Genomic DNA, 60,948 nt, shown 5'->3' with positions numbered 1-60,948 from the left:
CTGGTTTGGTACAGAGACTATTAGCCAGGATGGATAGAATGGTGTCCCTAGCCTCCGTTTGTTAGAGGCTGGAAATGGATGACAGGAGAGGGATCACTTGATGATTCCCTGTTCTGTTCACTCCCTCTGGAGTGCTGGGCAATGGCCACTGTCAGAAGACAGGATACTGGGCTTAGATGGACCTTTGATCTGACCCAGTATGGCCCTTCTTATGAAAGAAATGATAATACTTGTAGTAAAATGCTACTCAATATAATGGCTGCAAAATATAGTCTGAAACAGAGAACTAAATATACCAATTAACCTTGCTTGCATCTAGTGTTCTTTGCAAAAATGTATGGTTCTGTATGTATTTGTATCAGTTTCATTCTCACAGTAAGCAGTTTTTCTACTTCCATCCGAGATGTAAAAGGCACATTGAATAGCACCAGAAATTGCAAATAAAATGTTTAATTTCAGAAACAGTTCACCGTTTATAAATACACTAAAACATAGTAAATGCAAAATTAGATTAGCATAGGTACAGTATTTTAACAAAACTACAATTTTTCTAAAAGGTCACAGGCAAATGAAATGACTTGCTTCCCAGAAGTATTTAATCAAACTGAAATGGGAAGATGAATATTTAGTAGTTGAAAGGAAAACATTCTTTAAAATTAAAATGCTGGCTTTTTATACTCTATATTTGAAGTTTAGAGGGTTCTACAATATCTCATTTGTCAGATGGACACCAACAATTATGAATCAATCCTATTACATAAAATTCTAAGCAGTGTACCATATCCATAAGGCTATTTATTCTTCAGAGGTGGTTATTTTTATACTAGGAACTTTTAAGATAGACTATTTGTTACACCCAGTTGTAATCATGTTGGGAACCAGGATTTAAATTTTAACCCATGGAACCCTTAGAATTTTGGTGAACGAAAGTTTTAAAAAGGCATTAGAACACCATCAAATCTTTCACTGTAAATATCTTGCCTTTTCACACACTGCATTAAATAAGCATTAATTCACAAACTTTAATAAAAACTTCCAGGAAGAGCTTATATAAATACTCAGAATATTTCTGTAATTCAGTTACAATGTAAAACCTGAATAGAACAACAGATGGGAAGTTTGATTACAGACTTCTGTATTATGTTCCATAATACCTCTAAATTTAGTTATATTTTCAAATACTAATCCAATCATCTCCTGACACAGTAAACAAACATCTTCCATAATAATTCTTCATAACCCCTTAAGTACTTTAGGGCTTGCAATTAAAAAAACTGCTAGGTAAAAAGATGGCTTGAATTCCACCTTTTATATACAGCTTTCTTTGACAGCTAGAAAAAAGCTATTTTGCTGAAATTAAAGCAATGTTTAACTAAAATACAGTACCTGGTTTATGGTTTTTACATAATTGAATAAAAACTACAGAATAGAACTGTTTACATCTTTTTGCCATTCTATTAAAACAAATGACCGCGCTTTTAATGTTCATTTACAATTATGGATTAAAACCTACATAATTTTGTATAATTTGACAAGACAGGCTATTTCTAGTGTGAACTTTTAAAAAACATATATACAATATCTGGCCTGAAGAACTATGAATAAGGCACATGTAGACATAATGAAAGCTGACGAAACTAAAATTTGGAATTACAGCCGCTGATTAGATGTCATACATGGCCCCTACTGGAGCAATTTAACAATCCAAATATTTAATATCCAAGTGAGCAACAATAGTTTTAGTCTGGCAATTTGTTCATTAGTTTCAATACTGGAAGTATATTAAGGGAAGATTCACTTTCAAAAAGATAAGTTTTTCAAAGTGTTCAATCATTAACCTTGACTGACTAAAGCTGCTGTTTTCATTGGATGTATTGAACAATCTCTCAGAAGAAACAATACTTGGTGGACAACCCAAGAATCTAACAGCCAATTTTGACAATACTGGCCAAGATGACTTCTTAAAGTTCCAGTAAGTTAGTGGGTCACACTTATGCTCAAGCACTTCTTCCTCCAAGTATGAGAGCACCATTTCCTCTGGTAACTTTGCCTTCTCTTTTAGATCTTTTGATTTTTTCATGTCAGCCATAAGTGAACAAAGATTATCCTCCCTATAGGAGTTTGTAGATGGTGAACCTATATCACACCCATTAGAAACAGGTTTATTATCTGAGGTAGAACTCAATATTTCCAGTTCCCTGATTAAGTCCAGTTTATACTGTTCAGCCTCCTCTTCTGTAAATAAGGATGTTTTGTAGCGAGGGTCTAAAAGTGTAGCAAAAATGTACCTTGGATCATGAAGCGTGCTGGACAATCTACTTACCATAGCTTCTTTCAAGGATTTTAACATAGTGTCAATGCCCACTGTTTCCTCAAACAACATGTCTATTTTTCTGTTAAGTATGTGAATCACTGGAATCACCTGGCTTAAAGTGGACATGTGAGTACTCATCTCTCGACTCGCAACTTCAAACGGTTTCAGAGCGTGACACACAGACTGCATAACTTCCCACTGATCGCAACTTATCAGCTCCCTAAAGCTGCACTCTATTGACATTTCATCAATTGCTCTTTTCTGTTCAATTAAGCGTTCAAGCATATGGAACGATGTATTCCATTTGGATGGAACATCCTGAATAAGTTGATGCTGAGGCAACTCATATTCTTTTTGTAACTCTGCTAATTTCTCCTTTGCTTTTGCAGACCGATGAACACGTTCACAAATCTTTCTTGCAATACTAAGCAAATTTTGAACCATTCTCTGACTTTTAATAGCCTCATTTACTATGAGATTAACAGTGTGACCAAAACATTGCACACTTGAATAATCACTTTCATTTAATGTTTTCCCTATACTCTGATTATCTGTAACAGTAATCCCAATCTGAAGGCCAATGGAAGTTATCCAGGCTTCCCACCAATATTCTAGTTGTTTTTGAATACTGATGCCATTGTAGTCGCAATCAATCTGTGACACATTTAAAAGTGCTGAACAATGGTAATCTTCACACTGTGGTCTAAATGAGGACTCAAATGATACCCAGTGAGCAGTGAGCGTTAGATATTCCCGTGTTTGATTGCTCATCCATATTCCTGATGTAAAATGTATTAGTCCGCTTTCAGCTTCTTTCAGATGTGAAATAATTATTTGTTTCACATTATCATACATTTCTGGAATTGCTGTCCTAGAAAAATATGACGGTGAAGGTAAAGAATACTGAGGTTGCAAGTATTCAAGCAGCCTGTTAAAGCCAATGTTGTCTACAAAAGAATATGGCTGAAGGTCGAGTGCAATCATTTCAGCTACAAGACTTGTAATTTTTTTGGCAACTGGGTGAGAATCACAAAACTTGTCATTGGTTTCATCAAAGGTTGAAGATCCTAATAATTCTGTGCTCAGTGGCATGTGATTATCCACAGAAGAGGATAACACTGTCTCTGAAACATCAGTTTTCAGCACATTGTTATGAAACCGCTGCAAATGTCTTAGAAGGCAACTTGTACCCAAATTTGTTGGCTTTTTCCCTCTGCTTATTGTATGTCCACAGTGCATACATATTACTTTAGTTGAATCTGCAGAACAAACTGAAAAGTGATTCCACAGTTTTGAGGTCTTCTTGCTACTGACAGGATATATAATCGGATTACCATTTGTAACCATAGGGGGTAAGTCAATCAATTTTGAAGATGAACATTCTGCAGAAGCCAAAGTAGCATAAGGAGAATTTGCCAAACTTGCATCTATAAAGCTTTTTTGGTTCCCAATCACCTCAGGGTGGCGTCTATATAAATGTCTCATCAAGCAGCTTGTCCCTACATCTCCTTTTTTGCCACGACTTATCATACAACTGCAGTACCTACATACAGCTTTTAGACTGTCTACGGGAGACAGTGAAAAATGATGCCAAACTTCTGATTTAAGCCTTTTCATAATCCTTTTATTCTGCTGAAACACAGAGCTATGTTCAAATATCAATGGACTTAATCCCTCACATTGCTTCTCAGGAGAAGACACTAAAGAGGCTTCACCTATATCATCAGATGACAATACTGATGAGTCTTCCACCAGAGAATCTCCAGAAGGGAGAGTAGAATGGATTTCCTCTGCCATTCTATCTGGAGAAGAAGAAGCAGACATTGATTCTTTAATCAGTTTTCCTGGAGAGGACGACCCAGAATTCAGATCACCATCGAAGGGCACTAAAGAAGGCAATAAAGTTGGAGGAGCAGAATACAAGGGTGGTATGCTTGTACCACCACCATTCTCCTGCAAAACAATGGAACGATGGGCTCGCCACATGTGCCTTATTAAGCAACTAGTTCCGAGATCTTTTCCATTCTTTCCTCTACTGAATTCATTCATACAGTGGATGCAGACTGCTTTAGAATTATCTGACGGAGACAAATAAAAATGTTTCCAGACAGCAGATCTTCTTCTAGAACCTGATGTACTCTTTGGAATTGGAACAGTTTTTTCCACTACATTCTCCATAGTTTCATCATACTGATTGTGTGGTAAGGGTGGAGATGACCTGACCATAACTTCTTCTTTGCTGCATTTTTCAGAAACTGGCAGGTCTGATACTTCTTTAGAAGAGACGACAGAAACAGATTCCTCAATTACTTGATCTGGAGATGGTATCTTAGAAGCAATTTTCTTGACCAGTTTTATAGGTGATAACACAGCACTTAAATCTCCAACATCTGCAGATTGAGGAGACAGTAACAATGAAGGCGAAGAAAAAGAAGATAGACCCGGAATACTTCCGTTTTCTTGAATAAGGACAGTAGGATGAGCGCGCCTCACATGCCTCATAAGGCAACTTGTACTTAGGTCCTTTTCATTTTTACCCCTACTAAATTCTTTCATACAGTACATACATATTGCTTTAGTGCTGTCTCGAGGAGATATAAAAAAATGATTCCAAGCAGGGGATTTTTTCCGGGAGCTTATGTTTCTACTAGAAAGGAGGCTTTGTGTCACAGCTTCCATTGCTACATCATAAAGAGTGCTACTGTATTGAGAAAACAGAGATCCATAATCATCTTCATTTTCTGTGGATAAATATTTGACAGGATTATTACTGATTAAATGTTTTTCTTTGTCTTCTTGTTCATCACTACTGTCTGTATGTTTGAAATCTTCAGGTTCATTTTTTATATCCATTCCTTCCAAAGTACAATTATTTATACTTTCTTCTTCTTGCTCTACTTTTAAATTGTTGATTTCATCTAACACAAAGTTACTAACCATTTTTGAGGAATAGGTCTTATTTTTTTCCATGGATGACAAATTATTCTTGCTGAATCTTCATGTATTAAGAAATAAATAAAAGTAAAAATGAATTATAATTTAGTTTAAATTATATATCATGTGCAATGCACAAACAAAAATGCATCAGCATAATCCTTGATTTTTGTATTCAATATTTTTTTTGTGCAAATGTAAATATGATTAGGCAAAAATGTACTGGAAAAGTTATAGCTCAAATTTGTGAAATCTCAATTTCTTTCCGGGACCAGTAGATCTCAGGTCACAAATTAATTTCTCAGAGACAACTATGGTTAAATACTTCATGTCGTAGACATAAGCCTATGAACTGAATGTTCTGTTTTCCTCATCAAGGAAGCCATTATATTCATCTTGATTAGATAATTATGATCCTTTCACACCATCTAGAAATAAAAAGAAACCCAAGTTAAACGGTTCAGATTTCAATATATGAAAATTGAAGATACTTATAAAACTAGTGGGCTTATTTAATATGCAATCCTGCATATAACATCCTAGCATTTAAACATTAATAAATACATTATTCACATTAATACACATAGGTTCAAACTAGTTATTTTAGCTTTGAATTTTGCACTTAAAACTAAAATCCTTATTTCACATTTCAGTGATTGAATTCAATCTGCAAATTTGTTATAATTCTTCAGAGGACAAATGAATGTTCCATATAATATGTGTTTCTAAAGTTTTGACGAGGTAATATGTATCCTTTAAAATGCATCCAGTTTGCTGAAACAGTTCTTCACGTTCCCCTAGCTCAGGGTTGGGGAACCTCAGGCCCAAGGGACCGGATGCAGCCAAAGGACCGGATGCATGTTTCCTCCAGCATTGGGGCACCTGTATTGGTGCTCCAGCCCCCTGCTGCTCCTTTGAGGGCTGGAGCACACAAAATCTTCAAGGCTGGGGCCCCCAAGGCCCTGGTATGAGATGTGAATGTGAGGAGTGTCTTTCTCCTTCTCAGTAAGGGGCCACATTAGTGAGGGGTTTTTTTTCTTCTCACTTATGTGCGCCCCCCCACCCACCAACTGACTTTTCTGGGGGTCAGTGGTCCTCGACCCCCAAAAAAGTTCTCTATCCCTTCTCTAGCTCATGGATGGGGAACATAAGGTCCGGGGAATGGATGTGGCCCCCAGATGCCTGGATCCAGCCCCCAAGGATCAGGTACCACATAGCATTGGGGAACACACACTGGCGCTCCGTGGGGCTGGAGCACACAAAATCTACTAGGCTGGGCCCTTCTAGGCTCTGGTGTGGGAGAAGAATGTGGGGAGTGTTTCTCCTTCTCAGTCATGGGCCACACCAGTGAGGATTTTTTCTTCTCACTTGTGTGTGGCCCCCCAACTGATTTTTCTGTGGGTCAGTTGCCCCGACCCAAAAAAAGGTTCCCCATCCCTGCTCTAGCTGAATAACCACAGTCTTCATGAACTCAAAAATTCACTCCATCACCTTACACATTTTGGATGTAAGTAGCTTTAGAATTATTTTTTAATTAAATGCAGTAACTGTTTATTCCAGATAATTGAACTATACCACAAAAAATAATGAATTTGCTTGGCTCTGTCAGCAACTTCCTTTTCTGACACAACAGGACGCAGCTGCCTTCTAGAAGAACTGCAGGCTTCCAGCTTGACGCCTTGGATTCCAGTTCTATCACCCTGATCCCTTCTTTCTTTTTCTTAGCTCTTATTAGTAACAAGAGGCTCACAGAAGGGGAAGTTGAAATTGTAGTGGACCACAGCTTGAAATTCAGCTACAAAAGCCGCTGTTCTTACTGACCTAACTGCCTGTGGTTCATCAGAGCACTTCTGGCCTGACATCAGACAGAGTCTGTGTCAGTCTGAGACTCAGGTGCTGGAATTACCAAGCTAACATAGTTAAGATGAGGGAAGAACAGAGGTTAGCAGCAAGGCTGGAGGGCACAGCTTCTGGCTGACTCCTACTAAATCTCACTGATTAAATTGATCAGCATTTTAATGCTAGAGAACCACCAATGACCAACACCTGACTCTTACCACCACAAAATGCACTTGTCTGTGTAAGTTACGTTTATAGGGGCTAATGTTCACCAAGGGCGGGGAGGCACACAACAGAATGATGGCTTCCCTGTAAGCTCTACCTCCACAAGACAAGGTAACAAAATCTACATGGCACATACAGCAAAACAGGTATGTGTTTGTGGTACCAAGTAGCTGTAATAGAGCTGTCAGTTCTCCGAGTTAACAGGATTTTTGGCCACTGTTGTAGGCAATCTTGGGAGGACATGAACAGCCACAGCCTTTATATGACTTTCAGACTTACAAGTAAAAACCCTTTTGTTTCGTTAGGGTCAGCATTTTCCTAATCTTTTCAGGAAGAACAGCCTACCCCAGCAGCTTCAAGAGGTAGCACTCCCTCCCAGGAAAAGCAGGAGCAATCTATATCCTTTTCACATGTAGAAAGCGGGTAGCAAAAAAACCCAACACTCTCAATAGCTCTGCTCCCTCCTGTGCAAAGTGACAGTTGCCTCTTCTTCTCAAGGAGGAAAAGAAGAGGACCCATACTGATCACCAGGCTTAGAAAGTAGAGCTCTCTTGATGCTGCAGATTGGGCAGATGTGGGCTATGTGTGGGGCAAAAGAGACTCAAGTAAATTAAATGACACTTTTTGCAGAGAAGATAAGAAAATCCTCCACAACAATATCAGGCAGCACTTAATACAGGGTTGTGTAATGTGATTTCATCTGGGACTTTGAGCACGAGCTTCTGGAGTGGGAATCAAATAACTCATTTGCTACCTACTTTCACAAGTTTGTAACAACACATAGAGGGGTGGGCAGGAAACCCTCAAAGGGGGAAAAAAAACAAGGCGTAGGAGAAGGGAGGAAAGAAAAAAAATCTTTGGAAAGTGGTGAGTGTATGAGAAATTAGTTAATACTTATCCCTTAAATCAGTGTTTCCCAATTAGCGCTCCACGGAACCCTGGGGTTTTGCGAAGCGAACGTAGGGGTTCCGTGAGGAGCCAGCACTGCCCTGCCCCCTCTGAAAGAGAGAGAGAGAGCTGGCTAGCCAGCTTCTTAAAGAAGCAGCACACTTGTTTCCCTTGCCTCCCCAGCAACACAGGCGTAGAGAGGTGGGGGAGGAAAACAGTTGCTCCTGGCCGGCACACTAGGGGGGTGGCAGACAGGAGTGAACTCGCGTGACACACAGCAGGGAGGGAAGCACTTTCCCTCCCCAAAGGAGCTGGCGCGCAATGCCTGAACAGCTGGGGCTGTGGCACCCAGCAACTTAGTTCCGCCACCTTTCTGCACGGTGCAGGGGCGGGAGGTCAGGAGACTGGAGTCTGCGCAGCTCCGACTGTGAAGGCAGCGCGCTGTGCCCTGGGACTCACTGCGCCCTCCCCCTGCCCCCAGAACAGAATCGCAGAAGTTGCTGGAGTGCAAGAGCCCCTGCTGTTCAGGCAGCGCATGCACCAGCTGTATTGGGAGGGGAAATGCAGTCGCACACTTCCCATAACCCAGAGGCGCTGCAGGATTGCCAGGTACTGCTTCCAGCTGCCCCTGTCCAGACCCCCCCACAAGTACCCTGTCCCTTGCCCCCACCAGCACTGTCACCAGCACCCAGCCACCCACCGCAGCACCAAGCACCACCTTGTCCCTGGCCCCAGCACCCTGCCATCCACCCTAGCAGCACCCTGGCCCTGGCCCCAGCACCCTGCCACCCACCCCAGTGCCCAGCAGGACCATGTCCCTTACCCCAGCATCCTGCCCAGCACCCTGCCACCTGTGCCAGCATTCTACCACCCAGAAGCAACTTCTCCCCGGCCCCAGCACTCACTAGCACCCTGTCCCCTGCCCACACCAGCATAGTTGGGACCACATTAGTGAGGCTTGGAGTGGGTTTTTTGCATCTCATTTGCATGGCCCCAACTGACTTTTCTGTGGGTCAATGACCCTTGACTCAAAAGAGGTTCCTTGCCCCTCTCATAAATAAAGACAATGCTAAAACCTTTTGAGTTTGACATATTTTATTTAAAAATGAAGCCGGGCCAACATGCCCCCAATTGGGGCCAAATCCCCATCTCACTGCAGCATCATAATACTCCTGCAGCACCGGACCCCAAATCTGAGCCTATCATACACTGGAACCCCCTGTCCTGAGCCTCTTACACCCCCAAACTCCTGCATCCCCACATCCTCAGTCTTCTGCCACAACATTCCTGCATCATCCACACATGGCAACTCTGGGTCCTGAGTCCATCATACTCACAGCCTCCTTGCCCTGAGCCCCTCACATATCCAGCCCAAACTCCTGCACCCTCACATCCACCAGCCTGTGACTTGCTCGGCACTCCTCAGCCTGGAGCCCCCTCCCTGAGCCAGCATCCCCTTCTCCTGCATCCAAATTCCCTCACAGGGCTTGCACTTCTTACCCCTTCCCACACCCAAATCCCTCATTCCCACCCCAGGGCCCGTACCTCTTGTCTCAATCCAGTGAGAGTGCATAATGGCTGGGAATAGCAAGTGATGTGGAGGAGAGGAACAGAGGTGGTGGGGCCTCAAAGGGGTGGGGTCTTGGGGAAGGAATGTGATTCTCATGCATTGGTGGGTTCCTCCCTCCCCCCCCCCCCTTTTTTTTTTTTGCTTGACAAATCTAGGGATTCCTTGAAATTCTGAAAAGCTGAAAAGGGTTCCATGGCCAAATAAAATTGGGAAACACTGCCTTAAATATACTCATATGTAAGCATAAACATAGGAATTCTAGGCCTACAGGCTAGTTCCCAATTTAGGAAACCTACTTTACAGGAATTATTCAACCCTCAGCTAATCATCAGACCCCTTCAAGATGATAAGTTGAGCATCAAAAAATTGGAGCATCCATCATAAGAATTAAAATGGTTTATCATCCATAAACATGATTATTCCCCCCATTCAACTCTACATAGGATTTCAATCTGTAAAAATCAGATTTTTCCAAAAACATGTACAGTGGCATGCAATGAAATCTAAATCTGCTTATAACTAGTGTACAGGATTCATGCTTGCCTGGACACTGGACACAAACTCTATTTCAGTTTTAGTGCTACTTCTAGAAATACAGGATATGAAGCAAAAACCTTTCTCTTGAATATTAGACATGCATAAAACAGATATTCTGTAGAACATATTTAGTGCAAACTATATAAATACTGTGGATTTTCCAAAGACAAATATGTCTAATAGCCCTTAACACTCATTTCATCAAGTTTTGAAAATAGTTCTCTTAAGGTCATCTTTCAAAAAGTATGACGTGTATACTGGGAGGAGGGGAGGACCACAAATATATAGAATAATGATATAAGGGGGGGGGGGGGGAGTGTCAAGACTGATAAATAACTTTTGTACAATTGGATGCTTTTTTGGTTTTGCAGAAAAATATTATAAGGGGTTTTCCTCCTGCGGTGAGAAAATGCTTCTTTCTAGTAAAGATCCACATGATTTTCTCCTGGAAGTAGCACTGTAACTAGTGTACACACTGGAAACATAAGAACATAAGAACGGCCGTACTGGGTCAGACCAAAGGTCCATCCAGCCCAGCATCCTGTCGACCAACAGTGGCCAACACCAGGTGCCCCAGAGAGGGTGGACCGAAGACAATGATCAAGCGATTTGTCTCCTGCCATCCCTCTCCAGCCTCTGACAGACAGAGGCCAAGGATACCATTTTATCCCCTGGCTAATAGCCTTTTATGGACTTAACCTACATGAAATTATCTAGCTTCTCTTTAAACTCTATTATAGTCGTAGCCTTCACAGCCTCCTCGAGCAAGGAGTTCCACAGGTTGACTACACGCTGTGTGAAGAAGAACTTTCTTTTATTAGTTTTAAACCTGCTCCCCGTTAATTTCATTTGGTGTCCTCTAGTTCTTCTATTTAGGGAACTAATAAATAACTTTTCTTTATCGGCCCTCTCTACACCACTCATGATTTTATATACCTCTAACTTTAAGAGAGTTTGAAATGCTTCTCATTGATTCAGAATTAAGAAAATTTAACCACAGTTCCAATGAACTTATCATCTGGTATCTTAAGAAAAAAGATTTGATATAGTTCTAAATGTAAATGTCTACTTCAGCACATACAGTTGTCATATTTGTTAAAATGCAAATTTTAAAATACTGTAAAATATGCACGCAAAATTCTCAAATGCGTAACATTTTCAAACTCCAACTGAAAGTCATATGTGTCTTTGAATTAAGGAAAGTAGTATGGCAGCGGTTCTCACACTGGGACCTCAGCTAAAAAGAGATAAGGAGGTGCCGGACTCTCGCAGTCCTACTAAATTAACAGGGGTCTGCACAGGCACAGATCAGCCAAAGTGGATCAAATTGCAGGATTAGTACTTTAGGTTCCAAGACCAACTTTTTTTCCCCCCCTGTGCTGAGCCTCACAGCATGATTTGTGAGGGCAAGAGTTGGGAAGAGGTAATGAGGGTCTGTAACTAAGGCCACATCTACACTGGCAGATGTAAAGGGCTGGTAATTACAGTGCGTCTCAGAGCGCAGCAGTGAAAACGCTACTGGGTGTCCATGTTGTCAGCCACCAGTGCAGTAGTGTAACCATACTTGCAGTGGCTTTTGGAGCGGTGCACTCTGGGCAACTATCCCACAGAGCAACACAGGTTTGCGGGAAGGTGGAGGTGAGGTCCTGGGTCCTGTACCAATGTTTTGTGGTGAATCACTTGATATCCCAGCAACCCCCGTGCTTCCATCTGCCTTTGCTGCCATTTCTCAATGACTTCTGCGCTGCCTCCTCTGTGTGCAGGACTGGATCCCCAGCAGTTGATAAAAATTCTGATCACTAACATGTCATGAATGGCAGCTGAATTATTCCTGACGCTGCAAAGTAATGATGAAGAGTCCATGCACCCATACATACAAGATTTCCTGTGGCATTCACAGAGGTGCAGATCACAGTGGAATGCTGCTTTTGGGTTCCTTTGGAATGGAAAAGTCGATGGTTGAGCTTATGCAGAGGGCCATCAATTGCATATTGCTCAAAAAAAATGTGACTCTGGGCAACGTGCATGAAATTGTGGACTGCTTTAAATGGATGTGCTTCCCAAACTACGGAAGGGTGACAGATTGCATGTACATTCCAATTCTGGCACCAGACTACCTAGCTTCCCAGTACTGTAATCACAAGGGCCATTGCTCCATGGTTCCGCGGGCCTTGTGGATCAACATGGGCATTTTACAGACATTAATGTAGACTGGGCCGGAAAGGTGTATAATGCTTGCATCTTTCGAAAAATCAAATTGCAAGCAAGGATTTTTTTTTTTTTTTTTTTTTTACAGACCAGAATATCACTGTGGGGGATGCGGAAATGCCCACTGTGACCCTTGGAGACCCTGCCTATCCCTTAATGCTGTGGCTCAGGAAGCTGCACACAGGGAGCCTTGACAGCAGCAAGGAGTGGTTTAATAATACACTGAGTAAGTGCAGAATGATGGTGGAGTATGCTTTTGGCCATTTGAAAGCCCGTTGGTGTTGTTTATACAGGAAGTTGGACATGACCAATGATAATATCCTTATGGTTATGGTTGCATGCTACACTCTTCATAATATTTGCAAAGCGGGGGGTGAAAGCTTCAACTCAGAGCTCGACTGTTGAGGCTCAGTGCCTCAAAACCAAGTTTGAGCAGCCCGAGACCAGGGCTACAAGGCTTAAGGATGCCTTGAAGTTGCAATTTGATGCGGAAAGTCACTAAAACTGGTTGCCATGCATAGGAGTGCAGTGACTGCATTGCTAGGGGCTTATCCTCATTGGTCCATGTGCTGCACTTAAGGCTACAGTGACCATAGCTCTGCTGGGGTAGGCTTGCTTGCTTCCATGTAAAAGAATAACCATTGCTTTGAAACACATGAATTTCATTTATTAAACATAGTAAATGTAGGACACACAAACTATGAAACATCTGCACTGGGTGGGAGACGGGGGAAGGAGGAGAGGCAGGAAGTAAGGCATGCTCCAGGAGTTTTATAGATTTGTATATGTCCAAGTTTCAAGTGCAACCCTATTATCTGACGTGCTGTGCAAGAGGGGCTGCATTTCATCAGAGCTAAACTGCATACAAATGGGGGTTGAGCACAGTGGGAGTCTGTATGGGTGAAGGTTTGGTAGGGCAGGTGTGGAGCGCATTGCATGATGCCTGGGAATAGGGTGATGGCCAAATTGCATTGGCATTGACAGAGAGGTTGGGTGTATGGAAAACAATTTTGGGACACCAGCTATGGCAGGAAGGGAGAGTGGACAGTCGCACATACGCTCCATCTTGTCCACTTGCCGCTTCATAACATTTAAAAGCCCTGCCCTCCTCTCACTGACCGTCTGCTCCAATTCTTTATGTTTGGTGTCAGAGTGACTCAGGATGTCATGCAAAAACTCCTCTCGAGTTCTGTGGGGGCGCACACTAGACTTTTTGAGCCTCTTTGCAGGCACTATGACTTCAGACTGGCATGCCAAGGTCAGCTCTATCAAGGCACAATTGTAACATTAACACTAGATACAACACTGCACTAACCCCTTTTAAACACCTGCACTGTTCACATACCTAGTACCCATAAGATACAGGAACCCCACAATGGTGAGTTCACCACCAGGGCTAAGGAATCCCTTGGTGTAGGAGGCTGGGAGTCTCATTTGTACCAGGGAACAGCTAGGTTCTCTTTCATGCTGGGCGGTACTGCACTCTGGGCCAGTGTGACTTGAGGAGAGCATTGTGGGAGGGGCATGGGGGTGCCCGATAGTAATGACCACTCATTTCCACACACTGCATTCATCCCAGAAGACATCTCTGCTTAGGGTGAGCAGAAAAGCAAAGAAGGGGTCTTTTACTTAACTGTAGGTTCCATCCAGGACCATATACGGCTTGTGTTTGTACATCAATGACTTTAGCACTGTCCCACCCCTGCATCCTCCCCCTCCCCCCCCCACTCTCCCACCGCTGATAGCACAATGGTGAGGGAACGTCAGCCTTCAGAGGACAAAGAGCACAGGAGCATTGCCAGCAAATCTGTGCAGACACCTGGCCCAGCAGCTGTAAGACATTTAATGAGATCTGAGGCAGATTACTGTGAAATAAGAGATTGTATCAACACCCCGTTCAGAATCTGAGTAACCCTGTGCTGGTAGATCTAACAGAACCAAGCCTCCTTTCTAGAATTCTTGTGTTCCCAGCAACTCGCCTGAGTGCTTCCAAAGACCCAACCCACTTACTAAGCTCTTCATCTGCAGCCTCCTACTACTGCCACAGGCTCACTTCTTCAGAGGTACAAAACAGCTCCTGATCAAAGGCATCTGTGGATGATGAGTCCTGCTCTTGTTCTGGGTCTCCCTACCACTCAGCACACTTGTCCATGATTTCCTCCTCCTGGCTTAGTCCATTGTTGGATGAAATATCCATGGGGGTCTTCAGAGCCAAGATAGGGTTGCCTCCAAGAATATAATCCAGTTCTTTGTAGCACTGGCAGGCTATGGGTGCGGGACTGGCGCAGCAGTTTGCTTCCTGCCCCATGTGGCAGATGTTTCACAACTCCTTGACTTAGATCCTGCACTGCAGGGTGTCCCAGTCATGGCCCCTTTCAGTTAAGCATCTTTGAGATCTGCCCATAGGTACAGCTGGAACTGGACAGCCTCCTCACCTCAAACACTGATGAAATCTCCTGGGGCAAGGAGCAGGCATAGCATGATGGAAAGATGCACTAAGAACACAGCACTGAGCAAACAGGAGGGGGATTTTCATGTTTCAAAAACGATGCAAAGAGCAGGTCTGAGGGTTGGTCACCTGAGAGCAGGGCAGTAGAGTTAAACATATGAACAGAGATAAGAAAAGGCATTGTGGGAAGGATGCCAGAGGCCAGTCATGACACAATACTACACCATGGTGTCCACACTGGCACTCTAGTGCTGTTTACAGATCACAGTAATCTCTATGCTTCCCATCCAGGAGGTTTACCTAGAGTGAGGCAACTACAGAGCTAGTGTGCGCTAAGTGCCTTGCCAGTGTGGACACCTTGAAAATTACAGCACTGTGGAGTTAGAGCATACTAAGTAACTTGCCACTGTAGACTTGGCCTAAAGTTAGTTGTGTCACATGGATTTTTGGCAAGCTGAGCGCAGCATTAGAAATGTTATAGTTCAGGGGCTGCTTAACGACTGTGTATTAGCCTGTAACAACCAAAAATGTTTGTAGCATCATGCTGCACCCTCTCCCCAGGCCATGTGTCTTTTGATTAGGTGGAGTTCTCCTTGCAGTCAGTTAACTGCATCATATTTACACCCCCTATAATGCCACGGGAACAACTTATAGTGGTTGGGGACCAGACATATCTAATATCTTTACTCATCTCCTGGAGGATTAATGAAGTACATAGTTTTAATTTAAACTTATAAAGTCTGAACAATGCTAACATTCTGAATATTTTAGATAAGTTGAGGACATTTTAATAGGATAAGAATTTAGAGAAATGTAAATTTGCAAGTGAGATAAATTACTACCAGCACAAAAAAACAAAGTAAGAGTAATATCTAGAACAGTCACCAGAAGAAGAACAAAAAGGATACGGCAGAATAAAAATGGACAAAATTATTCTTAGGACATCTGATTAGTAATACTGAAAAAAACACTTACTGTAAACACAAAGAATTTTAAATATCTGTTTTATTGTGTTTATGCTCTTAAAATTTCCTTTTAAAACTTGATTCACCTTTTTTAACAATGACAAACTGGAACAACAGGGAAGTCTTATGATTAAGCCCGGGGTTAGGACTCCAGATATCTGGATTCCATTCCAATGCTGCCACATCTCGTGCAAATCTCAGTTTCTCCGCACCTCTGTTCCTCACACCTAAAACAAAAATACCACCACTCTCTTGTCTATTTAGATTATGCAACCTCTTTGGGGCAAGGAAAGTCTTACTACAAATTTCTACAATGCCTGGTTTTGGTGTGGTTCTCTAGGTACTATTGAAATACTTACTAGAATAAAAAATACATTTGGTAATTTACAAATATTCTAGAATTGGGACCTAAAGGGAACATCTTATTTTAGGAGGAACTAGGATAGTGCAAAATTCTAATCTATACATTGGGGTACACAAAAGTATCACTGCTAGCTGTCTGAACTGTAATAGGGAAAAAAGAGCATCTGAGTCTCAGTAATTTGAAGGCAATGTCAATGAGGTTTCACTGAATAAAACCTGTGGCAGCAAGCAGAAACAGATCTGGAATGTTGTGTGACATCTCTACTAGGATAGGGGGAAGAATGCTGGAATTAGATGGTTCATGGAGATTCTGTGACAGTTGGATACAAGCTGTTGGGAAAGACAAGGCAAGCACCTGAAGTGCAGTGACAGCAGCTGGTTCCCGAATCCCCGTCACCTCCCTAGAAAGGCAGGAAACCAGAATAGTCAGGAATAAGAATGCAATATAGACTAGAGTAAAGCAAGAAAGCGATGGAACAGGAGAAGAAACCCAGAGACCTAGGCTGACAGAGAAGAGTGGGAGGACTGAGGAATTCAGCTACAAAGGTATGTGAGCTGCTAGCTATTCTCTCTCAGACTGTGGAGGGTTCTGACTAACCAGAGATGATTCATTTCTCCCCGCATCACTAAAATCTCTAGGTGCCTGGTCAGAGACTGCAACCAAGTCAATAATTCATTCTGGTCGGGGTACAGGTTTGAAAATACGAATATGAAGTCACAATTAACAAATGCAAGGGGTTCACTTTTCCAGCTGCTGTATCTTCAGCCTTAAAACTATGCTACAATGTTAAAATTAGCAATACTAGTACCCACAACATAAATCATAACATAATTTTATTGTACATAAACAGAAACCATTTGGTTTACATTACAAATAGAATAAAGTGCTGATTTCAAGTTGCTATTGATATTTCTGAACTTACATTTGTTTATAACGGTTGTTTCAGTTAAAAAGACACTGTCAAGCTTAAGTATATCAGAGGGCTTATTAGTCTGTAACTTTAAAAACGAGCAGTTGCTTGGCACCTTAAAAACAAGCAGTTGCTTGGCACCTTAACCAAAATATATAGAATCAGGAGCTTTCATGGGCAAAGCTCACTTCAGAATGTGTGGAAATAAGAAACCAAAAGATATATAAAACAGCAGAAGTAGTACCTGTCAATTGTAGGATCTGTGTTAATGAGGCTAATTAAGTGGGCTGGATGTGTCCCATAAATAGATTTTTTTATATAGAAATACAGATGTTAATAGCAGGAGAAATTTCTGTATCAGAGGCAGCAGCATGGGGACAGGGGACAGGGACCAAATGCTCACAGAGAGCCAGCTCCCTGCAAATACCAGCTCCCTCTTGCCCACCTGCACTGCTACTTCTGATACAGAGGTGGTGGAGATGGGGGTAGGGCTCTGTGTAATCGTGCACATGACCGAATCAGCTCAGGCTCATACATGGTTACACGTTCACATCCCAACTCAAAGACATTTTGTAATTTAAAAATAGTGAAAAGCATTTAAGGAACGTGGGTTTATTTTAAATGTAAGGATTTGATCAATTATTAGACATTTATATTCCTGTAGCGTCTACACACCTCAAGAAAACAGTTGTATTGTGCTAGACTTCAAATATGTGCAATCCTTTTTCCAAGGATTGTAATCTAAAAATGTTTTTTGCTTTGCATGTTTTGAGGGTAGGCATGATTCATGTTGTAAGTTCTAACCCAGAAATACAGTTAATTGTTGCCTGATTTGCAATACCCTAATACAAAACCCACTAAATATATAACAATTGTATTTTGCAGTTACTTTGCTACATTTAAAAAAAAATTACAATTTCAACATTTCAAAATTTAAAAAAAAATTAGTGGCTCAAGAACTAAAATACCTTCATACCTCAAATGGTGGTACAAACACTCAAAATATCAAGTATTAACTCTGATTTAAATTTTATCATTTGTAGACATTATAGAGTCACAAGTTGTTGGAATTGTGTGCAATATCTATGGATAAGATTTTCAGAAATTCTCAAGCCTGGTCTAAATGTGCTTCCCCCACATTCAATGGGAAATTGTCCAGTGACATTTTGATCATTTATTTAGACGTGAATTTCCATGTCAGGCTATATAACTAGGGCAATGTCACTATTAAAAGTCATATTAGAGTATCTTTTTCAACAGAAAAACTGCTATTTAGGTTTTATTTGTTCATAGGATTTTTAGCAGTAGACATCAAAGCTGTTGTTAAAATCTAGTGCTATATAAGTATTCGAGGAAGGGATGAGGGGAACAGATACAAAAAGGCTGGAATAGGACAATATGATGGAGAAGGAAAAGATGAAAGTAAGAGCAAGGTAAAAAGAACTCAGACACATCAAGGAAAGAGAAAATACAGATAAAACAAAAGTGACAAAAGAAACATCGATCTCGATACAAACTGCTTTTTCGTTGATTGAAAATACTAGGTCTACTTTTAGAAAAGCAGCAGGAGAGTCAGAGCACAGATCCTTCATGGCAGGGGTTCTCAAACTTTGTGATACTGCGATCCCCCTATAGGTTGCTTGCGATGGGACCCACAGTTTGAGAAATACAGTTTCATGGGTTTGTCCCGCTCCCCACCTCCGTCCTGTCACTCAGCAGAAATACTGTGCTTTAGAGCAAGTGGTGCTCAACCTTTTTTAATTTGCGACCCCCCCCCCCAGGACTGGGAAAATTTTGGTTGAGCAGGAGAAGGGGCAGGGGGAGAGAACAGGAACATTTTGGTTAAGGGAAAAAAAAGGCGCTGGGAACATTTTGTTGCAGCCCCTTTAATTTAAAGCGCTGATCCATTGCAATCCCCCCCAGGAAGACAGCTGCAACCCCTGACTCATGGGTTGCTCACCGCTGCTTTAGAACGCCCCCGCCCACACCCCAACAGAGCCACTCATTACCTATGTTGCAGATCCCTGCTCGTTCCCTACCTCATAACATCCAGTCTGCTCCTACTGTACCTGCACCATGTGTCAATGATCTGAAGTGCAGCTGAGAAATGCAGAGGAAAGACATGTCTCGATCATTTTATTGAAACAAAGAAATAAAACAAGTCAAATGATTCAGGATAATGCCAAATAATCAGGAGTGGTGAAGGCATAAGGTAAAGGAGAAAAGACAGGCAGGACAGCTGGTGGATCTGAATGTTGCATCTAGTCAATTTTGCTGATTGTCTTCCTGAAAAATCTCTTTGTAAATATTAACAGAGCAGTAGTAAAAATACAGGTTTTAAACTAGGTTTTAAAAAGTTAGACTACATCATTTAAAGGATGGTCTAACTAAAACTGGATTTTTTTCTAAGTTAGTCAATTTTTAAAAAGTTAAGTTGAAAGATCAACTAGGAAACTCCTAGGACACTTACACTGTGTGTCAGTTTCCTTTTGATACTATCAATGATCAGATCCCAGGAAGGTCTGTTTTAATCCCCAACAGCCACTCAGAACCTTGATCTTTACTCATAATTCCCAATGACTTTGAAGGACTGAACTTTGATGGGCTAAATACAACAACATGGTCTTTAGAAAGATTTATTTACAGCTTTTTCATTATTTTATTACAATAGAACCTTGGAGTTATAAACACTAGAGTTATGAAATGACTGGTTGACACCTCATTTGAAACCAGAAGCACACAAATTAGGCTGCATAAGAAAAAAAAAGGGCAAATAAAATTCAATATTGTGTTAAAAGTAATCTACTAAAAAAAAGGGACAGTTAAAAAAAACTGACAAAAGGAAATAGTTTATTTCATTTAAATTAAGATAGTTAAAAGAAGCAGTTTTCTTCATAGTAAAGCTGTATTAAGTCAATGTTCAGCTGTAAACTTCTGAAAGATCATAACGTCTTGTTCAGAGTTACAAACTTCCATTCATGAAATATTCATAACTGAGGTTCCACTGTATATTAAATTTATATAGAGATATGGAACAATATTTACACTTAGCCTGATTATGCATATATAGGTGAATTAATAAACTAGATACACGTATTAAAGCAGAGGGTCCCTGAAATAGCAATATGTGTACTGTACAAAGCACTGAGTACTACATAAAAATATTACACATTAATTTTGCGTTAAATTTGACTATTTTTCTTTGGTTAGTTCTGAATAGCTTTATATAACTTCCAAAAATTACCATAAATTACAAATGATTCTTCAAACAAGCCTCTAGTTCATCTCTGTACTATGCTTTCCTCAGAATTAAAATATCTCCAAATACCTTCTTTTCCCTGTTAACAGAGCTAACCTTTTCTTGGGTTCACCCTAACACCTAAACATATTTCTCAGATTCCCTTCTGGTACAACTAACAATGGACCATGGCAAAAACACTAACTTAGAACATTTCTCTAAGTCTTTAAAAAAAAAAAAATCTTTGGAAATACTTTACCTTGCCTATCACAGGAATAACTAAAACCACATCACTCTATTTTGGGTGCTCAAGTTTAAACTGAATTCAGTGATGTGGTTATATAATCATAAATAAACTGTACACTCATCACAAGCACCCGAGTCTACCACTGTGCCATAAAACCCATATCTCATTTTAGTACAGTAAGTTTATCTCTAACTCCACAACTGAGCCCACTCCAAGACCATGCTATGATAGCTTTGCATAGGCTTTTCCTGTCCATTTGTCAGCAGTCAGCTCTTCAGCATACAACTGTTCTAGGCTCCATGCCAGGAGGCACTGATCCTAGTCTTTAGTGCAGGCACATTTTGTTGCTGCTTAGGCAAGAGTACAACAGGAAGAGGCAGTTGTCACTGAGAGGACAAGTAAGGGTAAAATGGTGGTTCCCACCATTGCAGCATTTGGTACAAGGAAGAATTCTGACACAGATACTGGTCTCTTCCATGGTACACCAAAAGATACTCTTCTTCTCTTCTCCAAAGAGCCAGTCACAAAAGAGACTTGTCCTATTGATGCAGGAATGGGCAAATAATATTTTGCTCAAAAAGGTGAAATTGAAATAGGATAGGAGTTTAATGTATATGAAAAATGATTTTGAGTAATATTTGGCATATTCAAAATGCTTCACAAACTTCAATCTACATAACACTTATTTAATACAGATAAATGTTATCCAAGTGTCATCTGTGGCTCAGTGGTTAAAATTGCATTAATATTTGTTTTTTAAAAATTCAAAGTAGTTTAAATCACTTCATAGAGTATGAAATTTAGTATTTTCTCTCAGCAACATTATGCCATTTATGTTTTATGTCATGTACAGTTCTAATTTCCTAGAAAACGTGAAGTAAATCCTTTTAACAAATCCAGTTTTTTGGAGTCTAAGGAAGGGGAACTGAACAAGACAAATGTAACAAAGGAGAGGAGCAGATATAAAAGAGGAAAAGCACTTTGTTGCTCTTTTGAAGGCGAAGAGAGGGAAACATGTTCCTAAAGCTATGGCTGCTTTTTTCTCCCTATTACCTCAGTGCATGTACAGGTATCAGCCTACATGTCCAACTTTTTCTTCTACTTTCAACTTAACTGTGGGAACATATGCAACTAACACATTACCATTTCCCCCTCCTTGGATTGTCTATTCTAGAGCTTTTCTGAGAGTGGAAAAATGAGGGGGAGAGAGAACAAAAGTTATCAAGATAGAAAACAAAAGAAAAAAAGTGGATAGAAAAAAAACAGATGACTGTAGCTATGTCAATGAATGATGGGAAAGACCACAGGGTGTGTTAATCTTCTAATCAATCACCAGGAAGGTTCCAACAAGATTAGGAGAGCCACTAATTTAGGAAGTTTTCTAAAAACTAGAAGTGACATTTTTAAAATTTCAGGGCACATGTCCGATATTGATTGATCTCGCTAACATGCAACTAGATTTCAATTCATACTAAGCAGACACACAAAATCTAGTGAATTAACTAGATGTTTTAATTGCTTCTATTTAGACTAAAGGCTAATGAATAAAAGATGTTTACAACCAAAATTATGAGATCTTAAATTTTAGACATAATCCCTTTTGAGAAGCAGAGGTGAAAATACCTGTTAGCAGGACTAAAAGGTCAGCAGAAGCAGAATCTCTGCTCCTTCATAACTTAGCAGCTCCATACTCCAGGCAACCGGCCAAATAGCACATAAGTTGAACAGGAGGTAAGCCTCAGTGACGCGCACAACCTTAGAAACTCTTAAAGGTATGTCTACACAGCAATTTAACACTCATAGATGGTCCAGGTCAGCTGACTTGGGCTGCAGGGCTTGGGCTGCAAGACTGGTGTGTAAATATTTGGGCTCAGGGTCCCCCAGCCTAACCCCAATAGCCCATCAGTTGAACTAAGCCAGCCACAGCCCAAAGGCTGTCTCTAACGCAATGTAACTGCAGGGTTAACAGAACCTGAGTTAGCAGACTGAGGGTTTGTTGAACTGGGGGTTGAGGCTCTACACTCATTTGTAACCGAAGGTTAGGAACTGCTGAACTCTGAGTCCTAACCTGGTGGCCCAGCATCTGCACTGCATCATATGACCAAGTCCTACCACCCATATCCCAGACTTCCTAGCACCCCTCCATTAAGCGGCTGCCCTGGACTCTTGGTCGTAGTGCAGCATAGGAAAACTTCAGTGTCCATCAGACTTGACTGACAATAAGACAAAAAGTATTGGCTCCTGGAATTCTTTTGATGGACATCAAGTCCAGTGGGATTCCATATCCACTAAAAAGCAATACTGAATCCTGAGTCCAGGGTGGACTCAGATTTGAACTCCTCAACTCCAGGGGGCCCTTGAATCTGGGGCCTGGTGAACACAATGGATGGACAGACGTAAGGAGGGCAAGGTTTGAGTAAGAGTTTGAACCTTGAGCTTACACTGTAGAGCAGACATATCCTAAAATATTCTCATGCTTGCTCTTGTCCACACGTGCAATCCCAAGCATGAGCACGCAATGACCAGAGAACAATATACTTTGAGCTGAGATCTATTTTGGTGGATACATTTTATATTAGGCATGCTAAAATGTGATCATTTAGGTAAATGCGTAACCACTGAAAATTTCAGCGGTTACACATTCATACACGGGGGAAGCAGCCTGCCAACTACGCAGAAAAGCAGGAGGAGGGAGCTCCATGGGAGCTGGTACGTGTGAGGAGCTGGCTTAAAAGTCAGCTCACAGTACACTACGAATGTTAAATTGCGGTTAATTGACTAGTCGAGTAGTCAACAGAATTTCTATCAACTACTCGATGGGCACTTTCGCATTCCTCCTTTGAAGTTTCAAAGGAGGAATGCGGAACACCGTGTGCAGCTCGGGGCCAGCAGGAAGTCCCACTCACTCTGAGCTGCATGCAGGCATGCCAGCTTCAAAATGAACAAGAGTCCCTACTGGGGGCTCTTGCGCATTTCAAAGCTGAAGCCCACTCTCAGTCCCCCACTGACCCCGGGCTCCATGTTGCGCTACTGATTTGAAAAGCCACAGGGAGCCCAGGGTCAGCTGGGATCCCAGGCCCCGTGCAGCATTTCAGCGGAACCCAGGATCAGCAGGGGACTCCCCAGCTGACGACAGGTTCTGCGCAGCATTTCCCAAAAACCCAGGGTCAGCTGGGGACTCCCCACCTGATCCTGGGTTCGGGAGAAATGCCACATGGAGTCTAGGATCAGCTGGGGAGTTCCCCAGCCAACCCCAGGCGGCGCTGCGGCTTTGAATCAACAAAACAGCGCCTTACAGCTGAGCTGGGGATCAGCTGTGTGGCGCTGCCCTTTGAAGTACCCCCTCTCCCCCCCCCCTTTGCTGCCTCTATCAGATAGAGGCAGAAAAGGGGCGGGTTGGGGGGGGGGGGAACTAGTTGACTAGTCTTAAACATCCTTAGCATGCACCCGCTCCCGCCTGCCCCCCCACATTGCTGCATCTGTCTTAGAAAGCAAAGAGGTTAACCCATAAGCCCAGTGAATCATGTAGTACATGTTTACACTTTCACATCCCTATTTTATATGTAAGAAAATTTAGCATTGCCATATTTACTCTTAGTATACCATATAATGTTTCTTACTAGAAGATTTACCCAACATTACTTGGGACAACTCAATTTTTGGTTTTCGTTTTTTTTTTTTGGGGGGGGGGGGGGTTTGAAAAGAAAAAGAAAAAGTTCATGCTTCATTTAAATCACTGCTCTGAGGTGGAGCGGAGCGGAGGAGTTTAGTATGCAGGCTAACCCGGGAGAGAGGACTACCCCAACCCTCTCTTACCACAGCAGCTTGGGGCCAGGTGAGGAGTGCCTCGCCATTGCCACCACTGGAGTGGTGCATGTCCCCCAGTTGGGGCTGGTCCAAGTTCATCTCCCCCCTGCATTCCTCACTCTAGCTGGGGAGCGCAGCCAATCGGGCAATTTCCTTCACTCCCTGATGAAGGGGAACAGCCAACCATGTTCCTGTATGAATTGGGGGGGGGGGGGGGGGAGAAGCTTCAGCAAAACAACCCCAGCCAGCCTCTTTCACCTGACTGGTGATTCTTCTTCCTTTAAATCAGGCCTGAGCAAAATACAGCCCATGGGCCGAATCCGGCCCGCCAAGCCACTGGATTCAGCCCACAGAGGCAGCAGAGAGCCCCAGGAAGGCTCCCCAGCTTTCCCCACAGCCCCGTGCAGAAACGCGGCTGCAGGGTTCCGTTTCTGTTTTAAAACGGGAGGGGAGGCAGGGAAACATTTTAAGCTCTGCAGGCAGGCAGGCTACTTTGGCAGCTGGCAAGTAAGTCTCTTGGTCACAGGCTGCTGCTGGAACCCCAGCCCCATCTCTCCCCCCCCCCCCCCCCCCCCACTCAACATACCCAAACCCTCTGTCCCCCTCTTACACCCATACCCCCTCCCAGATCTGGCACCCCAATCTCCTGCCCCAGATCACAATGCCCTCCTACTCTATGTCACATCTCAAACCTCTGCACTCCAGTCCCCTACCCTAGGTCACAACTGCCTGCTTCATCCCAACTCCCTCCCAGACTCCAGTCTCCCTCCTGTACTCCAATCCCTTACCCCAAGCTCCCTTCTGCACCCAACCTCCATCTCAGACCCCGCTTCTCCTCCATTAATATTATGTGGCCCTCAACCACTTTCCAAAATCTTGGAGTGGGCCCCCCCCCATCAAAAATTATCGCCCACCCCTGCTTTAAGTTACGATATGAAGTTGTATACCAAATTTGGTTGTCCCGGCTTTTACCATTTAGGAGTTCTTTAGCAGAAAGACAGAATCTCTTAAACATATAGCAGATTAATACCTACACAAATTACTTTTGATAAAAGAATGCAAATGGATACAGTAAATTTAACCCTGATACCAAAAATCACAGCCAAAAATTTTAAAAACTAATTGGTTTAACATTTACATAAAATTCTATTTTCTTTACTTTTCATATTCCCCAAAATAGTTATTTTACCTAGGATTACCCTAAAGCAGTGGTTCCCAAACTTTTTTATACCGCAGACCAGCAAACTCACTCAAATACTGTTGGCGGACCACACTGAAATAATTGCATATTCATTATGGTAATTTTATGTCATGATATATCAGGCAAATCAAAGGACGGGGACATGATAGTTAACAAGAATTTGAAAAACTGCTGTATGCACACATTTTTTAACAATAATAAAATACTCGCTAATACTTGTTAAAGGGTATTCTCCGGTCCAAAACCTTTGCTTCCGTTGTGCCAGAATCGAAGAGACAGAACTAACAGTGCTGACACATTTTGCACATTCATATTTTCCTATGCACTTAATAATACATAACAACGTGGTGGGTACCTGCTGGCTGGGAGCAGCTAGAAGCCTTGGGAAGGTGCCTATTGATCAGGGAGGGAGGGAGAACAGAGTTGAAGGGACAGTAGCACTCCACAGAGCACTTGGCCCCTTCGTGTAGCAGTTGCTGGAGCCAGAACCGGGGCCACGGTGAAGGTGCCCCAGTAGGAACAGCCTCACCATGGTCCCGGCTCCAGCTGCAGCCCACCTGGCTGCAAGCAGCCCCACTCACCCAGCTGCTGCATGGGTAAGTGGGTGGAAAGGGAATTCCCTGGGGAACCCCAGCGGGGGAAGCTAAATAAAAATTGAGGGCACGGCCTGGCAATGTGGGATCCGCTGCCCTAAAGAATTATTACTTGAGTTAAATCTGAGACATGATGCCCATTTATAATAGAGTTAAAGTAGATATTTTCATATTTTCAATTAATGCTTTTAACTTTGAGAGCTGCAATAGAAAATTGCTTTTGATACATCTATTAAAAGCTGCAGTATTGGACATTATATAAGGAAATGTGGTGAAATTACTAAAATTCACTTTGATGTGCACATCTGTTGAAGGCATTTTAAATGAAAAGGTATATATTTTAATAATATTTAAAAGTTAATATTACCATCTTCCAGAGAAAAAAGTATCATCTAGTTTCATGAAGTCTCTTTGGAAAATACTAGCGGTGAACAGGACGGCCACTACAGAAACTGCTCTTTCCATCCCTACTACAATAATTCTGTCTTAAACAGTCAGGGTAGTTTATTTCTCCTTAACTATGTGCTAAACAAAAATAGTATGCAACAAGACCTCTCTGACTTACCCCTAACATATGACCTGACCTAGAAGAACTTTCCTGTTACTGGTTCTTCAAATGTTGGGTACATTTTGAGAAAATATTTGAGACTAGTATAGTGTTTGTAAGTGAACCTATCAGTGTCTCCAGACTCAACATTTTACCTATTTAAAATATTTTGCCCATCTGTTGTCACTGTCCATACGATCCAATGAATACATTAATTTGAAAAGTTAAGTTAAAACTGGACTTAAAGAAAATAGCACATTCTGAAAGCCTACACAAGAATAAATAGCATTTTTGTCCACCTACTTTAATGTACTATGAACAGCTTTTACCTACTGCATTTTTCCTCTATTTTTTTAAAAAAGCAATAAAGCATATCCTGCTTTTCTGATGATCTTTGCTTTCTGATCAGAGTAAATACAGAGAGAAACTTTAAGCCTAGCACTTATCATTTCACAGGATAAAGATCCAAAAACCATTAGAGATTTTGGCAAGTGTTTATTTCAAAAGTATCTAAAGGATTTAGGAGCACAAATGACACACTTGTTTCTGAATTCTATAAGCACTTATGCAATTCCTATCACACTCACACTAAATTATTGATGAACAAGTTAAATAACTTTCATTTATTCAAGTCCTTCTGTAACAGCTGACTTGCTCTAAATTAAGAAAAAAATAAAAAGAGGCACAAACTGGAAAAAGAAGAGAGTTGTCCAACAGTTTTTTGACAGAGACTTACTTATCAGGTCCAGTGTGCTCCACCGTCTTCATTTCAGGTTCAGTACATGGTATCCAAATTGATGCTGAGAAGTCTACCTAAGGGAGGGAAAAAACTTTGTTTTATTTTACTAGGGGGCAGCGCACCCTACTTGCTATGTTCTCCAACCTCCCTCTCGGCTGGAGAGGGCCCAGGGCCAACGCTACCTGGCCCCGGCTCTTCCCCGCCACCCCCCACACCGATAGGGAGGGTTAGAGGCCACCCCAGCTCTTCTCCCCCTGCTCCTGTGGAGAGCCCAGCCTCAAAGCCACCCTGGAGGGGGGCAGACCCGACTCTACCCTGCCCCCCAGCCTCAGCTCTACCTTGATCCCCATCCCCAGCAGCTCCAGCTCTCCCCCACCCCACCTACCTCAGAGAGATGGGGAGGGGAGGGGAGAGGCCAGGCCAGGCCAGCCCTGGCCCAACCCCTGTCCCCTCCCTTGCCAGGCCTGGCTCACTTCCCCCAGTCGCTGGGCTAGGCCTCATCACGGACTCGGCTCGCTCCCTCCAGCACCAGGGGATTGGGCCAGGCCTGGCTTGCTTCTTCCAGCTATCCGGGGGTTGTGCCAGGCTGGAGGCCACTTGGCTCTCTTTGCAGACACACACCACCCAGCACCAGGGAGGGGAAAGCTGCGTGGCTCCCGTAGCGCTGGGAGGAGGCCACGTGCCATGTAGCTCATGGCTCCTGCGTCCACCCCCCTCCCCAGCACAGGGTAGAGCAAAGTAGGGAGGCCGAAGGAGGAAGGCCATATGGCTGTGGCTCCCACTGAGTGCGGAGGAGGTGGAAGGCCATGCTGCTAAGGGTGGAGGGAGGGGCTGTGGGACACAATGTCATTCTCATCCCGCAGGAATTTTTTTTTGAGAGAGAGATGTTAGGTGATGTCACAAACCTTTCAGTACTTTTTTTTTTTTTTTTTTTTTTTTTGCTTTTAGTCCCAGCTCCTGAGGTTATAACCACCTGAGAAATCAGCTTTCAATTCCTATATTTCCAGCTTCAGTTGTCAACAAAAACTGGAAAAAATGAGCTCTATAAACCTTGTACAGATAAATATCATGCCCAACATTATAAATTTTTTAGAAAACTCACGATTTTAATCCAAACTCATGCTTTTTTGGTAACTTGCTGCACTTATTTAATTATTGGGTTGACACGACTGAATCTTTCCCTGACAATAAGGTCAAGGCATACCATTCACTTCTCTATACACGGGACTTGTATCACACTTGAAAGAGTCCACTCAAAAGAGTCTATCAGTTTATGACATTAGAGACAGATCTACTTGACAGCAAGTTATTCCTTCCCTCCATAAATTGAATGTTGCTTCACCAGTACTCCTAGCCTAACAGAATTTTATATTAATCAACATGTGATACAGCACACAATCACCATACACTGAGTATCTCATATACAGGCAGTCCCCGGGTTACATACAAGATAGGGACCGTAGGTTTGTTCTGAAGTTGAATTTGTATGTAAGTCGGAACTGGCGTCCGATTCAGCCGCTGCTGGTCAGTTTCAATAGCGGCTGAATCTGGACGCCTGGGACACAGCAGCTGGGGCGCTGCCGGGTAGGTCCCCGCAGCGCCGCACTTCGGCGCTGCGGGGACCAACCCGGCAGCACCCCAGCTGCTCTGCCCCAGATGTCCCCAAGTCAGCCGCTGCTGAAACTGACCAGCGGCTGACTACAGGAAGCCTGAGGCAGAGCTGCTCTTCCCCGGGCTTCCTGGAATCAGCCGCTGATCAGTTTCAGCAGCGGCTGACTTGGGGACGCCTGGGGCAGAGCAGCTGGGGTGCTGCCGGGTTGGTCCCCGCAGCGCCGAAGTGCGGCGCTGTGGGACCAACCGGTCAGCCCCCCAGCTGCTCTACCCCAGGTGTCGGTGAGAAAAGCCTGGTCTGCTGGGGGGGGGGGGGGGGACGCACTAGCTGCGCTTCCCCCCCAGCAGATCAGGGAGATGCGGAGCGGCTTTTCTTGCCACAGAGGACGCGGGCAGCAGGACCGCGGCGTGTCTCGGCGGTCCCCTGCCTGCGTTCGCCACGGCTAGAAAAGCCGCTCCGTGTCTCCCTGGTCTGCTGGGGGGAAGCTCCCCTCGTGCCGCCAGAGGCGGCGACAGTGGGAGAAGCGCATCTTCCTGGTCTGCTGGGGGGAAGCGCCCCTCCCCATGCCGCCAGAGGCAGCGACAATGGGGGAAGCACCCCACACTTGCTGTGCCTCCCCCCCCTAGTTTGTAACTGAGGGTCCGACTTAAGTCGGGCTGACGTAACCCGGGGACTGCCTGTACCTATAAGAAAATGACATGCATCTGACGAAGTGGGTCTTTGCCCACAAAAGCTTATGCTCTAACACTCCGGTTAGTCTATAAGGTACCACAGGACTCCTTACCGCTTATACACTGCATGACTGTGTCTAGACTGGCAAGTTTTTCCGCAAAAGCACTTGCTTTTGCAGAAAAACTTGCCAGCTGTCTACACTGGCTGCTTGAATTTCCGCAAGAACACCGACGATCTCATGTAAGAAATCAGTGCTTCTTGCGGAAACACTATGCTGCTCTCGTTTGGGCAAAAGTCCTTTTGCGCAAAAGGGCCACTGTAGACAGCTCAGATTTGGTTTGTGCAAAAAAGCCCCGATCGCGAAAATGACGATCGGGGCTTTTTTGCGCAAAAGCGCGTCTAGATTGGCATGGACGCTTTTCCGCAAAAAGTGCTTTTGCGGAAAAGCGTCCGTGCCAATCTAGACGCTCTTTTCCGCAAATGCTTTTAACGGAAAACTTTTCCATTAAAAGCATTTGCAGAAAATCATGCCAGTCTAGACGTAGCCTATGTGTTTCACCAAAAACAAGTATTGTAAATTAACAAGTAAAAATCAGAGAAGAATTGCAGTGGGCCAGAAATCATTTCCCACCTCCACCCTACCCCTAACAGAAAACTCAGAGAAAGAGATTGAGAGTGTGTGGGGGGGGTGAGGTGAGGGGAAGGAGGAGAGAAAATACTCAACACCTCTCTCTCTCTCTCACACACACACACACACACACACTTTTCAGCAGGCAACAGGAGCTATTCTGTATACTGCTCTACAGTAGGGATGTAAAATCCCATTTAATCAGTTAACCAGTTAAACGTTAGATTCAACTAGTTAACTGATTAACTGGGGCCCTGGGTAGGAGATTGCTCAAGCCTGAGTGGAGCCTGGTCTGCTAGCCATCCAGGCACAGGTGGAGGGCTGCTCCCAGGCACTGAGTAACCCAGCGTTTCTCAAACTATGGGTCTCAACCCCCCAGGGAGTTCCGAGCAACTGAGGGGGAAGGGGATCGCGGTATCACAAGTTTGAGAACCCCTGGAGTAAACCCATTCACATCCCTACTTTGTAGCTTCCCATGCATCTGAAAACATAACTCAAACAGATGCCACAATACCTCTGACAGACATCCCCTAATACTGCTCAGTAACATCACTCTGTATTACAGGCTGGACCTCCTTGGTCTGGCACTGTTTGCTGGATCAGAGGAGGTCTCCTGCCACCAGCTCCCAAGGCTGCCCTAGCAGGCATCCTGTATCGCCCCTTCTCTGCCCCCATCCTGGCTGGGCTCCTTGCCCAGCTGCTGCCGGCTCCCTGGGCAGCAGAGGCTCGGACTCCTGCTGCAGGGCTTCAGCCTCGGCTCTGTGTTCCAGTGGGCTGCCAGGCGGCCTCGGGGCTTGTCTCCGGAATCATGCTCACGGGGGCTGCCGTGGTGTTTTGGCCCTAAGCTCAGGGAACTCCTGTGAGGCTCCATACCCAGGCCCATGCTCCAAGAAGCTGCCGGACTACTGTTCCCACACTGCCACAGGGCTCTGACTTCAGACTAGAGGGAAGCCACAGGGGGAATCTGTCCCAGCCCCACACTGCCATGGACTTCTAGAAGCTGCCATGAGGCTCTGGCCCTAGTCTCGCACTGCCCCCAGCAGGACTGCTGACCCAGTTGCCCCAGCCAGCTAGCCCTTCTGCCCTTAGGCTCCTTGGTTCTCTGATCCAGGAGCATCCGTTGTCCTGCGAGACGACGGATATTGACAGACAAGAAAGTACTGGTTTTTGGAGGTACGAACTATATCTCTTGCATTCATATTTCCATGAAGAAATCCTTGGATTCTGCAGTGGATGGTAGATAGTTCAGTACTTGCCTTCCCTCTTCAATTTCATCATTCTCCACAGTCCACATGGGGTATGGGACAATTAGTACAGTGTGCGCACATAGGTATGCAGGGGAATGGAGGGCGAATGCCAAAAGGAAATTCCACACATAGATCCATGTGGGACAATTCAACCCATCAGTATTACAATAATCAATACTACTCTGCACAAATAGCAAATGTCTTCAAATTCACAGTCCATTTTGGTCAATTTCATGGTCATAGGATTTTTAAAATGGTAAATTTCATTATTTCAGATATTTAAATGTGTGTTGTAATTGTAGGGGTCCTAATCCAAAAAGGAATTGGGCAGGGGTCGCAAGATGTGAAATTGCTGGCAACAGCCCTGCCTGCAGAGCTGAGCAGCAGCTGCTAGCCAAGAATCAAACTCTAGCGCAGTGTTTCTTAAACTGTGTTCCATGGGCACACTGGTGTGCCACGAGGCAGTCAGAGGTGTGCCGGAGAACAGAATTCAAAATGGCCAGCCTTAAAAGGGCAGGCGACCTTTTTTTTTTGCTCAATAACTTTCACCCAACCCTTTTTTCCCCCCTCAATAACTGTTCCCCTGACTCTCCCTCCCACCCACTCACTTTTTTTTTTTGGTCAACAAAAAAATTCTTGGTGTTCCTCATAAAATAATTGTTTGGTGTTCCTTGGTCTTAAAAAGTTTAAGAAACACTGCTCAAGAGGCAGAACGACTGACAGCAGAAGCAAGGATTGCATGGTATGGTCGTACTTCTGCATTGCTGCTGGCAGGGTGCTGCCTTCAGAGCTGGGTATCTGGCCAATATTACAACCACTGATCTCCAGTTGCCTCGCCCTGAATGCGGTGCAGAAGTAAGGGTGACAATACCGTGACTCTCCTGAAGTAATCTTGTGATGTCCCTGCAACTCCCTTTTGAGTCAGTACCCCTAATTTGAGAAATTCTAGTCTTCTCTTTGAAATCTGTACAGTATAGTAAAAAGCACACCAAGTCAGATTTCATGGGAAGACACCAGATTTCACAGTCCATGATTCATTTTGCATGGCTGTGAACTTGATTGGGACCCTCTCTCTAGGGCAGTTACTAGTGTGAGAAATATTCACAATGAAGAACAAAACTATTTGAAACTGGAGGTTTTCTGAATTTTGTTGCAGATTCAAAAGAGAACATGAGAATCATTGCTAAGATGAAACCTTACCATATCCATTTTCTTGTGAAAAAGGCAACAATAAGCACAGACTTGACCTGTTGCCTATGAAAAGACATTGTTTATGCAAAGATGGTTGTGTGTTAGTAAGTCAAAATCTGTGTTTTCAATGCCAAGGTAGAGCTTTATTTATAACCCAGCAAGAAAGATGACATTTTAGGCAGTCTTTTTAACCAAGCACGAAAAATGAAATTTTAGGTGGTATACCTTGGCATTGAAAGCACAGATTAATTTTGCACAGTCTAGTAAAAGCTATGATTTCTTTTGACAAAATACAATGAGCTTCTACACAGCTATAAAAATGAATAACTAAGTTTGAACAGAATAATCAATCCTTGTTCAGCCCCATTTCATTACTTAAATTACTGAAAAAAAAATTATACAATTTTATAGAATGAATTGTTTCCTAGTTTAATAAAAAAACTAATAATATTGTAACATTCATTGTGCCAACTTCTACTGGAAACTATTACACTATGAATCTCAGAAAGATCAACATGTTTTAAAAAACACCATGTTTTTAAGTTTTCAAGAGTTCAGGACAAATTATGATTTTTTAAATTAAATATGGGACAAATAAAAAGAAGAATGCCCGGATTATGTTTTCCTATTCCGCTCATGTCACCTTAACATGGCTAACCCATAGCATAATAAATTGTCTAATGCAGAAGTAGTGTATTACCAGGATATGATCATATAGTTTAAGTCAAAAGTTTATCTTTCAATTAGTTTTTACCTGGTGGAACCTTTATGTTCCAATTTATTATAAAACCAACTTTAAAACCCACTTAAAAAGCTTTTTGAGTCATCAGAAATTAGCATGTACTCCACCTTCTAGTTCAGAAGCTGAAATTAACCCATTTTCACAATTGTGCACATTTCTGCTGATACTAATTATGCTGGTACAAATGCAGGAACAAAGTCACAGGGACACAGAAAGCAGGGCACTTTTGCCCAACAGATAAGGGCACATATCTTAGGGAAAATGGATTTCCAAACTTCTACAAAAGTAAACTCTTAAGACAAATGAGTTATTAAACACACATAGTAAAAACTGCTATGTCAGTGCTAATAATGTACTTGACACTACTACTTAAAGAAAAAGTTATTGTTCTCAGTGCCACAGTGCTATTACAGGTGGGACATGCCTGGTCCAGCACTTCTGGGACTGAAGTGGTCCCAAATGACAGTTTGCCAGACCACGGGGGGGGGGGGGGTCAAGGCTCCCATCCTGACTCTTGGCCCTGCTTCCTACCACAAGCCCACTGCCCCCAGCCCTCCCCAGTTATGCACCCCAGTGTGCTGACCCCGGCTGGAGCTGTGCTCTCACTAACAGCCCAGGCTATTCCCTGTGTTTCCAGGCCCACTGGCCAACGCTGTATACCTGGCTGCCAATTCCACTGCTTCCAGCCGGATGGGACTGTGCTCCCTGCCGTGCTGACCCTGCTGCCACTGAGGCTGCACTCCTGGGGAGTGGGGCTGTGCTCCCCACCTCCAGCTGCACACCATACGATGCTGGCCACACTACCGCCTGGGCTGCGCTCCCTACCACCCACCCACTCCCTGAACCTGGCCCTTCCAAACCACTGATGTTGCTGGACCAGCGAGTCCCATATTTTGGAGGTTCAGCCTGTATAATCTATTCAGGTTTTTATCTCCTATCACCAAGATATCTGACTTACTGGGTGAACTTCTATAGCTTGTGATATGCAGATCAGATTGGATTACCATTATCATCAGATTGGATTATTAAATTTAGATTAATCGGCTAATAAAATAGTCAATGCAATCTGCTTATGGCTATTGCTACACTTCAAAGGTAAAAGCACCGAGGGAAGCACAGGACCAGCGAGGGACTCAAGCAGTCTTCTGCTGGCTCCATGCGGTGTTTCAAAGTGGCAGTACCACATAGAGTTTGGGATCAGATGGGGACTCTGAGTTGCTTTGAAACACCACAGGGAGCCTGCTACACACAGCGTTTAAAAGTGGCAGTGCCCTGAGTTCCATGTGGCGCTGCTTCTTTGAAGCTCCCCCTTTTCTCCCCTCCCCACTCCTGCCTCTCTCTGATAGAGGTAGCAAGGGTGGGGAAGCAACTAATGTGTAAACTTTACGATAAACAAATGCTTATTGGCAGGGCTCACCAAGCGGCAGTGAGCCCTGCTTGTCAGCCGCGCGGTTCTGCGCAGATCGTTCTGTGCATGCGCAGATTGCTCTGTGCCAGCTCTTCCAGGGTGTAATCTACTCACCTCGGGCGAGTTAATTACACTATTTGTCGAGCCCTGCTTATCGGATACTCGACTAGTCGTTCACATCCTTAATTATCATAATGATCCCCTTCTATTTAAAAAGATCTATTTTTACTTTTTGGTCCCCTCAATTACGTGAGTATAACTAACTGCTTAAGTAAAAACAATGAGGTGTCCTATGGCACCTTAAAGACTCCTCATTGTTTTTAGTAAATCAGACTAACCCCGCCACCCTCTGAAACTTGTTTAAGTAAAGTCTACTTTATTTCTTTTCAATGTACTCTGCCGTAGCAACCAAACACAAAGTATGCTTCCTTTGAGATACTGAGAATTTCTAATTAAGAAAGAAAACCTCAAAGCCAGATTTTCTCTTATGTGGAAATTACCTGGTCTGGGAAATGGAAATGTGATTTCTTCCCTTGACCTTTGCAGACTTACCGTGGTATTTTTATGTTGACTGTGGTGAGGGGCATGAGGCAGTAAGGTGTTCAGAGAGAGAAGACAGAACATTTACACAGAGTTCATGTCCCTCAGTCCCAACCCCTCCTTATCCAGAAACAGATTCCCAAAGGTAATATTCAGTTATGTCATGGAAAAATAAGACAGAAATTAACACATGCCTGCTGGGGGACTGTGGCAAGAGGAACAGTCATTTCCCAACAATCTAAGTATTTTCTGTAATATCTACTTCAGAAAATCTTATTGGAAGATCCTGTGCATTACAGCACTGCAATGTCAAGCACATTTCGGAACTTTTTAAATAAAGTGGGTTTCTGAGCTTCTTTCATTCTGTATAGGTGACCATGATGTTTTCTTTTTTGTTTTAATTTTCATAAATACCAGCAGCGTGAACGCTGATCTTTTCTGCTTGTCCTAGAGGATTGTATGCATCAGAGATACATTGCTATTTGTATTGAAGTCCCCGGGCAGTCCCCAGGTTACGTACAAGATAGGGACTGTAGGTTTGTTCTTAAGTCGAATTTGTATGTAAGTCGGAACTGGCGTCCAGATTCAGCCGCTGCTGAAACTGACCAGCGACTGACTACAGGAAGCCCGAGGCAGAGTTGCTTTGCCCTGGGCTTCCTGGAATCAGCCACTGATCAGTTTCAACAGCGGCTGAATCTAGACGCCTGGGACAGAGCAGCTGGGGCACTGCCGGGTAGGTCCCCGCAGCGCGGCTCCTTGGCGCTACTGGACCAACCCGGCAGCACCCCAGCTGCTCTGCCCCAGGTGTCCCCAAGTCAGCTGCTGCTGAAACTGATCAGCGGCTGATTCCAGGAAGCCCGGGGCAGAGCAACTCTGCCTCGGGCTTCCTGTAGTCAGCCGCTGGTCAGTTTCAGCAGCGGCTGACTTGGGGACACCTGGGGCAGAGCAGCTGGGGTGCTGCCGGGTTGGTCCAGTAGCGCCGCGGAGCCTGCTGCGGGACCAACCCGGCAGCACCCCAGCTGCTCTACCCCAGGCGTCGGCGGCGAGAAAAGCCTGGTCTGCTGGGGGGGGGGGGGGGTGCGGCGCACTAGCTGTGCCCCCCCCCCCCCAGCAGACCAGGGAGACGCGGAGCAAAGTCGCAGAGGACGCAGGCAGCGGGACCGCGGCACGTCTGGGCTGTCCTGCTGCCGGCGTCCTCCGAGGCTTTGCTCCTTTGCTCCTGCCCCCTAGCAGACCAGGGAGACGCGAAGCAAAGCCACGGAGGACGCGGGCAGTGGGACCGCCGTGCGTCTGGGCTGTTCCGCTGCCGGCGTCCTCTGAGGATTTGCTCCACGTCTCCCTGGTCTGCTGGGGGGAGGGGGGGGGGGGCAAAGGAACAAAGCCTCGGAGGACGCCGGCAGCGGGACAGCCCAGACACGCCACGATCCCGCTGCCCGCGTCCTCCGCGGCTTTGCTCCGCGTCTTCCTGGTCTGCTGGGGGCCCTCCACCCAGCAGACCAGGGAGACACGGAGCAGCTTTTCTCGCTCCAGAGGACGCAGGCCGCGGGACCGCGGCGCGTCTGGGTGGTCTTGCCACCCGTGTCCTCCGGGGCGAGAAAAGCCCCATTCGTAACTGCGGATCCGACATAAGTCGGGGACTGCCTGTATTATCTACGGAACCTGAACATGGTATAGGGCTCCAACCTGCTAGGTATTGCATAGACAAGAAAGAATGACAGTTCCTACCCCATATAGCTTGCAATCTCAATTTTGACAAGACTGAACAGGCAGGTTAAAAAAATAGATTTGGAGAGGGTGGGAGAACAAAGTGGCACTGAGGCAAGTAGGTTTCACAAAGTATGCAGTCATCCCAGTTCACAATATAAACATGTTTAATATATTTAGCATTCACATAACTGAAGATGTTGAATCTCAGAAAATCTTCCTTTATCCAGAGTGCCAGTAACTGAAGTTAAACAGGCATCATTAAAACCAATCAATTTTAAACAATGCGATTAAAAACTCTTTACTTTCAGATAGGGACATGAATGGCTTACCAGTTTCAATTAACAAGTAGGGGCTGAAACAGTCCTTGTTCATGGCAGCAGAGGAGAAAGGGGTGCAAGCACCTGCCACCCCCCTCTTAAATTGATTAACCAATTAAATAGGATTTTACATGCCTACTCTCTGAACTGCTCATCTTATAGTCTTGTCAGGCCAAAATTTCACATTTTCCCCATTCAGTTTAGGTTTTGTTTATATTACTCAGTTTACACAGAAACACCCGCAGTTACCGAAATAGATGTTAGGAGTTGGGTGTTAGCACTACTAGAAGGGTTCTGAGACTCTCTACTACTATATTATACATGCTCTCTCCAGGGTACTCATGAATAGTCTTCAACCCAGACAGGACCACTATCTCTAACTTAAAATGTGGAAGAGGAAGGACTTTCAGGACTCCCCCCCCCCCCCCCCCACACACACACCACAAGGAAGCAAAAAATAAATATATATAAACTCTATTTTCCTTTGCATCCACCTTTAAATTTTATGTTTCCATTATAACATCCCTTTCCCTCTCCCCAAGCCATAAAATATTCAAAAGAAATGGTCATTTTCATTGTCATAGGTACGACTTTTTGGGTGGGAAAGAAAAAGCTGACAGATCCCTAGACTTCCCCACCACCACAGCCTACAAATTATAGATTTCTGCTAAAGAAAAATTAAGAGATTGTGTCCCCTTTTCTTTTTTATAAAAAGGCTACAAAGCAAAGCCTGAAAAGCTTGTTTTAATGGGGGCTGAAATTATATCTTTTCTTAAAGATTCTATAAAATACCTCTTCAATTAAGGCATAGTAAGTGAAGGCAAAGACCTTTTAGGCTCCCAAGAAATCCACTAGCAAAATAAGACCAGCTTCCAGATTTGACATTTCTTCTATTTCTAATACAGGTTGAACCTCTCTAGTCCAGCACCCTCAGGATCTGACCAGTGCCGAACCAGAGAATTTGCTGAACCATAAGAGGTTACTATTGTCTAGAAGTGTTACCAACACTACTTCTGCTCACGAGGCTCTTAGAAGACATTTGAGGGAAAATTAGATCTAAGTAACAGCCCAGCCAGTACATTTTTTAGCAGGATGGCCAACAGTCTCTCTCAGACCTGGCTTGCAACGGGTCCAGGACCCGTGCTGTGGCACAGCATTTAATAGGTGACAGGCAGTTTGTCCACGAGGGAAGCTAGGTCCGGGACCTACCTCCTCGCAGACCAGCTCCCGCCTCGCACCCTGCACTGCTGCTCTGATACAGATACAGCAGTGTGGAGTGGCAGGAGGCTCCTCAGGAGATGGACTGGATTGCACGGGCTGCCAGTCCCGCTTCCGGGGTCTACAGAATAGCTGAGTAACCGATAAGAATTCATGAGGTTATTCGACTATTCATTTAACCAATATTTAATATCCCTATGCTGGACCACAGATGTTCCTGGACCAGAGAGTGCCGGACTAAAGAGGTTCAACCTGTATAAAAAGGGGGAGAGGGGAGGGAAGAAAAATCAGGCCTTTTTATAAATCATAATCCAGCAAGAAACACGTACTTCTAACTCGGCATACTTTTTATGTTTTCACAATTTCAAAGGAGGTAGGGATAGAGATATCCAGATTATTGCTGATGCTAGCTATGGCTGTTTTCCCTCTAAAATCCAGTGTCTCTCTCAAAACCAATTATTTAGACCCGATATCTAGAATCTCGTTTGTAGCTGTATGTTCGTGTATGAAAGTCCAAAACGCACTTTCTGTCTCAGCTCGTGCGCACGCAAATGGGGGCAGGGGTGTGTCTTGTTGAGCACACACTTTCCATCTGAGCTTCACCTAGATGCAGTACGCTGGGCAGGGAGCGCCTCATACTCGTCAAGCCCATACCCCAGCATGCGTTAGGTAGCTGGACACAGCAATCACAGCTCTGCAGCGCTCACTGCTTGGCTAGCGGGGCCCTGGGCTATTCTTATTCACTCTTAGCCATCTTAGATCAGGTTCACGTTGGCCACATGGTCACTTCTCCCTCCCACTCTCAAGCGATGGGCCCAGTTCCTCCCGCGGCAACTGGGCGGGGAGGGCGCAGTCCCGGGGGGATTTCGGGCTGGCCTAGCGCTGTGCAGGGAAGACAGCGACGGTCGGAGACAATGCAGGGCGCGCGCTACCATGAATGCAAACCGGGCCTCGGGCCTCCAAGGAGGGCCAACCGAGAGCCCTCCCCCGAGCCTACCGGACACGGCAGAGCGCGCACAGCAGCTCCCCGGCCAGGTCACATTTGTGCCCCCAACACCGGGGTCGGGGAGAGCCCCGCCCAAGGGAGCGGTACCGGGCACCCCGCAGGCGGAGCCGCCTCCCCGGGCCTCAGAGACAATAGAGCGAGCAAGCACCAGGGGCCTAGTGCCCCGCTTCCTGTGCCTCGCCGCCGCACGCCCCCTCCCCGGCCTGGAGGCGCTGCCCTGCGGGAGCTGCCGGCCGGAACAGGGCAGCGGAGAGCCCCAGGAGCCGGGTTCCCGGGCACACCCGAGCAAGGAATCGAGCCTCTGCAACCGGCGCCGCTCAGGCAGAGCCAGTCAGCGGCGGGGGCAGCCGGAGCCCGGGAGAGGCAGATCGCCCCGCGCAGCCCCCGCCCCGCGCCACACTGCGACCACTCACCGCGCCGGTCACCCGCCGCGAAAGCGGGAGGCCACCAGTTATCGCCGCCCGGCCGGGCCCGAAAGAGTTAACGGGAAGGGTCAGGCAGGACCGTCCCATTCATTAGTCGGGCGCTTTGTCTCCAGCTGCCGCCGCCGCGACGCTGAAAGGCTCCTCCGGCTCGGCCGCCACAGCGCACACCGCGCAGGCGCCACGCGCGGGGGCGGGAGCGGCGCACGCAGCGGAACGGCACCACGTAGTGCGCGTAACGTGTCATCGAACCGGCACGGGGAGGCAAAATGGCCGCCTGAGCGGGCGCAAATAGGCCCTTTGGGGGGGCTGAGCGGCTGCCAGGCGGTGGCGTAGCCGCGCCTCCTTCCTCAGCGGAACAGGCCCTGTGCTGGCGGGGCCTGGCACCGACCATAGGACGGCCCCGTCTCTACGAGGTTTCCAGGGCTGCGGTGGGCGCCTGGCGGAGCTATCCTGGGTGGGGCCATGGCAATGCACGGCCGGGTGCTGCTGACCCACGTTGCTAGAGGAGGCCTCTCGCGCCGCACGCAAGCGCGGAGAGTGTTGGGCGACACGCGGTCGGGGAACTTAGCGCGGAGCCTCGTCTCCAAACGACACTTGCCATGAGGCGCGCTCGCAGGCCCGGCTCGCGAGGGCTTTCAGTCTGGTCGCTATTGCGGCAGCCGCTCAGAAGAGTTCCCTGTGCGGGGGGCGGGGATTATCCGTAGCATGTTCACCATTTACTCTAGCCAGAGACTTGTCTTCATGCTCCCATCCCAAGTACCACCTTCTCCCATGCCAGCGCGGAACGCATACGTGGGTACATGTAATATCAAGGATGTGACAGTGTAAACAGTTATCGGATAAACCTGGGCTCAGCCTGTATCTGAGAGGCTGGAGCAGAGGGGAGCTGGCTTTTAAAAAGCAGAAGCTTAAAAACTCGACCCCCCCCCCCATGCAACAGCTCCCACGGAGCTCCGTCTCCAGCCACCCTACCCCCCACATGTAAATATGCAATGGCTGAAAATTTCAGCCAATATACATTTGGGATATGATCAGACTACTCATCCGTCATGATAGCGGTTTTCAAATATCTAAAAGGGTGTCACAAGGAGGAAGGAGAAAATTTGTTCCTCTTGGTTTCTGAGGACAGGACAAGGAGTAATGGGCTTAAAGTGCAGCAGGGGAGGTTTAGATTGGACATTAGGAAAAAATTCCTAACTGTCAGGGTGGTCAAATATTGGAATAAATTGCCAAGGGAGGTGGTGGAATCTCCCTCTCTGGAGATATTTAAGAACAGGTTAGATAGACATCTGTCAGGGATGGTGTAGACGGAGCTTGGTCCTGCCTTGAGGGCGGGGGGGCTGGACTCGATGACCTCTTGAGGTCCCTTCCAGTCCTATTATTCTATGATTCTATGATTCTACTGTTAAATCATATTCAGGGTATGATAGGAATCCAACCCAGCCCCCCCCCCCCCCCCTCCAGTGTGCCAAAAGGTAGCTCTCCATATTTTGGGGGGAAATCCCTAATAAATCTAGCTATAGTTTGCTAAAATTCTTTATTCGGGCTTGTAGTCACAGTATACTTGCTCCTTTCACCAAATATTTGGGACTGTCTAGAACATACACCTGAAACTAAAATCTTTCTTTTTTTTTTTTTCAATATACGCATCCCAATCCTAGCTAAGTCTTCACTATGGCTACGTCTAGACTGGCATGATTTTCCGGAAATGCTTTTAACAGAAAAGGTTTCTGTTAAAAGCATTTTTGGGAAAGAGAGTCTAGATTGGCAGAGACGCTTTTCTGCAAAAGCACTTTTTGCGGAAAAGCATCCGAGGCCAATCTAGACGCGCTTTTGTGCAAAAAATCCCCGATCGCCATTTTCGCGATTGGGGCTTTTTTGCACAAAACAAATCTCAGCTGTCTACAATGGCCCTTTTGCGCAAAAGTTTTGCGCAAAAGGGACTTTTGCCCAAACAGAAGGGGTGTGTCTACACTGGGCCACTTATTCCGGAAAAGCAGCCGCTTTTCCGGAATAAGCTGCGAGCTGTCTACACTGGCCGCTTGAATTTCTGGAAAAGCATCGACGCTGTACTGTACAAAATCAGCCGCTATTCCGGAAACTGTACGCTGCTCCCGCTCTGGCATAAGTCCTTTTTCCGGAAAAGCTTTTCCGGAAAAGGGCCAGTGTAGACAGCTTTTCCAGAAAAGCAGAAGAAACGGAAAAAAGCAGTTTGGACGACAGGAGACCCCGTAGAAGCTGCGGACTTCCGCGTTACCCAAGGGCTTAAAGAGCCCGCACGCTACTGGCCGCACGTGGCAGGAGCCCCCCGGAGACCACCCTTCCCAGCTCTGCCACGTGGCAACTGTGCTGCCCAGCCACCTCAGCGCAGGCATGGCAGCTCCAGGTGATCGTCAGCCACCGTCACCCGGGGCAAGGGAGGAAGCCCCCAGGGGCCGGAAATGCAGGGCCCAATCCTGGACCCCCAGGGAGCTGGAGACCCTCCTGTGGGAGGAGGAGGAGGGTCTCCATGACCTGCAGTCCCGCCGCCGGAATGCCGAGCTGTACACCCGTCTGGCACGGAACCTGGCCCAGCAAGGCCACCCAAGCCGCAACTGCGAGCAGGTGCGCTCCAAGGTGAAGGAGCTGCGGCTGGGGTACGTGCGGGCCACGGAGGGGAGGGGAGCAGGACCCGATGCCTGCCCCTATTTTGAGAGGATGCACTCTTTTCGGGGCGAGCCAGCCCCGCAAGCACCAGCTGTCCCTGTAGACACCTGCCAGCACCCCCCCATCAACCGTCCCACCGAGCCGGAGGAGGGAGACGACAGTGGTGGCGCGTCGGGAGAGGAGGCCAGCGTTGCCACCCAGCAGGCCCCCTCCAGCAGCTCCTCTGTGGCCGGGGAGGAACCCACTGGTGAGTCTTTGCAGGTTACACTCCCAAAGGGCGGGGGAGAGGGAGAGCCAGGTGCCCGGAGAGGGGAGGGGGAGAGCATGTCACTCAGGCCACATGAGCTGCACGCTGCGTAGCATGAGGCAGTTAGCAGCACGTGCAACCATGTGCAGCCTGGTGACCAAGCGGCAGGTGGCTGTGGTAGGCAGCTGCAGGGCACGCCTGGGACCGTGCTCCTCGCACACATTCGGCGGGACTAGGGAGAAGGGTGGATGCCAGCTGGAACCAGCCAGGGCCCCAGGGATTCAGCCCAGAGCCCGCAGCCCCACCAAGGGGTGCAGCACAGGGAACGGCACACTGTCCCATGCCTGGCTGTGAGGCACAGCCAGCTGCTCCTGGGATAAGCGCAGCGTCACAGTCCTGTGACCGTGGACCCCCACTGAGCCCCTCACCTGCTCCCAGTGCCTTGGCAGGTTCCCCGAGGGAAGTCCCCACTGTGGCCACACCTGTCCCTGGGCTACCAGGCTTGCGGGAGGGAGAAGGGCCCCTGAGTTTTGCTGCAAGGATGGGACATCCCCCCCACCCAGTCACCCTTCTGGTTCTGTCCAGGAGATATCCCACGCGAGGGGATCTGAGAGCCCAGACCGCCACTGACAGGTGTGCGTCGAGGCACTGCCATGGGGATGCATCTCGCTCCCTGTCAAACACCACTGATTAGCCCTAAGCTTTTCACAGTGTCCACCGGCAGGGAGTTCCACATGTGAACACAGCACAAGTACCCTCCCGCCCTGCACGGGGCCAGGATACAGACCGGTGCTTACAATACTGGAGGGAGGACCCTACTCCAGGGGCGGTCCTCCTTGCCAACATACAACACGCGAGCAGGAGGGGAACCGAGTGGGCCCAAACCACAACTGTGCGGTCACCTGGGCTCTGGGGTGGAGGGCATGGAGGTGTGGGGACAGTGGACGGCCTGCCCGACTGACCCGTCCTTTCTTCTCTTCCCTGCAGTGGGACCCAGCACCAGACCCGTGACTCCAGCAGCAGCGGCATCCCCAGCTGCCCAAGCCCGGAGGCCCAGGCTCCGACACCGAGACCAGCTGCTTCGGTGTCACGTCACCACGGTGGAGGGGATCCAGACCTCCATTGCGGAGCGTGTGCAGGGGGACCAGGAGTGGCGGCAGGAGGGATGGGCTGCGTTCCTGGAGGAATGCCACGAGATGCGTGCCACAATGGGCACCCTGACGGCACATTTAATACATGCCATCCACTACGGCATGGCTGGACCGCATGCCCCTGCCATCCCTTCCGGAGCACAGCCCATGCCCCCTCCTATCCCTGCTCCTCTCCCAGCTCCTGCTCCTCTCCCTGACCCTGACCCTGACCCTGACCGTGCTCCTGGTCCTGACCCTGACCGTGCTCCTACTCGTGCTCCTACTCATGGCCACCTCACCGTGCAGGCTGCCCCGACGCGGCCTGCCCAGCGAGGGCAGGTCCGCCCCCAGAGGGGCGCTCGCAGGGGCCACCCGTCCCAGTAACTGCCCCCCCGCCGTCTCCCAGTTAAAGGTCCCCTCCCTCCGTCTCCCAGTTAAAGGTTGTCCCCCCCTCTCCTTTGTAAATAAAAAGTTCTGTTTTCAATTGAATCTTGTGTGGTTATTGTGTTCCTCTGGTAACTGCAAAGAAATTATGTGAGATGCCAATTAGCCACTTCAATTTAACAGGGTTACAAACTGTGGACAACAAATTCATGACTCTATCACCGGGGGGGGGGGGGGCTTTTTCAGTGGTCATTGGTTTGCGGCGCATAAAGAAATACTGAGACTTTTCAGTAAAGATGTAAACCACAAACTATATTTACATAGTAACAAACAAGCACAGATGGTTAAAAGATGCAGTACAGTACAGATTCTAAAACATAGTCTAGGCGCAGGGAGGACGATTGTGGTGTTGCTGGCCACCTCAATCCTTTGGTCCTTCTGGGCCTCAGGAGAGGAAGAGCCAGGAGATCCATCGAAGATGGCACTGATGTGAGCCTTCCGCACAAGTCCCAAATCCTGTTGGCTGTTCTTCAGGACGGCAATGATGGCCTAAACCCTAGCCTAACTTAAAAGAAAAACCCTAACTATGCCTGACGCACCCGACGAACAGACTCGATGACAGCCGATGTGCTGTGACCCGACGCTTTACTATACTATTGGGAGGGGGGAGGTAAGGGGAGGAGGTGGGGAAGGGTAGGAGCTGGGACGGAGTATTCTGGTGTGACCCAAGCGACCCTGCTACGGGGCTTGGGCAAACATGTCCACCAGGGCCTCTCTAATGCGCACCGCCTCCTGGCGCGCCTGGCGGATGGCAGCTGTGGCAGGCTGGTCCAAGGTCTGTGCCTCAGCTGCCACCCATGCAGGGAGGAAGGCCTCCCCACTGCGCTCCACAATATTGTGGAGCACGCAGCACGCGGCCAGCACCTCCATTGCATTCTGCTCACCCATGTCGAGACGGGTGAGCAAACAACGGAAGCGAGCTTTTAAGCGTCCAAACGCCAGCTCCACTGGGTTTCGGGCCCGGTTGAGGCGGTCGTCGAACCGGGCCTGGTTCTGGTCCGGCTGCCCCGTGTAGGGCCGCATGAGCCAGGGCATCGGGGGTAGGCCGCGTCCCCGACGATGCAGATGGGCATTGGCACATCCCCGACAGTCAAGTCCCGCCGGGGGAAGTAGGTGCCCGCCTCCAACCTCTGAAACAGTCCTGAGTTCCGGAGGATGCGGGCGTCGTGTGCCCGGCCGGACCAGCCACCGTAGATGTCCAGGAAGCGGCCCCGGTGATCCACGAGGGCCTGCAGGACGATGGAGCAGTACCCCTTTTGGTTCATAAAGTGGGCTGCTCGATGCTCCGGGGCCCGGATGGGGATGTGGGTGGCGTCCAGGGCTCCCCCGCAGTTGGGGAACCCGAGGGCAACGAAGCCGGCCATGGTCTCATCGACGTCGCGCAGGCGGATGATTCTCAGGAGCAGGATGTCATTGATGGCGTGGACAACCTGCAGAAGGGTGCAGAGAAACACAAGGGAACACATTACATACAGCCAGGGGTGAGTGTGCGCTCCCTTGGGTCCCCCCCCCCTTGATTCCCTCTGTACACACACACACACACACACACACACACACACACACACACACACCCCAGGGCCCCCCATGCCCCCCCCGAGCAGCAGGCCTGTGCAAGGGAGGGACGGCCGAAACCCCCTGGGCGACCCAGCCTGGAGTCTTGGGTGTCCCTGGGCCTGGAGTGGAGCACCCTCCCCCCATCCCACTCCCCCTGGGACTTACTTGGATGACGATCACTCCAACGGTGGATCTTCCCACCCCGAACTGGTGTGCCACCTAGCGGTAGCTGTCCGGTGTGGCCAGCTTCCACAGCGTGATGGCAACCCTCTTGTTGACGGGGATGGGTGCCCGCAGCCAGGTGGCGGTTCTCTGCAGCGCGGGGGTGAGCCAGGTGCACAGCGTCATGAAGGTCCGCTTCCTCATCCGAAAATTCCGGATCCACTGGTGGTCGTCCCATCGTCCGAGGACCACACGGTCCCACCAGTCAGTGCTCGTCTCCAAAGTCCAGATGGTCCGGTCTATGGTAGGGTGCTGATGCCACGCGGTTGCCAGGACCTCCCTGGTGAGGGAGTCCAAGGCGATCTCTGCCTCCTGGTATATGAACGCCAGGGCACCAGCCTGCAGCACGAGCTCCAGGCACCTGTACAGGTCCAACAGGGGCCCGAGGAGGTACATGGCCACCCACGGCTCCATGGCAGATAGAGCAGGGCAGACAAAAGAAGACGCTGGGAAAAGCAGTTGGGGGCCAAAGGGTGGTGTCCCCAAAACTCACAGGGCAACCACCGACCCTGTGAAGGGTGCCAGTCCCTGGCAGAGGTCCCAAGGCACAGGAGCACGAGACCAACGGCTGCCCGGCGAGACCCCTTTAACCACACGTCTGGACGGAGCTCCGGCCCCGCCCCCGAAAGGTCTGGTGGCCTTTTCCCTTTTCAAAATGGTTCCGGGCTTTTGCTTTTCCGGAAAAGCGCGCCGCCAATGTAGACGTGCTTTTCCGGAAAAGCGCATCGTTATCACGGAAACTCCGCGGCCAATGTAGACGCTCCTTTTCTGGAAAAGCTGAAAACGGAATAGTATTCCGTTTTAAGCATTTCCGGAAATTCATGCCAGTGTAGACGTAGCTGAGCAGCATAGTATTTCCGCGAAAAGCACTGATTTCTTACAGTAGGAAGTCAGTGCTTTTGCGGAAATTCAAGCAGCCAGTGTAGACAGCTGCCAAGTTTTTCCGGAAAAGCGGCTGATTTTCCAGAAAAACTGGCCAGTCTAGACACAGCCTATATGTTTGCAGTCTAATCCAAAATAGATTTGGCATCTGCCTTTGAGAGGGCTTCACAAAGGTTTGATATCCAACTGTGGCATTCTTACTGCTCTCTGCGATTCAGTTTTGATGTGCATCTCTCATATTAAGGTAAATATATTTTGATGGGTCACCTATTTTAATGCAATTTGTCCACTTACAAAAGATCCTAAAAAGGAATTGCTGTCCACACAAGAATGGCCATAATGGGTTGGACCAAAGATCCATCTAGCCCAATATCCTGTCTTTCAATAGCTGCGTGGCCACGCCGGGCTAAAATCTTCTCCCCATGGGCGAGTAGATTACATTAATTGTCAAGCGCTGGAAATAGGTAATCATCAAATGATCAATCCACTGTCACCCATTCCCAGCTTCTGATAAACTGAGGCTAGGGACCATCCCTGCCCATTCTGGCTAATAGCCATTGCTGGACCTATCCTCCATGAATTTATCTAGTTCTTTTTTGAGCCCTGTGACAGTCTTGGACTTTACAACATCCTCTGGCAAGGAGTTCCATATCTTAACTATGAGAAGAAATATATTACTTACTTTTGTTAGTTTTAAACTTCTTACCTATTAATTTTACGTGGTGACCTCTAGTTCTTGTGTTATGAGAAGGAGTAAAAGCGACGAGGAGTCCTGTGGCACCTTAGGTGCCACAGGACTCCTCGTCGCTTTTGCAGATTCAGACTAACACGGCTACCCCTCTGATACTTGAGAAGGAGTAAATAATTCTATTCACTTTTTCCAAAAAATTAATGTTTTTATAGACCTCTTTCATGTCCCCCTTAGCCTTTATTATATCCCCACGTTAGTCTAATCTATGACTATTTGGTAGGCTTTTATGTTACTCTCTTGCCACCAGTCTTTGAGGAGGCAGCTATGGACTCCTCTTATTTCTTTTCTTAACTTTGGGCTCTCTCAGATCACCATCGGTTGCAAAAAAACCCCTTATTTCCCATTTTTAATAATAATAAAATAGAAAGAACCTGCCACTGTATTTGTGTAGATGACAAAAGTTTCTGCCTCTACCCTAGTGCTAAATCTCAGTAAGCAGATTTATTTCAAGAAGTGGAAAGTCTGGTTAATTTAAGCTGTCTTTTCAGTGATATATATGACTAATTCCAAGTGTGAGATAATTTCAATTTGTTGTGGATAAAAAGGAGCAGCTTAAGTCTGAATTGTTGGCTTCAGCAGATGAAAGGCAGTATCTGGAGAGGCGAAATGCAAAGTTCTCTTTGCTTGAGTTTCTTTTATATCAAGTGCTTTGAACCGGTATCCATAGTTGCTGATGAAGGCTAAAACAAAATAATGGTCAAATATTAGCGGAAATTATCTATAAATTAAATTCACATAAGTAATTTTGAATTGACCTTTTTGTTCATGGGTCTTCACTCAAATTTGTCTCTGACTAGTGTAAAAACGCTATTATAGTAACTCAGTAAAATCATCTCCTCAAAACATTGTGGAACCATGGTTGAGCTACTGTGATTGACATAGTGCGACTGTCGATGTCGACCCTGACAGTTCTCCATAGCATCTGTCCCACTCCCTGGGGGAGTGACCACTGTGGTCACACCTGTGAACTCCACTGCTCAGAGGCACAGAAGCTGAAAATCACCTCTTGCTTAAAGCTACACATCTATTTTTGCTATTCCTTTTCCTGAGTGTGCACCTAGCTAAGGTCATCTGGCAGTGCTCCCTTGTTGTAATGCACGTGCCTGTGCCAGCTCTATACCCTAGATATACTCCTGCATGGGGTACACAAGAGGTACGCCTGTGGAGAGAAGAAGCTGTGCAAACATAGTTAGGCTACGTCTAGACTGGCATGATTTTCCGCAAATGCTTTTAACGGAAAAGTTTTCCGTTAAAAGCATTTGCGGAAAAGAGCGTCTAGATTGGCATGGAAGCTTTTCCGCAAAAACACCCCGATCGCCATTTTCGTGATCGGGGCTTTTTTGCACAAAACAAATCTGAACTGTCTACACTGGACCTTTTGCGCAAAAGCTTTGCGCAAAAGGACTTTTGCCCGAACGGGAGCAGCATAGTATTTCCGCAAGAAGCACTGATTTCAGACAGTAGGAAGTCAGTGTTCTTGCGGAAATTCAAGCGGCCTTACAGACTTGCCATTGAATTATGGACATCTACAAACAGATTGCATGCTTCCCTCACTCCCAATGCTTTGTTACAATGAAACTGAGATAATGACTGTACTTTGAAACGTTTAATGTACTTGCTAATGTAGACAGCGAGAGAAGTCTTAACAAATGGCCTGTAGCCCTGTAATGGGGTTCACTAATGGGGATTCTGGCAGATCCTGCAGGTTGTCTTGAAAACTAGTTCTATGCAGTAGTTTGCTCTTCAGCACTATCATTCCTGCTGTAGCAGTCACATCTTTCCAAGGACTGCAACATCCTCTTTAGCAATACAGTCCTCTGGCTGTGCCACACATTGTGCTTCTTCTTTCTGGTGAGCCCGCAGTCTGCTGTTCAGCCACTTCAATCCATTATTGGCTAACTGCAATCCATTATTTTGGGGCTAACCCCCATATGGCTCCAGCACCCTCTTTGCCCTTATGTCAAGTAGGTATGTTATAATTGGTGTATGTTTGTAAATGTGTAACATTTACATGTGGGGGTGAGGTGGAAGCTGGTACCTGCAGGGGGCCCGCAAACACTTGTGCTCCTGCCTCCCCGTCTCCCCCACCTCCCTACACACTGCTGCCTTTGTGGGAACGGGGAGCCATTTTAAAAAAACAGTTCCCCAGGTGCACCAGGCTTAGTCTCTGCTGCCTTGCTTTGGTTCTCTGTACAATTTAGAAGAGCTGCAGGGTATCCTACTTTCTGCCTCCCAACTCCTCTAAGCTTGTGTCATAAAACACTGACTTAAACAATTAAAACCTTAAGGAAATTTTCATGCACAAATCCTCTGTTAAAGGCTGATCTATTCTTGTTTAAAACAAAACCCAGAAACGTACAACTGAAAATCTAAACACCTTTAACTTTGCTTCTCTACAACCATCTGAAAACAACCAGACACTTAGGGTACGTCTAGACTACCGCGTTTTGTCGACGGAAGTTTTGTCGACAGATACTGTCGACAAAACTTCCTTCGACAAAGAGCGTCCAGACACATTGAGTTCTGTCGACAAAGCAAGTTGCTTTGTCGACAGAACTCCGTAGTCTGGACGCAACGTTACAGGCAATAACACCTTCTGTCGACAGAGTTCTGTCGACAGAAGGTGTTATGCCTCGTAAAATGAGGTATACCAGCGTCGACAAAACTGCTGAGTTCTGTCGACGTTATGTCGACAGAACTCAGCGGTAGTGTAGACGCTGGTATAGTTTTGTCGACAAAAGTCCACTTTTGTCGACAAAACTAGGTAGTCTAGACACACCCTTAGACACTATGATCCTGAAAGTCTATTTTCAGTGACCCCAAACATTAAAGAATCCCACTAAGTCTACCTTATTTTTAATGTTAGATATGGCATACCCATAACCTGCACATCATGAGATTTGTTAGCTATATTAACAACAAAAGTCTCAATATCAGAAGTCTAGATGTTGTGCCTAGCTGCTAGATTATCTGATCTCCTGTGGACTTTCAATGTCTGAAGATGGCCAACGGAGAATTCCATATGTTCAGAGGAACATTCTGTTGGCAGATGGAGCTCTGCAGTCTCCTGTGACAACTGCTCCTTCTATCCTGAGCAAGTAGGCAGGGTAGCAGGCAAGGTGAAGTGGAGATCCACTTTGCCTGATGCTTTGCTGCTGCAAGGTGCCAGAGCAACTCTTACACTCAAAGGCATAAGTTAGCAAAAGTCAGGGACCCATCTCAGTCTGTGGCTTGGTTTCTGCTGTTACGAGATTTGCCCAATACTCTGGGATATGCTCATTTATTAGGGTTATTCTTATGGGGCAGGTTAACAATTCTGTCAGTGTGCTGCTTGTGCTTACTTGTGCTCTCATATGGAGCTGAATTCCCCCTCCGACCGGAGCTCTCTTGCAGGAACTAGGTGCCTCAGGACGGGGTTCTTCTCACCTTAGCAACACACAGACACTCACACCCACTAACAGAGCAAGTCTGAGAGGACTGGGTAATCAGCACTCACAAGCTGACCCCTCATATGTCCCTGGATTCAGCAGGCTGGCTTTAACAGAATGCCACACTGCACCCTTATGTGCCTTTGGACTCAGTGGGCTGGATTTAACAGCACTGTAAGCTGCCATCCTCATAAGCCTCTAGGTTCAACACCTCTCTATCTCCACCACAATCATTTGCTGGCAAAAGCCATGATGAGCAAACCCCACAGGATTTTGGGCACTACAGGGATCTTTAGCTTGGATACAAGAAGTATTGTTGCAGAGCGAATGGGGAAACCAAAACCTCATCACTCTGTGAAGCTTGCACTGATCGGGGTTCCCAGATGATGATGGGAGCTGGGGGTCCAGAGGGCAGGAGACAAGCAGAGCAGAGGCCCTAGCGTGATCAGACAGGATATGAAGTCTTAATGGAACTGATGCAGTTTACATCCAGGTATCTGAACAAGCGTAGGAGTTTTTATAGGGATAGGACAATAGTTCAAAAAGAATACAGGATTTGTTTATGGGTAAATAGAGGCGAGATACTAGAAACTGATCACACCTGGTTATGGGTGATGTTCTTTGAAGGAGCTCACACTGAAACTAGGCAGTTTCAGTATTTTGGAGGTCAATAGGATCCGTTACTAGAATTGGTCTGATAAGGACTAATTTGGGTGTGAGCAGGCCTGGGTTCATTAGCATCTGGAGCAGAGATTTCCCATCAGGCAGTGCTTCTCTGCATTCGGTATCCCATAGTTCAGTGCGGTTCCTGCTTTGGCAGAGCTGGTCTCCATTCTGTATGCTAATTGAGATGTGTCTCCATTCTGTCTTCAAGGGAAATGAGACTGCGGTGTTTCCTTAATTCTGTCATCCTTGTCTGGAGGAGTTAAGGGGTGTCTTCCATGGCCTTTTCATTGCTTTGTCTGTGATTTAAGTAGAGGCCTGGGGGAGGGAGATGGCTTTCCATGAGTGTCACTCCCTGGCTCCCCAGAGCACAGGGCGGACAGGTGGCCATGCTCTGGTTCCCCAAGAACACAGAGCTGGTGGGTAACACTGTGGCCCAAATCATAAAGCATATGGGCAAGGGACCCAGATTAAAGTTATACAAGCTGCCTTAATTCTGCCATTATTTAACTTTTGAGTCTCTGATGTTGTTAAATTAATCATGTTTTCTCAACACAGTGGTGTGTGTAATTTACCACATATTTTTTAAAAAGGGTGCATGTGCACACACACACACGTTGCTTGGCCCAGCCTATTAGCCAGATAGGTCGGGTGCAAGGAAGGAGCAGGGTTCTTCTCAGTCCAGACTGATGCTCCATGGTCTTCGTAGGATTTGCTGACGACCCGTCCTGGGAGTTGTCTTCTGGCAAAACTTGTTACTGGTTCCTTATCAAGGAGTGGTTGCCACTAACTTCAGGGCTCGTCAATCTGCCTCGATCCAGTTTACGTTTTCAGTGTGCTTTAGCTTAGTTGACAATTATTTGGTGCTGCTGAGTCTCCGCCCCTCCTCTGACCATTTGGGCATGCAGTAGCCTTTACACTTATCTCTCCTAAAACATCCTGGCTATGTCTACACTGTCCCCTCTTGCGCAAAAAAATATGCAAATGAGGCGAAGCTTGGAATATCGCCACACCTCGTGCATAATTAGGCTTCGTTTTTGTGCAAAGAGGCTTTTGCGCAAAAAGGAGCTGTCTATACGGCTCCTTTTGTGCAAAAACCCTCTCTTGAAGAAGAGCCATTCTTCCTGGAGGGGGGGGGGAAGGGAAGAACAGCTCTTGTGCAAGAGGGAGTTTTTGCGCAAAAACGAAGCCCCATTAATTATGCAAATGAGGTGCAGCACTTTGCCTTATTTGCATTTTTTGTGCACGAGGGGGCAGTGTAGACATACCCTCTCTCTCTCTCATTCACACAAACAATAAATTTACACAATTGCAGCACAGAACAAAGGGTACTTCTAGTCACTAAACAAATTTACAAAGTTTTTCAAACATTACACTTCTTTCTATCTATTACAAGGCCTTACCTAATATTAGCATCACTATGTATTACAATATTCCATCCCTTCTCTTTAAAATCAGAACGTGATAACATCAAAGTGAGCTGGAGCTAAGTTAACAAAGCTGCCTCACCTGTCTGAGGCCTACATCTTGTGTTTAAGTTTAATCCAAACGTTATGCTATAACATATATTCATTATAACTAACTAATTACCTAGAACGAGGGGTGACCCAATTTAATTAATAGGCATCAGGTTTAAAACAAACAGGAGATATTTCTTCACACAACATACTCAACCTGTGGAACTTTTTGCCAGAGGATGTTTTGAAGAAATACACAACATAGGTTAAACAACAAAAAACCAAAAACTGGATAAATCCATGATGGGTATGGATAGTGTCCCTAGCCTCTGATTGCCAGAAGCTGAAAGACAGTGACAAGGAATGGATCATTTGATTATTTGTTCATTCCCTCTGGGGCCAGGCCTTCTCAGAGAATGACAGAGACCCAGACCACTTTGAGTTTAGAAGCCTCAACCCAGCCCAAGGCCCCTGACATACCTAACTTCTCATCCACAGGGTTATACTAAAACCAAAGGATATATGAAAATGAACACTTGAGACATTTAGGCTATGTCTACACTTGCGGCTTCTTGCGCAAGAAACTGCAGAGCGTCTACACTGCCTGCCCGCTCTTGTGCAAGTAAATTTACAGTACGGCGTGGTAAGAGAGGGCTTTTTGCGCAAGAGCTACGCTCTTTTCTAACGCGTAAGCTCTCTTGTGCAGGAGCTCTTGCTCAAGAGGGCAGTGTGGACGCTCGGCAGGGATTTCTTGTACAAGAAAGCCCTATGGCTAAAATGGCCATCAGAGCCTTCTTGCGCAAGATAGCATCCACACTGCCATGGGCGCTCTTGCGCAAAAGCACAGCTCGCACATGGCAGTGTGGATGTTTTCTTGCTCAAGACTTCTTGCACAAGAACACTTGCGGAAGATGTTCTTATGCAAGATGCCGCCAGTGTAGACAAAGCCTTATTTATTAACAATTAAGTCATTATACCAATAGCATGTATATTAAAAATGTAACTTTAATTGTGAGTTTCCACTGCAAGCAAAACTCTTTATTTTAGGAATGTTTTCTGGCTCTGTGGTGTGCAAATTCATTTATAATTGAAGAAAAAAATCTAATTTATGGGCAATATCACTTAATGTTAAGCATTGTGAACCCATTCAAATGCTCGTCCCATTGTAGAATGATGATAGTTTACTTATTTTAACATGTTGAATGTGCATTCACCTGAAGCCGCTGACAAAAATACGTAATTCAGTTGTGACACTAGGAAATGTAGTCTACAGGCCAAGATCGAATACTTCTTGAAGCAGTTCTTTTGGCTTGCAGTCAGATTTAAAGTTGATGGAATGAATACATTTCAGGAAGATGATCTTGTCACAGAGATCTCTTGAAATTTCATTGTTGTACCTTTTTTTTTTTAAACTATTCAGCTGCTGAATATAGATCTTCATCATTTAGTTCTCTGAACTCCTAAAGGAATCCAAAAAGGGTACACATTTGTTGCAGTGATGCAAATAGACATGTAAAACCAGATTTGATAGAGTCAATAATAACAAAAACCATTGACTGGATAGTTCCTTTTTGCGTCAGATTGAGATGTTAGACAGTGATTGGTGGAAAACTCAGATAAAATGTCCATATCCTCTGCTATTGATTTGTTCTCAGAAAGGATTGTGTTACATTGATCATGAATCTTTTGAATATCTTTAAGAAGTCTTTCAGTGTTATCCCTCTCGACACTGAATGTAGCATTGTATGCTTCAGTTACAAGGTGTGTTTTGTGGATCATTTTTAGTAGCTTCATCCACATGGACAACATTAAAATGCATTCAGATTTGGATGTATACTTCTGAAGAGTCCAAATGTTGTGCAGCTTGTTTAACACCATCAATTTCTACTGACCATGTCATAGTCCACATGCCATGAAGGGAAACAGGTTGATGCTGCTTTAGAGGCTACGTCTAGACTACATGCCTCTGGCGACAGAGGCATGTAGATGAGGCTACCAGGCATAGGAAAATGAAGCGGCGATTTAAATAATCGCCGCTTCATTTACATTTACATGGCTGCCGCGCTGAGCCAATCAGCTGTTTGTCGGCTCAGCGCGGTAGTCTGGATGCGCGGGTGTCGACATCAAAGGCATTTGTCGACCACCCAGGTATGCCTCCTGGAATGAGGTTTACCTGGGTGGTCTACAAATGCCTTTGATGTCGACACCCGCGCGTCCAGACTACCGCGCTGAGCCGACAAACAGCTGATTGGCTCAGCGCGGCAGCCATGTAAATGTAAATGAAGCGGCGATTATTTAAATCGCCACTTCATTTTCCTATGCCTGGTAGCCTCATCTACATGCCTCTGTCGCCAGAGGCATGTAGTCTAGACGTAGCCAGAATTTCCCACTTTCGAGGACTGCTAGGCTACGGCTACACTATGAGTTTTCCTGAAAGAGGCAATGCAAATCAAGTGCAGATTAACATTTTCTCACGCTTCATTTGCATAATCTCTTTTGGTCCATTTTTACACTTGGGGTTTTTGCGCAAAAAGGAAACGTCCACACTGCTTGTTTTTGCGTAAAAACAGACCGAAAGATTATGCAAATGAAGCACAAGAAAATATTAATCCGCGCTTCATTTGCATTGCCTCTTTTGGCCAAACTCATAGTGTAGACAAAGCCCTACTGAATAGGTTGTACCATTGTTGGATTGTTCCAAAGTATGTGATTGCTTCTTTGCATGATTCAGCACAATCAATGCCAACAAGATTTAGTGCTTGTAGTCTGTTGCATTTCCCAGCCATATTAGATGCATTGTTATAGGCTTGGCTGATGTAGACATGAACATTTAAATTGAAGCTTTCCAGAATTTCTAATACGTAAGTGGCAATTTCTTTTCCATTTTTTTAAATTATGGAACAAAATGAATAATTCAGTTGAAATCTTTGAACTTCCTGCAATTTTAACAGAACAACCAAAGTCACCTGTTCTTTATGAGAACAGTCTGGAGTGGCATCGATAATACATTGAAAAGTATTTTGCATGTTGTATCTCTTCAAGAATTTTTGTTTGTACAAATGTCACACACAGCTCAATAAACTCATTTTGTATTCTGACAGACAGATAATGACTTGCATGCATTTTCTGCTCTCTTGTGATTCACGAACACGCTTAACATGGCCAGATAAAAGTGGGTCATACTTGCTAAGAAGCTCAAGTATACCAAGAAGGTTTCCATTTCTAGGGTCACTGATACGATGCCAGGAACCAGACAAAGCCAATCCCCATTCAGGAAAAAAAAAACATTCAATATGCACTCAAGGAGGTTTTTTTCCAGGTATCAGTTTGTGTTTATTTCACTCAGGAGTAAGTTTCAATTGAACTGTCAGCTAGTGCTGCTCTGCCAGCTGATTTTCACGTAACAGTTATCTTTATGTGATACTGAAGTTTCAAATGCAGGTATTTGGTCATTCAACTTCCTCCAACCTCTCCTGATGTTCCAACTTGATGGATCAGACAGTACTGATGCATTTGAAGTATTACTGTTAAAAATCTAACAGAGTACACAGTACAGAGCCTGCTTTTCAATGTTCAAACAGAGGCAGCAATCTCTCAACTTGGAAGAGTTTTTGTCAGCAGAAGAGTGGGAGAAGCATGATTTTCAGCATCTTTCAGTATATACCTTAGAATCTGAAAACAACTAACTGAGAAATGACTGCATTTGAGCAACCTTCCAATATCCACGTCGTCCAATATCAGGTTCTGATGCCACTATTGTTACACTGTGTCCTGTGCTAGTCACAAGTTCTTGCTTTTGCTGCGCAGCATCTCCAAAGTCCTCATTTTCTGACTGCACAGTCTCTAAATTGAGTGTAGATTCTGCATCTATCGCTACTATTGGCATTTCTGTGACTTGATTTTTGAGTCAGTGGCATTGAAATGTCATTTGTGGGTACAAAGTTTTCATTATCAGAAGTGTCACTGTCAGTATGATCACTGTCTAATGGCTGAGGCACCGTCTCTACAAAAAATGATATTATTGGCTTTAAACTCTTAACTCTGTTGCTTTTGCTGTCTCTTATTTGCACCACTTTCAAATCTTCATTTCATTTTTATAAAAGGGTTATTTTAAAACACAGGAACACAATAAATTAATTCACTAAGGGCTATTGGTTATACACAATTATATTTACTTTGCAATGAATATTATATAATTATGGATTTGGGGGTTCTATTTACTATAGCCTGTATAGCCTTATTTCAAACTCTTGAAATTCCATTTGCTAACTTGTTCCCGTTATTAAATTCCTGTAATAACTCGTGCGTTATTATGAATGTGAACACAAGGTGATTGCCAGATTAGATATAAAGTTTATTAAACAACTAGAATGAAAAGTTTATCATCACAAAACAGCCTTTAAGGGTGAATCTAAAACTTGGTGAAGAGGTAGCTTACAGCTGAACCTGATATTGTTATTGTATATGAAGACACGTTAGAAAAAATAGGAATACAGAAGTCTTCTATGCAGAGATAAACATCTAATTTAAAGGTTAAACTCACCCTCACACCAAGCAAAAATCTCTTCACAGTAACAGATTTGATTACAATTTTCAAAATGTCTAAACTATGTAATGACTGTAAATAGCGTTCATAACGTAGAATCATTCATCACAGAAGTTACTCCAATCTCCAGTCATGCAGATGAAAACTCAGATGTGACAAAAAAATTGGTGAAGACCCGAGGTCCCACAATGATTTAAACCAATTTTTTGCAGGTATATATAGCTTCTTTTGTTGTCTATGTTATAACTGCAAGGTGTATAATAAATGAAAATGACTTGATTGAAAAAAATGTCAAAGTTTGAGGCACCTTTATTTCCTAAGGCCCCAGGCCAAATGGCCCTTCTTGCCCCACCTCTAATAGGACCTGTCTGGGGCACTTAACATTTTTTACTGTTTCAAGACAAATTGCTAGATGAATCTTTGGTCTGACCCAGTATGGCCATTCTTATTAGGGGTGTCAACGTTGGGTCATCAGTTAATTCTGTTGGTTTATTGGTTAATCCTGTTGGCTACATACATTCCCCCCTCCTTGCTACCTCTGTATCAGAGGCAGCAATGGGGGGACAAGAGCCGAGCCCATGAGGAGCCAGCTTTTAAGGCTCCCCATGATCACCAGAGCCACTTGCCCTGTCCCCTTTTGCTGCTGCCTCTATTAGAGTCAGGATAGGGGGCAGGGCAGGGGAGGCTGCCACGGAACAGCCTGTGTCTACTGTAGGCCGAAGCTTGCCATGGACAGAGGATGCTCTGTAGTGGCAGCTTCTATCTGTGGGGGTCCAAGCTTCCTGTGGAGAGAGGCTGATCTGCATGTACAGGGACTGCTGCTTGGGAGCAGCCTTTGTCTACGTCAGGGGTGTCCAAACTTTTTTCAAAGAGGGCCAGATTTGATGAAGTGAACATGCGTGAGGGCCGACCATTTTGCCTGACATTCTTTGAACCATTAAAATTAAATGCAAATTAACTATTTTATGCAAAGTTTATTGCAAACGGCATACTTTTCATTTCGTCACATGGATGACAAATCTAAACAGGTGTTAAATCACTCTGCCTTTCATATCTGAAGGCCAGATGAAAAAAAAATCCAGGAAGCTGAAATATATGTCAGGAACATTGTAAAGTACATTACATATTATTGGTAATAAAGGTTGTCTGTCAACTTTTAAGTTAAAAAAATATGAACAGGAACATAACACCAAGTATACATGTTGTGTCCAAATATATTTATAACTGATTTAGACCAACTGACATTAACTGAGATTTTACAATGTATTCATCTCAATACATATGGATTCGTTGGGGGCCATAAAAGATAGATATTGCCAAATTACCTGTGGGGCCGTATTAAACCGGAACACGGGCCGCAATTGGCCCGCGGGCCGGACTTTGGACATGCCTGGTCTACGTGGAGCTCAACTGTATCAGAGGTACCAGTGCAGGGTGACAGGAGGGTCTTCACGGGGAAACTGGTTTTTAAACTGGGACCCCTCACAGACCAAGTCCTGCCTGCCACCCCAAGCTGATTCCTCTCTATAAGAGGCAGCAGCAGAGGTGGCAGGGGGCTCACCAGGAGTGGGGCTGGAATGCACTGGCTGCTGCCCACCCCTTCCCCGGGGCTATCGAATAGTCGTGTCGCTGCTAATCATTTGATGCGGTTACACTACTATTCAGTTACACACTATCTAACATTCCTAGTTCTTATGACCTCTCTCATTCCACATGATGTTCGGGGCAACTGCACTACCCCAACCACTCAGCCCCAGAAAACAGTACAGAAAATCACAATTGCACATACATTGATCTGTGAGAGACATGGTTACTACTGAGGATCATGGAATCATAGAATACTAGAACAGGAAGGGCCCTCAAGAGGACTTCAAGTCCAGTCCCCTGCTCTTATGGCGGGACCAAGTATGGTCTAGAATGGTCATCCCTGATAGATGTCCGTCTAACCTGCTCTTAAATATTTTCAGTGATGGAGATTCCACAACCACCCTAGATAATTTATTCCAGTAATTAACCACACTGACAATTAGGAAGTTTTTCCTAATGACCATCATCAGAGGACAAGGAGAACAATTTTTCTCTCTCTTTCTTGTAAAGACCCTTTTAGGTATTTGAAAACTGCTATCATGCCCCTCTCAGTCTTCTCTTTTCTAAACTAAGCAAACCAAATTCTTTCAGTCTTTCCTCATAGGTCAGGTTTCCTAGATCGTTATCATTTTTGTTGCTCTTCTCTGGACCCTCGCCAATTTCCCCTCATCTTTCTTGAAATGTGGTGCCCAGAACTGGACACAGTACTCCATTTGATGCCTAATCAGCACAGAATAGAGTGGAAGAATTCTCGTTTCTTGCTCACAATGCTCCTCTTAATGCAGGGGTGGGTAAAAGGGCCTCTGCAGGCCGGATGTGGCCCGCCAAGTGGGTGGATCCAGCCTGCAGAGGTCCTGCTGCTCCCCCGCCCCCAGGTCAATTAGGCCCTAGGGGCGGAGGAGCACCTGAAGCCTTCTCTGCTCTGCCCCCGCCCTGTGAGCAGTGCACGGCGCTTCAAAGCACGCTCCCCAGGCCCTTATGGACCTTGGGGTGTGCAGGAAGTGTCCCCCCCGCCTTGCTTGCCGTGCACCACACTTTATTGCTCAAAGGGCAGGGGGGAGAGCGGAGGAAGCTTCGCGTGCTCCCCTGCCCCTAGGCCAATC

At 45.7% G+C, this 60,948-nt stretch overlaps 1 protein-coding gene across 2 annotated transcripts; it reads right to left on the bottom strand.

Annotated features, from left to right (window-relative positions):
• Positions 1-422: 422 nt before the first annotated feature.
• Positions 423-40,547, bottom strand: ZBED4 (zinc finger BED-type containing 4). Of its 2 annotated transcripts, none has more exons than XM_075927857.1 (3): positions 40,277-40,547; positions 27,573-27,649; positions 423-5,676 (listed from the first exon to the last, which is right to left on the bottom strand). In XM_075927857.1, the coding sequence occupies exon 3, from the start codon at positions 5,282-5,284 to the stop codon at positions 1,766-1,768; it is 3,519 nt and encodes a 1,172-aa protein (XP_075783972.1). In that variant the 5' UTR covers positions 5,285-5,676; positions 27,573-27,649; positions 40,277-40,547; the 3' UTR covers positions 423-1,765. The 2 variants fall into 2 exon arrangements, with proteins under 2 accessions (XP_075783972.1, XP_075783981.1); XM_075927866.1 differs by having other exon boundaries at positions 27,573-27,645.
• Between the last annotated feature and the right edge of the window lie 20,401 nt (positions 40,548-60,948).

Source organism: Pelodiscus sinensis, chromosome 1 (genome assembly GCF_049634645.1).
Source record: "Pelodiscus sinensis isolate JC-2024 chromosome 1, ASM4963464v1, whole genome shotgun sequence".
Taxonomy (NCBI): domain Eukaryota; kingdom Metazoa; phylum Chordata; order Testudines; family Trionychidae; genus Pelodiscus; species Pelodiscus sinensis.
The sequence above is the reverse complement of the archived record's forward strand: the minus strand, read 5'-3'. Positions and strand labels throughout refer to the sequence as shown.

What these genes read in the sequence shown, in the direction of transcription:
- ZBED4 (XM_075927857.1), bottom strand. Translation starts at nt 5,284, where the DNA reads ATGGAAAAAAATAAGACCTATTCCTCAAAAATGGTTAGTAACTTTGTG.